Source organism: Python bivittatus, unplaced genomic scaffold (assembly GCF_059951505.1).
Source record: "Python bivittatus isolate LINGU-HERP-01145 unplaced genomic scaffold, Pbiv_v1 ctg000240_np1212, whole genome shotgun sequence".
Lineage (NCBI taxonomy): Eukaryota > Metazoa > Chordata > Lepidosauria > Squamata > Pythonidae > Python > Python bivittatus.
The window spans coordinates 2,702,771-2,773,708 of NW_028277051.1; the positions used below are offsets into that span (position 1 = coordinate 2,702,771).

Consider the following 70,938-nt stretch of genomic DNA (forward strand, 5'->3'; position numbering starts at 1 on the left):
TCTAATGAATTACTTGAGCGAGCAGCTATTATTCCACAAAGCCCTAGGAACCAAAGAACGCGTCCTTGGGGCAGTGCTGGCTTGCGAGAGCTGATAGTTAAATTTTCGGGAATTTTGCGAGCTGGGTGAGAGCAGAGCTGAGCCCCAATGCCTGGCACGCTGAGCAGCTGCTCCACTGCTGGTGGCAATGAAGCTGGCAAAGCTGCTTCTTAAACATTTACCAGCACACCACTGCCTCAGGGTGATACAAATGATGATTATGCCCATATGGCATAATGTCATCATCACACAAGTGACACAAATCAGAACAGATTTTTGTCTGTGGCATGCAAAGTTAGTTCGGTCAAGGTTGTAAAACCAAGGTTTCATTGCAATAGATTCTTGGCTTGGTTGGCACTGTATGGCTGGCCCTAACCTAACAAATTGGATTAGGTGAGGTGTAAACCCAACCATCACAGTTTGTAATAATTTATGGCTTGGGAGAATGCATAGTCTTAAAATTCTTTGCTATTCCTCTGAAACTCTGGTTTCAGTTGGGCATCCAGGTGTAGCAATTCTATCATACCCCTGCCCAGGGATTGCCACTTAAGGTAGTCCATTCATTGTCCCACTTCATAAAGTTTCATTCATTCATTCATTCATTCATTCATTCATTCATTCATTCATTCATTCATTCATTCTTACTCATATGGCTGCCCGTCTACCAAAGGTGACGCTGGGTGGCTAACAAAAACTTAAAATTACAATATAAAAAACACATTTCACAACCAACTAAACACAAAGTCACTGCCAAAGAAACCATACACCAGCAATGTGGGCTCAATTTCTCTCTTGGCCTCCATGCCTGGGAAAACAGCCAGGTCTTCAAGGCTGTATGAAAGGTGAGCAGAGTCGGAGACAACTTAACCTTGGGCAGGATGGTGTTCCAGAAGGCAGGTGCGGCTACAGAAGAGGCACACTCCAAGAGTCCCACTAGACGTTGTGCGCCAGTTGCACCCATTCCTGGATCAGGGGGCTCTACTCTCAGTCACTCATGCCCTGGTTACCTGCTGAATGGATTACTGTAACACACTGTACATGGTGCTGCCCTTGAAGAGCATCTGGAAGCTTCAGCTGGTGCAAAATGCAGTGGCGTGGGCATTTATGTGTGCTTCTTGATCAGCACATGTTACACCTCTGCTCTGAGAGCTGCATTGGTTGCCAGTTTGATTCTGGGTTCCATTCAAGGTGCTGGTAATGACCTATAAAGCCCTATGTGGCATGGGGCAGAGGGACCACCTATCTCCCCATCCCATCAGGTCCAGCAGAAGAGGCAATGTTATGGGTCCCATCTATGAAGAAGTGTCATCTGATGGGACCCCGGGGGAGAGCCTTTTCTGCCATGGCAGCCGCCCTTTGGAACATCATATTCCCGGAGGTTAGATTGGCCCCAACGCTGCTTGCCTTCTGAAAGACCTGGCTCTGTCAATGTGCCGGGGGATCTGGTTATGGTTTGGACCCTGCTAGTGTCAGCCCTCCCAGCTAAACCAGACAGGAAACTTGACTCGATGAACTAATTCTACTTTATTGTAAGGCTACATTAACAGAATCTTGCAGGTCTGAAAGTACGAATCTCCCACCCTCCCTATTTACGGCCCGAGTAGATACGGTGGGTCCTTTCTAAGTTTCTTTCTCTGGCCGTTACTCTGTCGCAGGCGCCCTTCTCTTTTCTCCGATCGTTCCCTAGGCGGGATCTCTTCCCCGCCCCGTCTTCCAAGGTCACCCTCGCATTCCACCACAGCTAGATGGTTGCACTGATTGATGCATGACTTGCACTTGCCGGTTTATTACACTTTATGGTTTTAATCTTGGTTTTAATAAGGTTATTGTTTTATTGATACCTGTATTTTGTTTATTGTTTTTGTGTGTGTGTGGTTGTTTTAATTATGAGATGGTGGCTATGCAAATCAGATAAATAAATAAATAAATAAATAATTCGGCCAAAGTTTTTGATAATTAATATAAATAATTAATAGTAAATATAATTAATTTTTTTTTAATCTGTTCAATTGTCTTTGATTCTTGGGGATTGCCTAGACCAGTCCCTGCAGTTTTCTGGGCAAGGTTTCTCAGAAGTGGGTTTGCCCTTGCCTCCTTCCTGGGGCTGAGAGAGCGTGACTGGCCCAAGTCCCCCAGCTGGCTTGGTGACCAAGGTGAGACTAGAACTCATGGTCTCCCGTTTTCTAGCCTGGGGCCTTCCCGCCCACCCCAAACTGGTTCTCAAATAATAAATAATAAATAAATGATTTGACCATAAATAAATACATAAATCAGTGTTTCTCAACCTTGGCAACTTTAAGATAGGTGGACTTCAACTCCCAGAATTCCCCAGCCAGCATGGCTGGCTGGGGAATTCTGGGAGTTGAAGTCCACCTATCTTAAAGTTGCCAAGGTTGAGAAACACTGACATAAATAAACCAACCAACCATAGACTCAACCATAATTTCAACTGGGAAACTGTCCGCATCTTAGACCAAGCCAAATCCAGAAATGCTAGGGAATCCCTGGAAGCTTGGCATTCGGACAAATCAGCCATCAATCGATACATAGAGAGAAACCACATTTACACACCATTCAAAAGAGACAATAAAAAAGCTTTTTTATTTTTTATAATAATAAAATAGTGAGAAAATAAATACAACCCCCACGAACCACATGACAGTCCCATTCATGCATCCTGTTAAGGATTCTTTTCCTCTGGGAGCAGGATCTGTTGCAGTCCCATCGAAGCAGAGGAAAGTATTCAATCAGCCGGGAAGTAGATGAATTCCTCTGGATTTCAGCCTTACGCAAGCATCTCTCTGCGCAAAACAGATGCTCATATTGCTGTATTGGAACGCAGCCAGGAAGCAAGCCATTAATTTTGACCACCCAGGATTTTCCCAGGAACCAGTCAGCTAATGGAGCTCTTGGCGAGAGGAATGGAGAGCAGGCATGATAATATTGGATATTATGAAGGGAAACAAAGATGGGGGTGGGAGGGCATGTAATGGTGGCGCATCTTAATGAAGGTACATTTGGTGATGCACTTTGCTAAATGCATTCTGCAGAATAACCTCTGCCCAGCAAGCAGGCCGTGGCTGAAAGAACTGCAAAGAGGTGGTTGTTTCCTGTAGGGTCAAAATGACATCACTGGCTCCGTTTGATAATGGTTCAACAATTGTCCATTTTAGCCGAAACGGACTAAACTGCAGTTTGGTTTCATTTTGCTGCTGCTGGTGAGTGTGATAAAAATGGGACATTCTGCTCTCAAAAAATTACCAATGTTTAAGGTACATACTACACTCTCAGCTCCAGGAGACTGACCCATCATTTTTGCAAAATTTCTTTGAGCCTGCAATTAAGAGATGCATCCACATGGTAGAATCATGCAAACCCTTCCTGGAATCATTTTCAGTTCCTTAAAAGGAGAAAATATAGGCCAGGGGTGTCACAAGGAATGAAATGTCCCCTTCTGTGCACTTAATTTTATTTTCTATGGAAGTGGTTCCTTGCTCTCACGCTGGGCGAGTTGCATCCCACTTCTGACCCTGAATCAGGAGACCAGTTCTAGGCCTCCTGATTCTTTCCCACAGGAATCCTACATTAGGAAAAAATGTGGTTACCTTCTGCACCATGAGGACTAGACACTTACGTTGGATCCTCGATCAATACATGTTAATGCATAATGCATTGGGCAGCTGTCTGGACTCCCAAGTGCTGCAGCTGACTGGAAGAGCATGAAAGGGCCCTCAAAATCTTTCTGCTTCTCACCACATCCCTTTTGCGCAAGGTGTTCTGCCGTTTGCCATCGTCCTCTTTCCTTTCAAAGAAAGCGTGCTTGGGTTTTCAGCAAATATCAGCTTGACTGCCCGGGACCGTTTCCATTCAGCCGTGGGGGGTTCCTCATGACAAACACAGGACGTCGACAAAGAACTTCTTGAAAGGATCGAAAAGGAGAACAAAATCTTACAAGCCTCACAACTCTGTTTTTCTGCCTTAGACAGGCAGTGGTTAAACCGACAGATGTGAGCAATGTTCTTGGCGTCTCTAAATATGGGACTGGAATGGAGCAGTGCCCACAACTATCAGTTGGGCCTCTGATCTAATTTTTCTTCTCTCTGTGGGAACTCTGACCACTTCCCCTGCCTTGCTTTCAGGGCCATAACATTTACAACATTGCAGCTGACGCTTGCAGACCGTGGACGCTTCTCCGCATCGGGTGGAACCGCTGCTCCTCGCTGCCTCGAATCTTGTTGTGGATGGTTCTGTTGTGGTGGGTTTGCCGAAGATCACGATTTCGTGGATTTCCCAGCGAAACGGGTCGCTGGGCAGGATCCGGGAGGTTTTGGCAACGTGAAAACCAACTTTGCAGTGAGTACCTCCTTAATCATCTCCACCCTCGGAAAGGAGCCTTGGATGATGGACGAAAAGAGTTCAGAGCGTATGCAGAAGGCGCATCTCGTGACAATACAGGAACCGAGTTGCAATTCCAAAGGAGCTGCCTTTTAGATCAGAGTCCGTAGTTTGCCTGTTCGTTTTTGCTTTGCTGTTGTCGGAATATGTTTCTCGGGGGCATTGAGCCAGGCCGTGCAGTTTGGGGGGGCGGGGGGGGACTGAACTTCTTCCATTTCCGCCTGATGCAGAGCACATACCCTTCCTCTCTTTTCCATGGCCAGACGGATAAGCATTGGTTTATTTAGATCAATGTTTCTTAAACTTTTTTCTCTCAGGACCCCTTCTCAGTTTTAAAAATGATGGCAGACCCCAACAGAGTTTTTGTCCGAATGGCTTATATTGATCGATATTTACTGTATTAAAAACTAAAATTGCTTTTAAACTCGGTTGAGTTGGGCGGCCATAGAAATAAAGCAAACAAACCAGATTGATGCACTGCTGATTCTCACGACTGTTTGATGGGATGTTAATATTGTATTATTTTCCAACATAGGCTGGCAAATCATTTGGATTTTGCAGACCCCTGAGAGGGATTTGGGGGACCCCCAGGGGTCCTAGGATCACATTTTAAAAAACACTGATTTAGGTGTTTGTTTATTAAATTTTCAATCTGCCCAATAATCTGGTTTTTCTTTTTTAAGAGTTATTTGATCTGTAACGAAGTGGTGATGTCCCTGTCACGCTACGGCACATGGATAGCTCACTGGGAAATTCGTGCACCTTTCCTTCCCCCTGCCCTCCTATCCTGCAGGCATGAAGCAGAAGGGAGATTTGGACCTAATCTAGTAGTGAGAGATGATTTCCACCCTCCATGAGCCTGTAAAGTTAAGACTGGGTGTGTGTGTGTGTGCTTTTTACTAGTCTCTCTCTCTCGCGGCCCCGGGAAGAAGGCCAGGCCCAAACACTTCCAGAAGCGTTGCCGAGAAAACTGCAGGGACTTGTCCACCTAGTCGTCAAGAGTCAAGGCAGACTCAAAGGCAGTAAGATCCAGTTGGGTCTAGTGGTGAAGGTGCTGGATTAGAAGCCGGGAGACCATGAGTTCTAATCCTGCCTTAGGGACAAAAACCAGCTGGGGGACAGATCAGTAAGAGGAAAGGCAAAAATGATCACCCCTGCTTATCAAATCCTGCGCTTGTGACAATCATGCCCTCGGTAAGCTCATTTGAGGAGCTGTGTTGACTTATTTCTAATAGTGCTTTTCAAATTTGGCAACTTTAAGATGGGTGGACTTCAGCCCAGACAGGATGGGGAATTCTGGGAGTTGAAGTCCACCCATCTTAAAGCATGTTGGCTGGGGAATTCTGGGGGTTGATGTCCACCATCCTAAAGTTGCCCTCCCTGCCTTATAAAGCAGTCTCCAGTGAATGCTTTCACAGAAATACATCAATTTACGGTTTCATCAAAAATGTCTGCAAGCCCTTTGGGAAGAGCAGGAAAAAAAAAATAAAGACATCCCCAAGGACCCCCCCCCCCCAAAATGAGGGTTGATAGTTAGCTTACCAGTTGGAAAGGTTTCCTGCCCATGAAAACTGAGTTGGTGGCTGAAAGCTGTGGAGGAACTGAGAACACTGCAACATTTTGTTGCTGTTCTCATTTCCTCTGTGGCAGATGCTTGTAGTTGCTTGAAGCGCCACCCCCCAGAACTGCAGCCTGGAAGGAGGCAGCACGTGCAGGTTTTAAACTTGTAACGGAGCCGGGGCTTATTCAGTTCAGTGGGGGCGGCTGGCAGATACAGTCGCAAAGCTGCAGCGCAAAATCTCTTGTGTGTGTTTGGAAGTTCATGGTGGGGAAGCCTGGGGAAGGCTTAGGCTCCCGAGATGAAGCAGCTTCACCCTTCGAAGGGTTGAGGACTAACAGCTTGGATACTTCCCCCTGTATTCCTTCTCCTCCCCCTTCCTCTTCCTCTCCTCCTTTCCCTATTTCTCCTTCTCCTTCTCCTTCTCCTTCTCCTTCTCCTTCTCCTTCTCCTTCTCCTTCTCCTTCCTCTAACTCAGTGTTTCTCAAACATGGCCACTTTAAGATGGGTGGACTTCAACTCCCAGAATTCATAGCTGGCTGGGCAATTCTGGGAGCTGAAGTCCACCCATCTTAAAGTGGCCAAGTTTGGGAAACACTGCTCTAACTGATACTTCAACCCCCATGTGCTGGAACATAGCCTCGTCCGTGAACAAAGTGCCAACAGCCTGGGGGCCAATCTAATCTCGGGGGGGGGGGAATGGTCCAGAGGGCAAGTGGTGCGGCAGAAAAGGCTCTCTCCTGGGGTCCCGTCAGATGGCACTCCTAATGGGCAGGACCCAGATCATGCCTCTCCTGCTGGACTCGATGGGATGGGAGACACGATCGGGGAGAGGGGGTCCTGCAAGTAGCCTGGCCCCGTGCCGTGAAGGGCTTTACAGGTGACCACCAGCACCTTGGATTGAACCCGGCAGCACGTTGGCAGCCCATGCAGCCCTGGAGGAAAGACGCCACCTGTGCACATCTAGGAGCTGCTGCCTTTTGAAGCAGCTGCAGCTTTCTGGATGCTCTTCAAGGGCAGCCCCACGAAGAGCTCATTTTAGTAATCCAACTGGGAGATAACCAAAGCATGACTGACTGTGCACAGGGTTCTCGGATGCAGGAAAGGATGCAATAGGCACACAACCCCAAGTTGTGCAAAAGCCTTCCTGGCCACCACGGCTTGCTTTTCCTCTTCCTCTCTCCTACCTCCTGAAAGTTCAGAATTCTAAAAGTTCAGAATTTGTCTGAAGTCCTTTTATCATTTCGACTGCCTCTCCTTCCTCCTCCATTCTGAAGGTTTGTCTGCTAGTTTTACATCCTCCCTTTTCTCCAGGGCCTTATTTTCTCCCCACAGCAATGAGAGAGGGGGCCTGGCTCAAAGGCTCCACGGAGGGTGGGCTGGCACCTCGGCCCCCCATTTCTAGTCCAGTCTCTTCCCCACAACCCCTCCTGGCCCTTAAAGTTCTGCCAGCCCTCTTGGGTCATCACCTGGTGCATTGTAATGGTACGTGGGAAAGAGATGCTGCCTAGGGACGGGTCAGATAAGAGGGAACATAGCCCACAGCTGGATAGTGGGTGGAGAAGAGGCTCAGGAGGGACCCTCCCTAGTTTCTCAGGCTGTAAGGCGATGGATGTAATGGTATGTGGGAAAGACCTTGGGAGACGGGGGAAGAGACACTGCCTAGGGATGGGTCAGATAAGAGGGAGCTGAGCCCGCAGCTGCACAGTGGACGGGGCAAGAGGCTCAGGAGGGACCCTCCCTAGTTTCTCGGGCTGTAAAGGAGACGGCGGGAGAATTGTACTTTCAGACTTGCAAGATTCTGTTAATGTAGCCTTAGAGAGTAGGCTTAGAAGTAGAATTAGCTCATCTGGTCGCGTTTCCTGTCTGGTCTACCTGGGAAGGCTGACGAGTATTTGCCACTTTCACCCTGCCAGCCTCTTGACCCGGGCAATGAAGAAAACCCCGTTTGTCCTGGAGACGGATGATGGCCTTGGAGGAGATGGGAATGTGGCTGCAGAGGGGGCAGCTGGGACGGAGCATGGCATGCGACCCTTGGACACCCCCTTCCAAAGGGAAAGCCCTCGCCCCCCCCAGATTGCGGTGAACCTGAATTATCGACCAGGAGTCATAGGGTAAGTTGTTCCCAGAAGGATCCAGTGGCAGCAGCGGGAATTGTTTTGCAGATTTCCGTGATGAGAAAAAACGTTGCATTTATCTCTATCAAATGCTTATGTGTTGCTTGGCAGTCCTGTACAGCAACGTGCAAACACAGTCAAAGAAAACAAATGCAATCCATTTAGAAAGAAACAGGTGGCAATTATCCCTCAACTCCATCCGGTTGGCAACTATTCCGTCAAGAATACCTAAATTGTTTTCAACCCAGCTCGGAATTTTATGAAGTGGTGCCAACGTCTGCTTTATTCCTCCTCCCTCCCCACCTCCTTTTCCTTGTGTGTCATGTCCTACAAATTAGAATTTTGCAGGCAGGGACTGCCACACTGTCGATATTGCTCAAAGAAATAAAAGAACACCAATCAAAGAATAAGGTCATAAAACAAAACTCTTAATTGCCTAACATTCAGGCCAGCCCCGCAGACAAACGTGAAGCTGCTACCACTCTGGTCTGCGAATGAGACGAAGCATAAAGAATGGTTATCGGGGCGTGCTCCTGCAGTGGAGGGGGGGACTTGTGGATGAACCCATGGTCTTTCTGGGGAGCTCTTTAGATAGCAAAGAGCCATTTTTATTATTTTGGTGTGAGGCGGCAACACCCTTTTGCCTACTCCACAGGCAACTTTCAGGTCCTCCCAGGAATGACCAGTCACTGCTGGCACTGTGATTCCCTTGGAGCCCCCCTGGAAGATGAAGCTCCCTCATTTTGGATCACTCCTTCTCCCTTCACCCCATGTTTCTCCACCATGCCTGTCTCCTCCCAGCTGGACATTTTTGGAAGTGGGTTTAGCACTCCTTCTGAACAGCACTAGACCCGTGTTCAGAAAGAGTGTGAGTTCAGCGTGTGACAGCCAGGGTGGCATGGTGGGAAAGGTGACAGACTAGGAGTGGGGAGACCCGGGTTCAAGTCCCTCCTCAGCTCCCCGGGGGTCTTTGGGCCAGTCCTTCCCTTTCAGCCTCACTCAGTCTGGTCTAGTGGGGAGACCCAGGTTCAAATTCTCCTCAACCGTGAAAGCTCCCCAGGGGATCTTAAGCCAATCCCTGTCTCTCAGCCCCAACCTACAGGGTGGTTGTTGTGGAGAAAAGTAGGAGGCGGGATACACTATATACTTGAGTTTCTGTACAAAAGGCAGCATAGATATCAAAATAAATGTAGGCCACTTGACCAGTGGCAAAGCTTGCGTCAAAACTCCCGCGACGCTCACCCAGACCCACCCCACCCCACCCCGTTAAGAACTGGTTGCTCTTCCCATTAGCAAGTGATCCTCAATCGGAGGGGAAGTGAATCCTGGGGAACCCCCTGCTCGCTTTCCTTCACTTGTCCTGCACTGAAGCAGTCAGAACAGCACCACTCACCCCTTCATTCCTGAACCTCTATGATTGCAACCCAATTAATAGGGAAATAGCTTTTTTAGCGCGCCGACTGGGGGATAGTCCTTTAACATGGCCCTATTCTTGCACCGTTGACCAGCCAAAGGGCTGAAGGACTGAGTCCCATCTTGACTCCTTTCCTTTCTCCTCTGCAGGCCCGATGACCCAAACTATTTTGACAGGAACCGGCTTTTTGATGCTGTGGTAGAGGGGAAACCTGAATTGCTCAATGGCTTACAGGATTATTTGCGGAGAACATCCAGCTTTCTCACTGACTCCAAATATCGAGGTAGATTGCTGTCTCTTGTTTCTTTTCATCAGTGTAAAAAATTGGCAAGCCTCATAGAACCGTTTGTGGGCTCCACAGAATATCACAGAAGTCCTAGAACTGTTGGAAGATCATCAACCCTCTGCAGTGTGCAGGAAAAACAATTCAGCTTTCCCAGAGAGGTGGTGGCTGTCCAGTCTCTTCTTAAAAACCTCCAGAGATGGAGAGCCCACCACTTCCATAGGTAGATTCATCCACTGTTGCACAGATGCTATCTTCAGGAAGTTTTCCCTTATATATAAATGAAATCTAGGGGGTTGTGTCTTCTACCCACTATTTCTGGTCCTGGTTTCTGTGTCCATGAGAAATAGTTTGTGTAATGGTATGTGGGAAAGAACTTGCGAGACGGGGCAAAGAGATGCTGCCTAGGGAGCAGTCAGATAAGAGGGAGCCGAGCCCTCAGCTGCATAATGGGAGGAGAAAGAGGCTCAGAAGGGACCCTCCCTAGTTTCTCAGGCTGTAAAGGAGACGGCGGGAGAATTGTACTTTCAGACTTGCATGATTCTGTTAATGTAGCTTTACAATAAAGTAAAATTAGCTTATCTGATCACGTTTCCTGTCTGGTCTACCTGGTAAGGCTGACAGTGTGGGACCATCTTCCTTGTAGCTTTCCCTTTATGTATTTGAACATGGCTATCATATCTCCCTCCATCTTCTTTTCTCCAGACTGAACATCCCAAGTTCCTTCAGTCTGTCCTGTTAGGGCCTGTAAATTTGGAGGAGTCGAACAACAACCCCGTATGTGCAAAATTACAAAATGTTTTTATGCGCAACTGGTTTGGGCTGCAGGTGCCCGCAAATCCTGCTTGGTCTTGGTTAGGCTATGCATCTTGATCTGGCAGCAGTTCAGCCCAAACACCCTCCAATGATGTTAGTAGTAATGGGTGCCTCAATTCCCACGTTCTCCAAATTCTTCAAACAGAATCCGTTTGCTGATCCTCTCCAGTGTGAGCCTTTCCAGAGAGATGGGGCTGGACTACGGTTCCCATCCTCCCAACCACTTGGTTCTGCTGTCTGGGTGATGGGAGGAGGACCCTGACCGCGTCTGGAGAATGCCAAGACAGGAAAGGCTAACCTAGAAAGCATCTGGAAGATGGATGACGTTCCAGCAGAAAGCTATAATCAAACTACCCTTTCTTGGATTTCTGTCTTCCAGATGGGAAGACGGGCAAGACCTGTTTGATGAAGGCCTTGCTCCATTTGAAAGATGGGAAGAACCCCACCATCCCTTTGCTCTTGAAGATAGATGAGGAGACTGAGAACCCTAAGCCTCTGATCAACACTGCTTGCTGTGACGACTGCTATAGAGGTAAGGCTCCCCGTGGGAAGGTGGGGTGGCTGGCAAGTAGGTTGCAATTGGAATAGTTTGGAATACTTCTGCTTCATCCTCATCCTCATCCTCATCTTCATCCTCATCCTCATCACGTCATTAAAATCTTGCAAGATCATATGGAACCCCCTTAATGTTTGAGCCAACTCATTTGGGGGATGTTTACTCATTGATTTATCTATTTCATCCATTTCTACAGCCGCCCATCTCAACAAGCGACTTTGGACAGCGAACAGTATTAAAATAAAATTAAAACAATTATAACCGACAATACAAAAATTAAAATGTGTAGCAGCCAAGGAAGGTATCACGATCAACAGTTGCTAGCACAGCCAGGAGATGAGCCTTTTGACACCTTTGGGTTCCCAGGCCTGGGTGCAGAACCAGGTCTAAGTGCCATATGAAAAGCCAGCAGAAGAATTCTCCTCTTCCAGTTTGCTGAAATCTCATAATATTGCGAGCATGTTTTGGATCTGAGTGTGCCTTGTTTTTCTCCAGGAAAGTTGCTCATCCCTCTGCTCGCATTTTTTTGCAAATGCTTTCGGCAGGCATTTTCCTAAGTCATTTTCACAGGCACGCCTGATTCCCCCATCGTTAATATATCTGGCCATACTTTCCATTGGCACCAAGGCAAGAAAGTCATTGCAAATTTGCCAGCTTGCTAAATAAATGCCATAAACTGAACACATTTCTCAGCTGGGACGAGCGCATTTCTGAAGGGAGAGCCAGGGCTGTGGTCATAAGAGTCAAGATGGCAGCAACCATTACAGAAGACCTTAAGAGGATTCTTGAAACCCACCCCAAGCTTGGAAATGCAGGGTAGTTGGAGGGAATGGCTTCATTCAGGGTACGGTAAAAAAAGGTCAAAATGGCAGCTGGAGCTTGGATTGCCCTCTGGCAGCTGCCATCTTGACGTTTTTGACCATTTGCTTATTTAATTTGTATTTCAGTTTTGGTCACTGCCCATCTCACGAGGAAGTGACTCTGGGCAGTTGACCATACCCCTGGTAGCCCTTCCATCTTTCTCTTGTGCCATTTTTTCCCCTCTCTGCAGGCCACACAGCCCTCCACATTGCCATCGAGAAGAGGAATCTGGATCTTGTGGAACTCCTGGTGGAGAACGGGGCTGATGTCCACGCCAAGGCTTCTGGGTACTTCTTCCAGAAGCAGAACAAAGGGATGTGCTTTTATTTCGGTATGCCAGCAGGACAAAACACAGTTTGCGTTCCGCAGAGGCACAAGTGGGTAGCCCACAGAGTTATTTAGGGCCAAGTGAAGTTTTACAGACAGTTGGAAAAGCTTTGAGTTTCCAAGAACGTTTTGTTGGGCAAGGTGGTTCTAGTTAGAAGCCAGAAAAGGGGTGGGAGGGGGAGAAAATTTGGCTGATTTTCAACCTATGTTACACCAGATTATATTAGTACTGTGTTTCCTAACTTTGGCAACTTGAAGACGTGTGGATCTCAACTCCCAGAATTCCCCAGCCAGCCATGCTGGGAGTTGAGGTCCACACGTCTTCGAGTTGCCAAGGTTGAGAAACAGTGCGTTAGTAAATGGTATGAAATGTTTGCCCAATACATGCAGTCCTCACTTACCAACTGCCTTGTTTAACAACTGTTCAAAGTTACAACAGTTAAAAAAAAAAATAGCTTTGTGACCAATCCTTGCATTTACGATGTCGCAGTGTCCTGCGGTCGCGTGATCGTCATTTATGTGCTTCGCAACTGGCTTGTGACAAGCAGAGTTAATAGAGAAGGCAGAAGTAAAATCGTAAGTTGCAGTCATGTGACATTTTGCTTCACAACCAAAAGGGAAGTGAGGTTGTAAGCCCGTCGCGGTAATGTGATGTTTCACTTACCGACCGTGGCGCTTAGCGATGGAGTTGCTGTCCCAGTTGTGGTCGCTAAATGAGGACAACCTGCGTAGATGCCCAGCACAAGACAGAATTATGTCAGAATGTCATAGTGCAAATGATGCAAATTAAATCAATTTGCATCATTTGCACAGTGACGTCAAGATGCGTGTCACACCACTTACCCCCTTTATTTTTTTATTTAAAATATTTATATGGCCATTCATCTTAGGAAACACAACTCTGGGTGACTCACAACCATAAATATCATGAATTGATAAATAAGTAAATAATCAACACCCAACACCCTCCCCTCCCACAGACACCCACGCTCCCAACATGTCAACCGGGCCTTATCAGATAGAGAGGGCTATCTTTTGGAGAAGGGTTGTAGTCCAAAAGCTTGCTGGGGGGAAAAAACCTCCAACAATACATGTTTTTAAGCCTTCCATTTTGGGGAATATATTCTAACTGCTCGAGTTTAAACCTGCAAGAGTCACAGTGCTCTTTAAATAGCGGAAAATCGAAGAGAAAATAGAAATCTTTACTATAACCAAGTTGGAGATCCTCAGGGGTTCCTACTGGTGGAGGGGAAGTAATTTTCAATCGGGTGTCCCAGGTGGGGTCAAAACAGTCAAGATGGCAGGCCTGACTTGCGAGAGAAGTCTTGTACCTTTTTTACAAAGTTTTACTGTTTTATGCGCGTTGCATTTTACGTGCATCACAAGGCTTCTGTGGCAAGGCCGTGGTGGCCACCTTGACTTTTTTGACCAAGATGCCCTTGTTTCCATCATACTGTCTCAGCATAGGGGATTTCATACCCTCCCTCTCCAGGGTACAACATGGACACTCAATGCAACCTTGACACCCTTTTTATCCCTCTCTTCCAGGTGAGCTTCCTCTCTCCTTGGCTGCCTGTACCAACCAGCCTGAAGTGGTCATGTACCTCCTGGATAACCCTCACCAGAAGGCTAGACTGACCGAACAGGATTCCATGGGAAACACTGTCTTCCATGCGCTGGTGATGGTGGCCGATGATACGGAGAAGAACACGGAGTTTGTGGTCAATATGTACGACATGATCCTTATGAAAGGGGCCGAGATCAACCCTTCGTGGAAGTTGGAAGAGATCGTCAACCGATACCATCTAACCCCTCTGAAACTGGCTGTTAAGACTGGGAAAGTCGAGGTAATCTGGAAGAGGGTCTCTTCTTCCTTGTGAATGAGTTACTCCCTCCTCGTCAGTAGATTGCAGTCAGAATAGTCTGTAACAGGATGAACAAGCTGAGCTTCCAATAATGCATTTGACGTTTCTGCTCACCATGGCAGGAAACTGACCCCAAGGTTTCGTGCCATCTAGAGACTGAAAAAATACAAAACCAGTAGCGTAAGCTTAGAAGAGGGTGTAGTTCTTCAAAATTCCCATATCCTCTTCCTGTCTACGTTTGTATCATATCCCTGCCCTCAGACGCTCTCACTCCGCTCCAGAATGTTGGGTGTATCCCTTGGCTCCCAAAGGTCCCCCAGCTTGCCCCAGTTTCCAAATAGATATTTTCAGCATTGAGCCAATTCAAAGCTGTTGAGAATCTTTTTTGAAATCCGATGTTGCCCCTTAGAATTAGCGCCACCCACTGTCAGAACCTCTGCAAACAAGCAATCGCCCTGCTGGCTTGTTTACTTCGGTCCTGCCATTGAAATGCCAGGGTGGGGGGGCGGGCTGGCAGACACCCAAGGGCTATCATTGCTTCTCAACGGGAGACCAAGGTATCAGGTGTGAGACAACCGGAGGAGCAGAGAAGAAATCAACAGAAACCAGGCAAGACAATTTGAGAGACATAAGTGGGGAAAGATGAAAGGGGAAATGGGAGATGAGTGTCACTTCTGGGGTGTGGGGTTTCAGTTTCAGCAATGCTTTCAACCTGTAAACCAGTCCTAAATAAATGAATTTCCTTTTGCATCTACAGTGGTGTAAATGGAAGTTGCTTTCATTAGGAACTGTGCATTGCTGGTCCTTACACACCCAATTTATATGGGGAGGCTGCAAAGTAGTCATTATTCTATTCCTCATATTGCTGCGAGGAAACAAAGACACAAAACTCTTTCAGTGAGGACACATCATGGGCCCTTGACCCCCATTCCCGAAACAGTAGAAAACCGTGGTGACAGGAAACGGGCTACCTTTGTGGGTGACCCTACTCCAGCCTGAGTTGGCTATATTTGAAATCCCTGCTGGTCATTCCATTTCTTTCCAAGTTGACCTTTCTGCACTAATGACTTAGAGCATCTTCACAGCATTATCCAGCCATCATGGACATGATATGAAGCCTATCTGTGTTACTATTATTTTGGCAAAACAAAGGTTGGATGACCAATTGATTGATTGATTGATTAGGTGACAAGTCAGTGTTGACTACTAGCAACTACATAGATAGACTTCCTCCAGGATGATCTGTCTCCAGCCTGGTTCTTCAGATCTTCCAGCAGTGCACCCATCATCATTGCAGTTGTCCATCCCCTTACTGTTGGTCGTCCTCCTCTTCTCTTTCCTTCCACGTTTCCGAGGATCAGAGCCTTCTCCAGAGAGCTGGGTCTGCACGTAATGTGTCCACAGTAGGATAATTTGAGCCTGGTCATTTGTGCCTTGAGTGAGAACTCTGGGTTGAGTTGTATAAAGTGCTGTAAACTGCTAGGATGAAAATGATCACATCATTTCACATCTCACAGAGGCATCCAGAGTGTGTGTCTCAAAGAAGTCAAGATGGTGCCAGTGGCCAAAGCCTTGCTCCATTTTTTACACACCTCATAATATAATACATACATACACAATTGTATTATTTGCATGACTATGTTGTGGTGTGTGTGACATCATGCAAATAATACAACTTGACATCATTGTGGCTTCTAACCTGCTTGTTCATGGAGACAGAGTAGAAAAATGGGGCTGTGGGCATGGTTAGGTACAAGACGGGAAAGGCCCAGAGGGAACCATGTTTGAACTGAAGTTTTCTTGATTGCATAGCTCAGTCACCAGGGCCATCTGCAAGGAGGTCAAAAATGTCAAGATGGTGGCTGCTCACTGACACCATCTTGACTTTTCTGACCCCACTCTCAGAGACACTGCTGTCACCAATTCAACTGTTTTGGTCTCCCCAGATCCTCAAGCACATTCTTCACCGGGAGATCAAGGACCCCAAGTTCCAGCACCTTTCACGCAAGTTCACCGAATGGACCTATGGTCCAATCCACATCTCCCTCTATGATCTGACCTCCATCGACAGCTGCGAGGAGAACTCAGTGCTGGAGATCCTGGCTTACAGCAGCGACACCCCAGTGAGTGAGTCCAGTCAAGAATTGTCCTTCTCGGGGTCTTCCCTTCCCTGTGATTACTTCTTAGCCAGCATCATTCAGCACCATCTTTATTTCTTCTTGGCACTGGGCAAAACCCTTTCTGAAAAAGTTGGATCAGGATTTTTTTTTTAGAATCTGATTTATTTATAAGTTGCCTTAGTCTTTTCATTTTCTTTAACCCACTTTGAGAATAAAGAACAAGGTTATCTTCGTCCCCTTTCTAAATGTGGGCATTTAGATAAATGCAATGTTTTCCTCATACAGGTAGTCCTCATTTAACAACCATTCATTTAGTGATCATTCAAAGTTACAGCAGTGCTGAACAAAGGGACTTACAACCAGTCCTCACACTTACAACTGTTGCAATACCCCCATGGTCACATGATCATGATCTGGGCACTTGGCAACCAGCTCGCACTTATGATGGTTGCATTGTCCTGGGGTCACATGATCGCCTTTTGTAACCTTCCCAGCCAGCTTCTGGTAAGCAAAATCAATGGGGAACCGTGTGATTTGCTTAACGGCCATGCTGATTTGCTTAATGACCATTGCAAAAAAGGTCGTAAAATTGGGTGCCACTCACTTAACAACCACCCTGCTTAACAACAAATTTTCCAGTCCTTATTATGGTCATTAAGCAAGGACTATCTGTACTGGTCTGGCTGGAAATTAAGGGAGTTATGTCTAGAGCAGAGGTTCCCAAACTCTTCAGCACATCGACCCCTTCATGAAGTTTCAGATGGTTCATCAACCCCCAAACACTAATTATGTGAAACTAATTTAATAAATACTATTTTAACTAATAGTACTATGAACAATAAGAATAAGAATAACAACAACATTGGATAATCCCATCAACCCTTGGGGTTCAGTGTTGACTTTGGAGAACCCTGGCCTAGAGGTTTGATGACTACTAACTGAGAACTTGTGTTTTGAATCCCCCTTCCTTGCTTTTCCTCAGAACCGGTACAAAATGGTGGACCTGGAGCCTCTGAACAAGCTACTTCAGCACAAGTGGGAGTCCTTCATTGCAAAAAGATTTTTCTTCAATTTATTCATATACCTGAGTTTCATGATGATCTTCACAGCCACTGCTTGCTACCAGTCCCTAGAGGAAGAGGTAACTATTCTTTAAACAAATGGATCCCTTTGTGAAAGAAAATGTGGTGACTTTGAGTTAGACCCTTTCTGTCAGCTCAGCCTACCTCACAGGGTTGATCTGGTGAAAAAAATGGAGAGGGGAGTGCTGTTGAACTCTGGGAGAAAAGCGGGATATAGAACTTAAACTAAATAATAATGGTATCAATCCAAAAAAGAATATGTTTCCAAAGGGTGATGAAGTCACATTCATGGATTTTATTTAAAGAACATGTTTGGGAGCCCTTGGATAGGCATGCTACGATTCACAGGAGCCAGTATGGCTTTGCTATTAAGAAATCATGCAAGACTAATTTCAACTCCTTTGGTAGAATTGTTAGGTTAGTAGATAAGGGGAATGCCATAGACATAATATACCTGGACCTCAGCAAAGCCTCCAACACATTGTCTCATGATAATCTCTTCCATAAAATTATAAAATATGGACCAGATCATACCACTGTTACATGGATTCACAGTGGGGTCCATGATTACACCCAAGGGTGGGGGGAGTCACTAATAGCTCCAGCTAAGAGGGCAGTATTGAGAGGAGGACCTCTGTCCTGGGCCCTGTGCTGTTCAACATTTGCATCAATGACTTGGGTGGCTGTGTGGAGGGGGTACTTTATCTGTTTGTACGTGACACAAAGCTGGGAAGGATGCTGATCTAGACACTTACTTTAGCAGTGGGCTGAAAGATCTAGACAGATTCGAGCAGTGGGCTGAAATGAAATAGGATGGAATTGAGGAGGGAGAAATGTCAAGTTCGGTATCTGGGCAGGAGAAATGGAAAGAACAAATATAGGATTTGGGAGACCTGACTTAGCAGTAGTACAGGTGAAAGGGATCTGGGTGTCTTCGTCGACCACCAATTAACTATGAGCCAGCAGCGTGATGCAGCTGCTAAAAGGGCCGATGCTATCTCAGGATGCATGAACAGGAGCACAGAGTCACAGGAAGTAACTGTTCCCTTCAACTTTGTCCTGTTCAGTCCCCATCTGGGGTCCTGGGTCCAGGTCTGGGCATCCCTGTTCCAAAAGGGCAGTGCCAGATTGGAGCAAGTTCAGGGAAGGGCTACCAAGATGGTGAAAGATCTGGGAACCAAGTTCTTAAAGGATCTGAGTATGTTTACCCTACAGAAAAGGTGATCAAGGGAGGTTGTGGAAGAGCAGGCTGGGGAGAAACAATCGCAGGCCCCTCTGCTGCCCCCCTCCCCTCCCCTCCCCTCCGAGCCTTCTCCCCACATCAGCCCAGCAGAGGTGCCAATAAAGCTGCAATCCAAATAGAGAGAAAGCAGTCGAATAAAAGAAGACATTTTTCCTTCACAGAGACCGGATGGTCTAGGGCAGGGTCTCTCAGCCTTGGCGACTTTCAGATGGGTGGACTTCAACTCTACCCTCCCGGCTTTCCGGAAAGGATTAAAGCCCTGGCTCTACCAGCTTGTGTTGGGTGACGAGAATCTCACCCAATCCTGGGGGTGGCTGGCGCCTTGATGACGCTCCCCGAGTGACCGCCAATTTTAACATCTATCCTCGGATTATATTTATTTTCTGTTTATTTAGGATTATTTTACACTGTAATTTTAATTGATTTTAACCGCTTTGGAAACCGCCAGAGTCGTTTTTCAACAAGATGGGCAGTGACAAATTTGATAGATAAATAAATAAATAAACTCCCAGAAGTCCCCAGCCAGCCCTGCTGAAGTTGAAGCCCACTCATCTGAAAGTCGCCAAGGTTGAGAAACACTGGTTTAGGACCCCTCCTTCAGCTCGACCCTCAGTGTGGTAACCCATCGGTCATCATGGAAACCCTTTGAAATCAGTCTAAACTTTAATTTCAAAATGGAAAGAGTCTTAACTCTTCTCTAGAAGGAATGCCCAGCATGACCAGCCAAACCTGCAGCTCTTCTATCTTTTCCTCCTTAAAGAATGTTTTTTCCTTCTGGGGAAAAAAAAAATCTGAGGCAGAATGAATGAACGCATCTCAAGCTCTGAGCCTCTGCTGGGACATCTAGAAGGGTTCATCGGAATGGAGGTCACTGGTATCAACCCTATAAACATTGTTCATCTAAGGCAGTGCTCCTCAGCCTTGGCAGCTTGAAGATGGGTGGACTTCAACTCCCAGAATTCCATGGTGGTTGGGGAGTTCTGGAAGTCCACCCGTCTTCAAGCTGCCAAGGCTGAGGAGCACTGATCTACAGGAACTGCCATCTCCCGGATGCCAAGGTCTCTGTTCTTAGCCTGTTCTCTTTGTATCTTGGCAGCTTCCTCTTCCAGTGACACAGGCCGTCAAGAACCCATTCATACTCGTTGGGCAAGTAGTCATCTTACTTGGCGGCATTTATCTCTTCATTGCTCAGGTAGGATGTCCTCTGAGTTTACAGTGCCTCTGGCCTCAAATGCATTTTTAGTACACCGACTTGCAAAAAGCACAGCGATGGAAACCCCGTTTGTAGAAGAATCCGTCCATCTTTTCTCACTGGCAGACGGGTCTTCTGAAGTAATCCAGTGAGTTGTTTTGCATCCACTCGTGTAAAAACTTGCATCGCGCATGTCAACTGTTTTGCTACTGGTGGCATACCAAATGTATGTGTTTATATATTTTATGTTTTAATGTTTGTTGTGAATCGCCCAGAGTTCCCCCATTGGGGGGAGATGGGCGGTTGAAAAATTCAATCAATCAATCAATAATAAATAAATGTAGGGGGAATTTTGTTTTCACACTCAGAAAGTGAGCTGGAGCCAAATTTTCGTTTGAATGGGCTGGCTGCATTAAAAGAAAAATGTAGGCACACGTTGTTAACTGTCCGATTAATTCCGTGGGTAGAAATGATTTCGAGACATTTCCCCCCCTAAGCAAAAGGGGACATGTCAAGGCCTTTATCTGATTGTTCTTCAAAGAGGCCATTTTCTTAGGCTCCCCCATAGGGAGAGGCACGGCGGGGTCAAAAAAGGCAAGATGACATCATGATGGTGTGATCAAGGTCCACTCATTCTTTATGGGTATTACGTGTGTGATGAGCGTAAAAAAATATGTGGAGCTCTGATTGCACTGTCGTGGCCACCATCTTGACTTTTTTGACCAAGTCTGTGGATGCACCACAGAGAGGAATCCATCAAAGGATGTTTTAAAGCAGTGCTTTTCAACCTTGGCCACTTTAAGATGGGTGGACTTCAACTCCCAGAATTCCCCAGCTGGCTGGGGAATTCTGGGAGTTGAAGTCCACCCATCTTAAAGTGGCCAAGGTTGAAAAGCACTGCTTTAAACTGTTCAGGACAATCAGTCCTTTTCACTGGAGGCAGAACAAAACCATTCAAATATGATCCCCAAAGTTATTTGTCTCCAGCCCAAAAGAAGTCAGGAAGTAAGTCTGTGGGTTCCACCATTGATCCCCTCGAAAACCATGTTCATTCCTGCACTTCTGCAAGTGACGTGGTGTGCTGCTAAATGTTTAAGAACCGGCTCTGCCGGACCCATTGCCACCGCTGTGCCATGGCACTAGCTGTAGCGCAGCGGATTGGTACGCTAGGTGTGCCAATCTCAGGTGGCTTGCATCTCAGGAGGCTTGCAAAACTCCAGAACATTGAGCAATGGGCTCTCGCGAGCCGGTGTGAGCCGGCCCTAGCACCCCCTTCCCCACGTCCCTGTAATAATGCCATGTTCTGATTTCTGTCCTTAATTATTCCCTTAGGGTTTTTACTTCTGGAGGAGACATCTCTCTTGGAAAAGCTTTCTGGTGGACAGTTGCTTCGAAGTATTCCTGTACGTGCACGTATGTTGCTGTTCTTCTGGAAGGATTCGATATAGAATGCCCCAGTCTGGCCTCTCTTTCATTCCAGGACCTAACTGTGGTCATTTCTAATTTTGCATTTGCATTTCATAGATGCTCCTAAGTTACATTCCCCTTACATCCTCCAGATAGCTGGGACTGCAGATGCAGCTAATAGTTGCTGTCCAGACTCACCTGAAAGGTGCTAAGGTGGAGAAGACCCACCCCTTATAGCGCCAGAAACAGCATTAAGAGAGTGTACTGAGTCTCCCTGCAATAGAGGAGACTCCTGGGAGTAGGTCCCTTGTATCAAGACAAGATCATGTTCAGGAATTAAGTCTAAGAAATATGGATCGTCTTTTGGGGACTTCCAACCAGCCATGTTCTAGGAAATCAGACAGGACCCCTATGACCTTAACTCAGTCTGAAGATTGATTAGGAGGTTGGATCAGCTGTGTGGTTAGGGAAGGTTCTGCTTGATGAAGGTGGGGTGAATTCACTGAAGAGGCAGAGTGGTCCATGTTGGGTGAAAAAGAGCACAGAGGCTCTTCGTTAGTAGTAGAAGGTGGGGTTGGAAGCTGTCCAGGATCTGTTTGAAGAAAAGAAGAAGTAGATGGACCCAGTTCACGATGTCTCAGCTGGAGAGATGGAAATGTTAGGGTAGATCAGATGGTGAACGTTACTCAAAAGATCCTCAGTAAGATCAGGTTGAAGGTTGAGGTGAGATTAGTTGGTCTGGAGTTGCAGTTCACTACTTTTAACATCCTGCTATCCGTACAGAACTTGCCGTACTGTAGTAAATGTCCTCTGTGCTCCTTCTCTAACCACACAACCGATCCAACCTCATAATCAGTCTTCAGACAGACAGAGCGAAGCCCGTAGGGGTCCTTTCTGATTTCCTAGAACAGGGTTTCTCAACCTCAGCAGCTTTGAAATGAGTGGACTTCAACTCCCAGAATTCCCCAGCCAGCGTGCCCACCCATCTTAAAGTTGCTGAGGTTGAGAAACACTGTCCTAGAACATTGCCGGTTGGAGGCCCAAAAAAGATGATCCATATCGTTGCTGTCTTAAAAATGTGCCCTTTTCAAATAATGTTTATGCTTTCTTTCCTATGTCATGGCTTCTTGACTGCTTAATTTGCCAGTCAGTGACTGTAATAAAGATTATCTATCTAGTAAGGGCTGAGAGGGAGCGACTGGCCTCAACTCCCCCAGGGACCTTCTGTGGCTGAGGGGGGACCTCGTCCAGCACCTTCACCACAACACCATGCTGGCTCAATGACCGGTCTGTCAAATGCACTTGGCATACCCTGGCTAATCTCTAGCTTGCAAAAATTCTGGATTTGATCAGCGTAAGGTTGCTTAAATTTCACCTCTAGAGCTGAGCGCGGCACTGATCAGCAGCTGCAAAATTCATTCAATTATTAAATCAACAGGGTGCGAATAATCTCTAGTCAACACTGTATAAATACTACCCAGACGATATAATGTACTATTTGTGTTTGGTTTGGATGAAAGAGTAGTTGCTGCGGAGATAGAGAAGCTCCTGGAGTTAGAAGGACACGAGCTGAGATTTGGGTGGCATGGATCTTTGTGGCACGACAAAGTCAAGGTTAACGTGCGTTTTAAAGATCATTCTGTTAGACGTGCCCTACTGAGAATATGGCATAGACGCAAACCCAGGTTGTGCCCGAAAACACCTTGGTGGCTCTCAGCACACGAAGCATGTTATAGGCCAGAGATACTAGGCAAATACAAATGGCTAACTTATTGAGAGGTACTAGAACTTGGTCCAGGGGAACGTAAAATAAAATCAAGAGAAGGACTGGTGGCAGAGGCACATAGCTCTCTTATTTACAATTATTAGAAAGATTTAAAGTGGGCAAAAGAATACACGGCTTCGAACGCTGTAAAACGGAGTTTGGGATAAACAAGACGGGCTCCGAGCCGTTGCTGTCTCCTCCTAATGCAACTTAAGGGGAGTTTGGGGCGCAGGGTCTTCGGGTGGAAACCTCACCCGGACGAGTCTCTCGGTGGGCTTGATTGCTCGAACTGCAGGGTGACCCCCTGACTTCTGCTGACAGCTACTTGGAAAAGAGGGCAGAGACGAACCGGAGGGGCACTGTTGTTTTTTAAACTGAAACGCCTCACCCCAAAATAGGAAATAGCATCTCACTTAGAACAACATAACTTTTTTTCTGGCCTAACTGTTCTTCCAGGTTGGAAAAGGAGATGCTTTGCAGGGGGAGTCAAAAAGGCCAAGATGACCACCATAACTATGCAGTCAAAGCATTATGACGCATGCATGTCGAAAAGGGTGAGACTTCAATGGCATGGTTGCGACATCCATCTTGACTTTTTTGACCCCCCTCCCTACAATCACCCCAGTTTCCATTTTTGCTTTGTTTTATTTTCAGTCCCGTCCGTACAAAGCTCTGGAAAAACGTACCTCCGTTCCTCTCCCTTCCAAAATCATCGCTGCTTCTCCTTCTCCCTCTGGCCCTTGCAGATTGGTGCAGTCGCTCTTGATCCTGATCTCGTTCATGATGTATTTTGCAAAGGTGGAAGAATATGTGCTGCTCATGGTGTTTGCCTTGCTTTTGGGCTGGGTGAACATGCTGTACTACACCCGAGGTGTTCAGCAGATGGGAATCTATATCGTGATGATCCAGAAGGTAGATCACGAAACCAGAACTTCTGTTTCCAAATACTGGAATATCTCTGATTTCACAGAGCAGCTCTGACCCTAAATGCAGCTGATCAGTTACAGGTCATCCTGGTTTAGCAACCACAATTGGGACTGGCTACTTGGTCATTAAGCAAAGTGGTCGCTAAGTGAAACATCACAATTTTACGATCTTCCTTCAGCTTTCCTTTATTTTACAGACCTGTGAAGGTTGTCAGTGCAAGGACTGGCCGCAAAGTTACTTCTTCATCGCCGTCATAACTGCGAACAGTCACTAAACGAGGCAGCCGTTAAACAAGGATGACCTGTACTTATTTATTTCCTGCCCAATTCCACAGACTCCGGGGTATAATTATGATGGGGATTTCCTCCCAGTGAATTTCATAAATCAAGATGCTTTTGGAACAAGGTTTTTAAAGTGATCCGTCTTCCAAAATCTCAAAAATCCCAACCTTCCTTTTTTCAGGATGGCACATCTCTTCCTAGAATACAGATTTAACTGCGGATAAAACTAAGCATTAATAAATGTAGGCATTAATAAACGCAAGTCCTTTTCCTTCCCTTTTATTATCATCAAATAAAACTAAGAATAATGTTGGTAGAAAAACAGGTCTATATTAAATCAGCAAATAGTTTCTTTCATAAAAGACTCTCATTAATGTAATTCTGTCGAAATGGTCTGCAGAAACTCTGTTCTCCTTAAGTTAACAAAAAAAAGTAAAGATACCCTTAAGAGAAGTTTAGTGACTTTATGGAGGCTTTTGCGGGGAAAACCATGAAAGTGGTTTGCACAGCCACCTTCTAAATTTTCCTTGATTTTCTGCCCAGGATCTCCTGGTGGTCTTCCCTGCAAAGTTTTTTTCCCCCCCAGATTACATAGTCCAAGTTTAGAACATGAGGCTTTTGTTTGTTTGTTTGTTTAATTATGCTGTTATATATAGTAAGAAGACCATGTATATCTTACCTTGGATTCAGGTGAAAAGAAGGCCTTTTAAACCCCTTTCACCATGCTCCGTGAAAGAAATCCAGAACTAGAATATACCAACATAGAATCCAGTTAAACAGATGTACTGAAAGGGAAAGAGGGATCTTGGAAGCTGGATCCGTGTACTTCAGCACCCCGTGTATCAGCAAGAACATTAAGGCAGGGCCGCTGTGATCTCTCTGATCCTCTTTCTATCTGTCTCTTGCTGCAGAGGAAACCTGGTGGTCCAATAAGGAATGCACAGATGTTCCTCTCCTGCAACGTTTTGCAAACCACCATTCAGAGGATTACATTTCCGCAGGCTACTCGAAGGAGCAGGGGGCTCTGGGAGTTGAAGTCCACCCATCTTAAAGGTGCCAGGTTTGACAGACACTGACCTACACGCTGCTTCTCCTTCTCCTTCCAGGCTATCTTGAGGAACCTTCTGCACTTCCTGATGGTCTATGTGATCTTCCTATTTGGCTTTGCAACAGGTGAGCGTCCCGGTGAGGGAGGAAGGGGTGAGCGTAGCCAAGTTAAGCTCCTTCCCAGGCAAGAAGACTTGCCGATGGCCGCAAGAGCAGAAGGTAGACAAAGACCAAGGAAAGGTCCTGATCTTGGTGTCCTTGGTTAAAGGGATGGTCAAGCAGGTCTGTTTTGAACTCCGACCGCACCGTCTATGACCACTAGGCTGGAACTGATATCAGGAAAGACTTCTGCTGTGGGTGTACCTTAAAAAGGGGCGAGCAAATTTCAGTTGTGTGGCAAACAAAAGGTTGAAGCCAGGTGGAAAATAAGGACTGAGGTTGAAGGACACGCGGTGAAGGATTTGAGATCAGATACAACCTTGTCTGCCCTTCCATGCCCTGCCCAAATCAGCATTTGGCTTTTCCCCGAGCACTCGTTGGCAGCCAGATGATGTTCTGTTGTCAGGCTGTTGGGCCTTCTTGGTATCTTGATGCAAATAAAAATCTAATAAGTTCAGTTTAATGAATGATGAGGCATCTGAAGATCTACTAGCCCACTGGGGTCTCGGGTCCAACTATCCTTAAACTGAGAACATTCCAAAAAGGTTGCCTGAAGGAGCTGCTGAAACGTCCAATGACTCCTTTCAGTTCTCATCGTTCTGACGGGGGACGCTTCCCGCTCGGCCCACAACGGATCTCTCCCTCTCAGCAACGACCCTAAAGGCCAGGCCATGTATGCACGGTTGCTTCAGATTTCTCTCCAGCTCTTCAAGTTCACCATTGGCATGGGCGACCTGGAGTACCACGAGAACAAGAAGCACGGCTTCCTTGTGATTCTCTTGCTCCTCCTCTTCGTCATCTTGACCTACATCCTCTTGCTCAACATGCTGATCGCCCTGATGAGTGAAACGGTCATCAACGTTTCTGGCTACAGCCAAGGCATCTGGAAGTTGCAAGTGAGCCCCCTTCTATTGTGACAGTGGCTTCATTTGAACCAGACTCCAAGAAGCTAGGACGCCTTTGCTGGGGCGTCCAGGGCAGGATCACAAAAATCAAGGTGGCAGCTGGGACAGCGTGATCAAAGCCCGTGGTCACAACTGCTGCCTTGACTTTTTTGACATCCCTGTGCCCCACACATGTTCCTGCTTGCTTGCCCCACCTGGTGGCCTCCAGGCCTGTTAAACTTCAATCCCCTCAAGACCAAGGCCAAGACAGGACATTCCTGTCAAATAATTCTGGAGGAAACACCAAAGTGGAGAAAAAATAGGCTTGTTTCAGCAATCAACAAGGCAGGTTGATAAGCAGGGTATACAGTCAGGTCCAGAAATATTGGGACATCGACACAATTCTAACATCTTTGGCTCTATACACCACCACAATGGATTTGGAATGAAACAAACACAATGTGCCTTAACTGCAGACTGTCAGCTTTAATTTGAGGGTATGTACATCCAACTCAGGTGAACGGTGTAGGAATTACAACAGTTTGCATATGTGCCCCCCACTTGTTAAGGGACCAAAAGTAATGGGACAATTGGCTTCTCAGCTGTTCCATGGCCAGGTGTGTGATATCCCCTCAGTACCCCAATTACAATGTGCAGATAAAAGGCCCAGAGTTCATTTCAAGTGTGCTATTTGCATGTGGAATCTGTTGCTGTCAACTCTCAAGATGAGATCCAAAGAGCTGTCACTATCAGTGAAGCAAGCCATCATTAGGCTGAAGAAACAAAACAAACCCATCAGAGAGATAGCAAGAACATTAGGCGTGGCCAAAACAACTGTTTGGAACATTCTCAAAAAGAAGGAACGCACCGGTGAGCTCAGCAACACCAAAAGACCCGGGAGACAACAGAAAACAACTGTGGTGGGTGACCGAAGAATCCTTTCCCTGGTGAAGAAAACACCCTTCACAACAGTTGGCCAGATCAAGAACACTCTCCAGGAGGTAGGTGTATGTGTGTCAAAGTCAACAATCAAAAGAAGACTTCACCAGAGTGAATACAGAGGGTTCACCACAAGATGTAAACCATTGGTGAGCCTCAAAAACAGGAAGGCCAGATTAGAGTTTGCCAAACGGCATCTAAAAAAGCCTTCACAGTTCTGGAACAACATCCTATGGACAGATGAGACCAAGATCAACTTGTACCAGAGTGATGGGAAGAGAAGAGTATGGAGAAGGAAAGGAACTGCTCATGATCCTAAGCATACCACCTCATCAGTGAAGCATGGTGGTGGTAGTGCCATGGCGTGGGCATGTATGGCTGCCAATGGAACTGGTTCTCTTGTATTTATTGATGATGTGACTGCTGACAAAAGCAGCAGGATGAATTCTGCAGTGTTTCGGGCAATATTATCTGCTCACATTCAGCCAAATGCTGCAGAACTCATTGGACGGCGCTTCACAGTACAGATGGACAATGACCCAAAGCATTCTGCAAAAGCAACCAAGGAGTTTTTGAAGGGACAGAAGTGGACTGTTATGCAATGGCCAAGTCAATCGCCTGACCTGAATCCCATTGAGCATGCATTTCACTTGCTGAAGACAAAACTGAAGGGAAAATGCCCCAAGAACAAGCAGGAACTGAAGACAGTTGCAGTAGAGGCCTGGCAGAGCATCACCAGGGATGAAACCCAGCGTCTGGTGATGTCTATGCGTTCCAGACTTCAGGCTGTGATTGACTGCAATGGATTTGCAACCAAGTATTAAAAAGGGAAAGTTTGATTTATGATTATTATTCTGTCCCATTACTTTTGGTCCCTTAACAAGTGGGAGGCACATATGCAAACTGTTGTAATTCCTACACCGTTCACCTGAGTTGGATGTACATACCCTCAAATTAAAGCTGACAGTCTGCAGTTAAAGCACATTGTGTGTGTTTCATTCCAAATCCATTGTGGTGGTGTATAGAGCCAAAGATGTTAGAATTGTGTCGATGTCCCAATATTTCTGGACCTGACTGTATGTCAGTCCAACGATCCCTAGAACATAACCCAAGAACAGAAGCTGTGCCCTGCTGGATCGGACCCCTGGCCCACCCAGGCCAGCAGCCTGTTCTTACAGTGGCCCCCCAACTGCCCAAGAAGCCCGCTAGTCTGCAGCAATGGCTTTCAGCTCCATGCCGTCAAGGCTAATAGCTATTGACCCCTTGGCTTCCAGGAATGGCCCAGCCCTAGAGATAGTCACACTAGTGCACCTCTACGACTTGGCAGCACGTTCCGTGGCCATGAATGATGGGAGTTGTAGTCCAAAGGATTGAGAGAGTGCCAGGATGGGTGTGGTACATCTGTGTTTGAGAGGGGGAATCCTATCTATCTATCTATCTATCTATCTATCTATCTATCTATCTATCTATCTATCTATCTATCTATCTGTCTATCCGTCTGCCTGCCTGCCTGCCTGCCTGCCTATCTATGATTTATGAGGTCTATTCACAAACCATTGTGTTTGCAGAGAGCAATTGCTATCCTGGAGATAGAGAGAAACAGGATTTGGTGCTGGAAGAAAAGCCAGAGAGCAGGCTGTTTCCTCTCCGTCGGCTCTGAGGACAAGAGGTGGCTTTTTCGGTAAGCTTAACCATAGCCTATTGCGGTGCAAAACCGTGAAGCAGCATGGCACAGAGCTCGAAGCATCTTGAAGATTGTATAACTTACCCACATAGGACAGTGTTGTCCAAACTTGGCCACTTTAAGATGGCTGGGGAATTCTGGGAGTTGAAGTCCACTCATCTTAAAGTGGCCAAGTTTGGACAACACTGACATAAGATCATCTGAGATTGGGGTGGTTTTTAAGAAGGGACAGGGCAGGCAGGAGAGATCTTGTGTCCACAGGGTGGGGTCAAAAAAGTCAAGATGGCACAGCGTGATGCACATAATAACCAGGTAGAGTGCCAACTGCACCACAATGGCTGCCATTTGAGTTTTTTTACTCTGCTCAGAGGACACCCCGGTCTCTGCCCCAAGGGCTGTGCAATCTAGAAAGATACTTGATGGAAGGGTTGGATGAAATTCATCCGATCTTCGAAAAGAAAAGGGAAGCAATGCGTGTCCATGATGGAAACAAGGACTGCTTGTAAGGATAAAAAGGTACGGAAAGGAATAGCGAATGGGGTCGGCACAGATCAGTTTTATCTCCATTTCCTTTCTTCTTCTTATAAGTTTTATTTCTTTTGATCACTCTTTGGTGGTCCTTTTCTGCATTTTGCAGCAACATTTGTGCAGGGGGTCAAAATGGAGCAGGCAGCGGACACGGCATTGCAATTTGCCCAGAGTCACCCCACAGTGAGACGGGCGGTGACGAATTTGAAATATAAATAAATAAATAAATAAAAATTAGCATTTTACACGTACAAAGGGATGGGGGCTTAGATCGTGACGCCGAGGCCACCATCTTGCCCATGTTGACCCCCACCCCCCAAATTGGGAGATACTGCTGGGGGTTTGCAAATGTGGCTTACCCTGAAAGGGAAGAGGGGATCAGTATGTAAAACTTCCTTTATTTCAGCATAATTGCAATGGGCTGCGAGAATAACCTTGAGGAACAGGAGGAAGAGCTGTAACCAAAATGACGGTCAGATAAGAGAAATCTGAGTCCAGAGCAGGAATGTAATCTGAGAAAGCGACTCAGAAGGGACCCTCCCTAGTTCACTTGAACATAAAGGCAGGGAGGGAGAAGCACATTCAGACTTGCAAGATTCTGTTACTGTAACCTTACAAGAAAAGTCGTATTAGCGTGCGTGACTTTGGTTTCCAAGCTTGGTCTGCCTCGAAGGGCTGACGTTAATTGTCTGCAGCTCTGCTTGAAAGGAACTTCTGCTGTGTTCTAGTTTGGGGGGTTTGCAGCCTAAGAAATTATGGGGTGTGCTTACGAGAGGCAGAGCCCTGCTTGTAACTCTTGGGGTCTTTTCTAGAGTAGAAGAGGTAAACTGGGAAGATTGGAACGAAAAACTCAATGCCCTCAGAGAAGACCCCATGGTGTCCAGCGTTCTGGAGAAGGAGTCATCTGGTAAGAAGGGTGCAACAGCGGTGTCAGGAATCTGATGTCACCCATGTCTACCTTTGGTGACTTTCTAAGTTGTACGTTGGGTTTTATTGAGTGGCACTGAAGGGCCTTCAGGAACACTGTCTTTCATGTGCCAGCAGATGGCAATGTGGCTTCATAAACTGAAAAAGCGTGCCATAGTTGGAGGAATGCTAGGTTCAGTGTTTCTCAACCTTGGCCACTTTAAGGTGTGTGGACTTCAACTCCCAGAATTCCCCAGCCAGCCTGGCTGGCTGGGGAATTCTGGGAGTTGAAGTCCACACACCTTAAAGTGGCCAAGGTTGAGAAACACTGTCTAGGTTGGCCAATCATAGCAAAAGTTCAGAAGAAGTCTTGAAGCTCCTTTTCCAACTAACCCATTTTATTAAAAGGCAGAAGTTTGGGGAGCTCCAGCCCCCTCCATCCCGCACTGCAGCTCCTGAAAGCTCCCGAAAGCCTTTTAATAAAACACGTTTATCGGAAAAGGAGCGACGAGTTTCCTTCCGAATTTTTGGAGGACGTTGCGGAGCTCTAGAGAGAAGGGCAGAGAAGCGCCTTACTCCTTGGGCACCACCTTGGCACCACTTCATTGGCATTTCTTTATTTCAAGAATTTATATGGATGTCAAGCTGGTGATGGTGCGGGGGGAGGTTGGAGTTTACAGAAAACTTAAAATAACCCAATATTAGTCAACGATGACACAATGCAAACGAGGCTCCATCTGACAGCTCCATAATACACGTTGGGGTCTGCTAACCGCCTGGCCCAGCGTCTGTCTGAAGGAAGGGCCGGTCTTGAAGGCTTTTGGAAGGCTAAGAAGGTCGAGACCATCCAAATCTCTGGGGAGATTGTTCCAGAGGGCAGGTACCATGACAGAGAAGAAAGCCACCGGGGTCCCCCTAGAAAATATTGATTCTAATAGTTGTTGTTGTTCAGTCGTTAAGTCGTGTCTGACTCTTCGTGACCCCATGAACCATATTGCGCCAGGCCTTCCGGTCCTTCACTGCCTCCCTGAGTTTGCTCAGTTTCATGCTCATTGCTTCAGTGATGCTATCTAACCATCTCATCCTCTGCCGTCCTCTTCTCCTTTTGCCTTCCATCTTTCCCAGCATCAGGGTCTTCTCCAAAGAGATTTCTCTTCGCATTAGGTGACCAAAGTATCTGAGCTTGAGCTTCATTATCAGTCCTTCCAATGAGCAATCAGGGTTGATTTCCTTTAGGATTGACTGGTTTGACCTCCTAGCAGTCCAGGGGACTCTCAAGAGTCTTCTCCAGCACCACAGTTCAAAGGCATCAATTCTTTGGCGCTCAGCCTTTTTTATGGTCCAGCTCTCACAGCCATACATTACTACTGGAGATTCTAATAGAGGGACCTGGAATTTGCTTCCTGTGCCAGCTCTGTTGGAGACGGGGGTCCCACAGTTGGAGACAGGGGGTCCCACAAGTAACCTGGCTCTTCTAGGGCCAACCAGCATCTTGAATTGCACCCGGGAGCCAGTGCAGCACACAGAGCAGAGGGCAACATAGCTGCACATTGGTGCGCCCCAAACTTCACACATTGCCACATTCTGGACCAGTTGCAGCTTCTACGTCCGTGTTTCTCAAGCTCAGCCGCTTTAAGGTGTGTGGACTTCAACTCCCAGAATTCCCCAGCCAGCTGCCTTCTGGACCCGTTGCAACTTCTAGGGCAGGGAGGGCGAACCGTTTGGGCTTAGTGGGTCAGACATTTGGAAAATCTCACTTGACTCTGCTGGCGTGTCACACCCCCCACACCAAACAAAGGAGAAACAATTCTTTCCATATTCGTTTATTTAAAAAAAGTCCAGTCCAGTCGTGTAGTGCTCTGTATTATATAAAGAAACGTCAAATAATTACAAAAATGAAATACGAGTAAAACAAACTCAAAGAGGGAGAATAGTGGCTGTCGGGCGTCTGTGAACTCTGGGAGGTCACCCAACACGTCGTGGCGTGCCACCTTTGACACGCGTGTCATGGGTTCGCCATCCCTGTTCTAGGGCGTTGAAAGCAATCCTCAAACAACCGTACTTCCATCCGATCAAATGGAAACTGGTAAGAAAACAAAGGTAAACCTTTGCTCAGCCTGGCACTTGTTCTGTCTTCCCTGTTACTCTAGAGTTGAAACTACAGGGATGGTTGGCGCGGGCAAAGGCGCGCTTGGCTGCATCCAAGGAGGAAGAGCAGGAGGGCGAGCGGGTGCCGCTGCAGACCGTAAACCGAAGGAGAAGCAGAAACGGCAGTGAGGGAGCGACGTCCGGCGTCTCGGCCACTACAGGCCCGACCCAGACTGGCGTCTGATGAAAAGAGAGGGCGTGATTTGGGGCCGTTCTGCAGGACGCACTTGCTTAATGGGCGAAGAATTGCACTGCCCTTCCACTAACGCAGGGCACGGTCGCCCGTTTTGCAGAAACCGAGAAATGGAACCCAGCACCCTCACACAGCTTAACCCAGTCAGATTTGTCAATTTTTCTTCTTCAATTAATCCCACACTTCCCCTGTTTTTTCACACTTATGTGCAGCTGAGCTCACCAATTCCTGATAGAGCAGTCTACACACCCCTTGCCGTATCAGGAACACTCCTGTGCCTCTGGGAGGTTCACAAGCCGGACACCTGGCCCTGAACCCTCTCCCTGGCCACTAGAGTTCTAGGGTAGACTGCTGTTGAGCTTGGAGGTTCCGTTCAGGTGATGTCTTCTGAGTGATGCAGAGTTAAGGGCTTCCTAATGTATTATTTCAAGCCTTCTTTGGCTCAAAAGTTCTCCCCAAGGGACATGCCAATCATAGACCTGACACAGAGAGACAACTTTAAAAGGCATGGCACTAGAGGAAGGGGATGGGGAGGGAAGAGGGAAAAAGAAGAAACAGCCGGTGTTCAAGGAGGGACAGCCTTGCATTGGTCAGCGGGAACCCTTCCTTCCCTCCGTTGTTTCCCATCAGCAGCACTGCAGATTGAGGAACCCTGGACCAGATTTGGTCCCCAGTTACAAAAGAAAGATGCTGGAAGGAGATCTTTGTTGTGGGGGAGAGGAGAGAGGACAATTTTGCAGCAGAGGCGGCGGAGCAGCTGGCAAGGAAGAGGCACGTGCCAGGTGCGAATTCCAGCAAGGTCACAGCAGAAGAGCTGAAGGGGGAAGGGGAGCCCGGCAGCCTCTCCCCTCCAGCAGGGAGGCTGACGGTCTGCAGCCAGCCAGCCATTTTTAGAGCATCTTCTTCCTTCTCCCCCCGCCCCCCCCAGAAAAACAGACTGAAGCCAACTAATTTCAAGGGGGCCCAAAATGTGGGTCTCAACTCAGGGCACAAAAGAGAAAAGAAACGTTTATCAGACTCTTTAAGACGGGGTTTCTCAACCTTGGCGACTTTCAGACGGGTGGACTTCAACTCCCAGAATTCCCCAGCCAGCCATGCTGGCTGGGGAATTCTGGGAGTTGAAGTCCACCCGTCTGAAAGTCGCCAAGGTTGAGAAACCCTGCTTTAAGATTTTGATATACTTAGGCATTAGTATAGGTGTAGCATTGTATACAGTATAGGTTTGGTGATATTCAGTGTTCAGTTCAGAAATAGGTACGTTTGTTAAGCCTTTTGCACAAGAAAGCTGATTAAATTCATTGAATCCATGAGTTTGTTGGTGGATTGGTTTGTCTGGGGTCAGGATGGGTTAAAACTGGATTGTTTTTTCGACCGGGGCAAATGATAATAACCTAACCACAGCAACCATCATTCTATCCAGTATATGATGGGTTGGTTTCGATCTCTCGGAGTCACTGCTGGGAGAGGAGCAGCTATTTAAACTGAAAATAAAATAAAAAATAATCAAATCAAATCAAATCAAATAATAAAATAAAATATTATAAAAGTCAAATTAAAAATTTAAATTCAATTAAAAAATAAATAAAATAAAATAAAATAAATAAAAATAAAATAAATAAAAATAAAATAAAATAAAATAACATTCAAATAAATAAAACATAAAAATTAAATTAAAAAACAAAAAAATAAAAATAAATAAAAATAAAATAAAATAAAACAAAACATAACATTCAAATAAATAAAACATAAAAATTAAATTAAAAAACAAAAAAATTAAAATAAAATAAATAAAAATAAAATAAAATAAAATAAAACATAACATTCAAATAAAATAAAACATAAAAATTAAATTAAATTAAAAAAGAAAAGAAAACTAAAATAAAGAAAAAATAAAGAAAAATAAAATTAATAATAATAAAAATAAAATAATAAAATAAAATAAAATAAGACTCGTAAGGAGCCAGTCCCACCCGCTGCTCCAGGCGGTTGGCCGTGCAGCCTCCGGGCCCCCCAGCGCGGATCAGCCCTCCCCTTGCAGGGTCGTTGGCTCCGTTCTCCTCCTCCTCCGGACTCCCCCTTCGGTTATCCTCCTGCAGACGACGGGGCCCAAACCTTGGCTGGCCGTCCTCGGGAACTGGTCCTCTGAATCAAGCTGGACCCAACCGCGCTGCTTTGGCAGAGCGGGCTGAGCAGAGGCGAGAAGCGGGCGAGATCTGATCTGTCCGGCAGACCAGCAGCTGGCAGCCTGCGAGGAGCGCGGGGCTCGGGCAGCTCTCCTCGAAAGCAGCGCAGGTTCGGAGAAAAGTGCAGTCACCGAAAAGCAGCGCACGGCTCTAGGAGCATCGCGGGAGTTGCGCACGGCAACGAAGTCCTCAGGTTCCCAGGCTGGCACGGCCCGGAGTCCTGGGCGCCAGGGAGCAGCCCGTCTGCGCTTAACGCAGTGTGGTCCAAACGTGGCCGCTTTAAGCTGAGTGGCCTTCAACGCCCAGAATTCCCCAGCCGGCATGCTGCACCGTTGTCCTTCCGGCGAGATTCCCTTCCTTCTCGCTAAGTAAATTGCCCCCAGTGAGAACTCCGACACGTTTAGCAAGCTTTCTTTACCCCGCGCCTTGTACTTAAGGCTTAATTAGCGTACACTTTGCTACACGGGGGAAAACAAGATGAAGGTCCCGTAGGGAAGAAGCAAAAATCCAGGATGTGCAAGTCATCTGCAGCAGGATTGCAAAGCGATGTTCTTTCGCCCTGCCGGAAAATCTCATTGAATGGGAAACCTTGACTTGCCTGAATTAATGTAGCTGAATGAGCTTCACCTGGGGAAATCAGGGCAGAGGGAACCGCACCTTCATTTTCGTACTTCTTTTTGAAAAATCAGCTTCTCTGCCAAGAGGGATGGCATGATAACTGCTCCCTCCATTCCCATTCAGTTCGTGATGACATATAGTATGGATACAGCTGGTGCGCCCCTGTAATGCTGCCTGCTGCGTTTGCATAAACAGAACAGCAGAGCATTCATTCATTCATTAATCAATTAAAGGGAAAAAAATTAGCATGGGAGTGCTTTGCATTGCAACTGACTTATTCGGAAAAGTTTTCTGTTTCCCAGTCTAACTTTTGGTGTTGGGGTTTTTTGGTTATCTCTTATCCTACCACTAACCAGGTCCAATCCTGATCAACTTTTTCAAGGTCAGCTGGCTGGGGATTATCACTTGAGCTACACAAGTAAATTCTCCCTCCTGGACCTATTTGCACATTTGTCTTCAAAGTGTATGGCACCTTTTATTTCCCAAGTTTCAGTAAAGCCAAATAAGAAGACTTGAGATGAGGCTTTTAACAGAGGTTTTACTGGCCACTAAACCACCTGGATGGCTCAAGGAGTGTTGCCCAGAGCCACACCTTGCGAAGCGAGCAACAAAGATTCTATAGGCATATTCAGATATTTCAGATAGTACATCCCCTCATATCCATACAAGGGAATTTTGGGATGGCCCAGGGAAAAGTAAAGGTGGGCCTAAAGAGGTGAATCTAAGTTTAAATACCTAACTTCTTTGGAATTTAGGGCCTCTCTCGTTGCAACTTCTCTGCCTGGCACGGATCTAATTTATGGCTTCAGGCATCTGGCTTTTAAGGAAATGGGGTGGGGGAATGCTGTGCTCTCTTAGAAGGCAATCAGGCATTCAACAAAGGGATAAGGTGGGGGAAAGAAACGCTGTGCTCCTTACAAAGCAACTTAATCCTTTGTAAATAAGATAGAGTGCACTATCACATGCATGCCCACACATTATGAGAGAGAGTAAAATTGTGTATCAAAACAATGCCCTTCAAAAGCATTAGAGGAATGGTTTGCCATTGCCTTCTTCTGAATATTTTTTTGAGTTGACAACCTAGGCCAGTGTTTCCCAACCTCAGCAAGTTTAAGACGGGTGGACTTCAACTCCCAGAATTCCCCAGCCAGCATGTTGAAGTTGAAGTCCACCCGTCTTAAAGTTGCCAAGGTTGAGCAACCCTGGTCTAGGCTACAGCTTCAGGATGTGTCGCTCCATTTCCTGCAGAAGCAATGGATCCATACAATTAGGAAAAATGTTGCCCAGGGCCTAAGAGAGATGAGCATAACATTGGTAGAATTCAACATTTCATGCTTATTTATATTAGCAGAAGAGCCACCTTCTGGCTCTGTAAACAAGAAAAAAATTGCACATCGAATTGTGCTTAGCAAAGAACCGTTTGAGAAGATGTTCAAGTACCAGGAAAAAAAAATGCTCCCCAAATAGTAGCCTGACAACTGTGTTTTGCACAGCCTCCAGGAATGGACCCACAACAAGCACATTACAGTAGTCTGGCCTGGTTATTAGCTGTGCATGGATCGCTGTGCTTGAGGCCTCTGACTATCAATGTTTAAAATGTAAGAAAGCCAGGCAAGAGCTGAGATTCTTGTTTGCAAAAAATATTGCTTTTCTAATCTCTCTGTTGTGGCGCAGGCAGATTTTGTAGCAATCTGGCAACCAGAAAGAAAAAAAGGACTTGGACAGGTCTACTAACATCGCAGGTAATATTACCTAATGAGGAAAGCATTGCCTTTTGCTAGAAGCTATTAATTGAGACAATTCACCAGCTGCCAGGAGTATGGCAATCTAGCCAGCTACGTTTTCTTTAGCATCCTGCATGTTTCAGCCTGGGGCTTAATTTACAAGTCTGTGGGTTAGGGTTAGGGTTAGGGTTACCCTAACCCTAACCCTTCCCAAAATGTGAATAAATGATGGTTAAGTTAACCACGAGAAAGTATGTCGTGTAACAGTCAGCATGGGGACACTTTTTTCTCACATCCAGAGAAAGTCAGAAACGTTCCTATCCCCGCCTTGTATTTAAATACTTGTCTGGTCACCACCGGTAACATGGCATTTTCTGCAGGCGAGTAGCAAACCAGGTACACTTCATCCTCCTTCCCTCCCACCCCCTCTAGAAGACAATTTATTTATTGGTTAGGTTTATATCCTGTCTTTAGCTCAGGAGCTCAAGGCAACATACACAGCAACTCCTTCTTCTCATCTCCCCCTCCCTTGGTAAGCTGCTATTCATCAGTGTCTCCTTAAGTGTAGGCTTTAACGTTGTACGTGGCCCTAATCCAGGCAACCTCATTTTGCTCCAGGCCACTTTAAAAGGAGCGTGGGCCAAGGCCTCACCCTCCACTGTCCACGTATCAGTTTGCATCAACTCTTTGAACCTGAGTGGGCAACCGGCATTCCTTAATGCCAGATTTTAATCAAGAGCTCCAGTTGCAAATGCTTTCTTTAGAAATGACTTTAGTGTATTGTGTTGTTTTCTAAGGAGTGACGGATCGTGCTGCCACAACGGGAAGGGAGGGCTGAAAAGGCCCTTGCAGAAGGCTGGCAAACCTCACCTAATTGCTCTATTTTTATTTTTATAGTGCACCTGGATTTTGAAGGATGTCTTCAGCGTTGTCTTAGCAGGTACACCCCACTTGGGGATAAGTTTGCTCAGGATGGGGATCCTGGTGGCATTACAGGGGAAGGCTTTGCAAAACCTCTGGCTGGGAGTTTGCAGCCAAGATTTCTTAGCTCCACCCTTGTAAAAGGTTTTCCAGTTTGCTCTGCATTGTGTTTCTCTCGTTTATATCGCGTTTTGCTTGAGGTCACAGCAATTACTCCTCTCTTTCAAAGCTGATAGTGCAAGTTCGTTTCAGAGCGGGGAATATTCTGAGCCGAAAGAGGCAGGATTCAATTTTCTGCTCAGCCCAGGGAAGTCAATCTGGTTCCTGACTCCAGCCAAGCGCATTGCTCCGGAAACTATATCCTCCACCCCTCTGGGGATATGGGGTGCTTTCATCTACAGGCTTCAAACCTCGGCCACTTTTTAAAAATATATTCCTGGGCAGTCCCTTCCCCATCATATACAGGAGGGCAGTTGAAGTGTCATCTGAAAGCACTAATTTCGCACTTAAGGTAGGTACAAGGCTCTGCCTCTTATTTCCCATTTGGGATAAGCGAGGCCAAACCTTACGCCTGCTGTTTTAATTTTTGCAGGTCTGGGGAAAGCATCCGTTTGGGGCACCGTTTCAGTGGCAACCCTGGGTTCCCGAAGTTCTGAGCATAAAGAAGGGGACAGGCAGGGAATCACTTTTTTCCTTTTCTGGGTTTTTCAGAAAAACGTACAACTAGGATGCGCATAAATGGGTAACTGCTGGTCTTACAAGCCTCACAGCGCCTTCTTGGCCGCCTCTTAAGTGTCACTTCAAAGTTTCTCCAGAGTCTTTCAGGGCCACCAGCTGGCGAGCATCTGAATCTGCTAGCCAGGCACTTGGTCTCACCTTTGTCTCAACAGGTGAAAATGGCCGCGGGTAATATCCACCCCGGTTTCCCACTATGGAAATTATGGTTAAGCAAGCGAGGTCCTGGGGGTTCGTTGCCCCGTGGCTGTATTCTCACCCATGCTCGACATTACAGAATTAATCTGTTTTCTAGGTCTGCAGCACTCTTAGAACCATAAATTAATCAATCCAATTGGGTTCACACAAAGTTAAGCCTCAACTAAGCAAACTGGTTCAATGCAATAAACCACCGTTAGTATGTTGTGGAAACATGCTGTTTATTGTAAAACAGCCTTGCGGCCAGGAACAGAAAAAAACTGCAGTGAAATCAGGAGTTCATTGAGCTCTTCCTGGTCTCCATCTGCGAATGCAGGACTTTTTGGTTTCAGAAGGGAGCCATGGTTAGCCTCCTCTGGAGGTGCCCAGGATCAAATCTGGAACCTTTTGCACACCAAATTCAGACACCTTGTTGCTGAGCTATAGCCCTTCTCCTTCACCACACTCGCCCAGAAAATGGCTCTATCTGTATGCTGCATTTGCCCATGTTAAAATTTCCGTCATGTCCCTTAAAACGGGGTTCCTCAACCTTGGCGACTTGAAGATGTGTGGCCTTCAACTCCCAGAATTCCCCAGCCAGCTGGCTAGGGAATTCTGGGAGTTGAAGGCCACACATCTGCAAGTCGCCAAGGTTGAGGAACCCTGCCTTAAAAGAAACACAGGAATGGGTAAAGCAGCAACTTTTCAAGGGCCTAACCCTCTTGATTGCTTTCAAGTCATTCTTGCTCCCAGCAGCTGAAGCAATTCCTAACAGAGCTGGTGTCAAGGCAGGTTGCAAGGAACACAGCATACCCAGGACCTTTCCGGCCACCTCTCCATGAGATTCATAGCTTCTTCCATTCTGCTTGTTCTTTTCAGAATGGAGGCTGGACACACCCGTGCTGCCCCTCTTAGCCACGTTCCTCAGGAGCAGGGTCCAAGAATGACTTCTTCAGAGGCAGGAAGAGAGAGGCCCATACAGACCCACTTTAAGTTCACATTCGGAGAGAGAGAGCAAACTACCTCTTTTTCACTCCGAAACTGAGGCAATCTCAGATCATATAGGTATGGATTTATATGGTGGGACCTCTGGTTTTGCTAGATAAAATCTACTGGGGGGGAGGGGAAGAAAGATCCCCCTAACGTTTCCGAGCAAAACTAAAAATATATAGTACATACATATATATAGATAGAATATTGTATCTGAGTCATTGAGAGTGGGGCAGCATACAAGTTTAATAAATCACTATTATTAAAATTTTAGTTTCAACCATAAGCCCATGACAATAAAAAATGACTTTTTTAAGCTCCTGGTGACTTCACCATCACTTCCATGTAGTTTTTTTTTTTTACAGAAGTGGCTTGCCACTGCCTTCTTCCAAAAACGATTTTTCCAACATCTAATTTATAGCCCTGGGAGTACAATCCCTACTTAGATGGGCTGGTCTCCCATCTAAGTACTAACCAGGTCCAATTGAGTTTAGCAGCTTTTTTTGAGATCAACTGAATGCCGCACCTTGTGAGTTAGATTATAATATTTTGCAATCCATTAAAAAATGCAGATTGGGCAACATAGAAATGTTTATTAATATAAAAGTGTTAATCAGATTTAATACTGCAAAAGTAAAGCTAGCATAATTTTCTGAGGTTTTGTTAAAAATATTGTGCTTTGTTTTAAAATAAGCCACAATACTTAGGAAAATATTAAGGAGTTTTACAATGGTGGCAAATTTAAAATTCTTAATTAAAATTTGTTGGAAGTAAAAAGGATTGCTGGAGGCTTAAATCTATTAAAGACATAACACAAAGCAACACAACAGAACAAGTGTGACAATATCCTAAAATGTGGCTTAAAAATTGGGGTACCATGTTTATAAAGCATCTGGGAAAGCCTAAAGCTCTCCATTAGCCCTCAAAGCTAATTTATTCACCGGAAGAAAGTGCCTAGGTTAAGTAGCTCAGTGGCAGACTTGAAATTGAGAACATTTGTAGAGAACATCCTGAGTTGTTTTTGCACTTGTCTCATGGAGGAAGTTGTAGGCTTTTTTCTGTAAGATATCTCTTTTAAAAGTTTGTCTGCTAAATAGTGAAGCCACAGAATATTGCTATGGGGGAAATAATCAGCCCAGTTGTTGGCATTTTCTTCTCTCATCTGTCTATAAATATCAAACTGGTAGTCCCCTCTCCCTTGGAACACCTCTTCATCAGTGGAAAGGTCACAATACACGGTTAGACCATCCCTCTCCAGCCTGGAAAAGGTGTAGTCGATAATGTTCACAAGGATGCCTTGAGTGGGAAGTACACGGACTTCTCCATTCAGGGTAACGGTCACTTCTTTTAAGCTGGTTTTCCTCACCAGCACATTTCCCCAGTGTAAGTCTCTGTGTTCAAAGCGGAGGGCCTCCTCGGCAACTGCCAGTGAAGCGGTGACCTGTTGCAAGATGCTCTTCGCAGCAGCCAGGGAATTCAGCTGCCCGTTCCGCATATTCTCCAGATCTGTCCCTCCATATTCAAATTCCAAGACCATGAACAGCTGCTGGTCCCCAAAGAAGTCTGGCCGATTGTTTTCAGACTCCTTCAGCCTGTGGTATTCATCCCACGCGTTCAAGAGAGGCTCAGGATAAGTGCCCTGGACACAATGTACAGAATATAACCGAATAAACCCAGAGGTTTGGTTAACCACCTCATCTGCGAGGAGACTGAGTTCTTTTGAAATGATGATCTCTGGCAAGATTTCACTGAAGGTCTTCTGTGGTTCACCGTTGACTCGCTCGCTACCTTCAATAGGAATTATTTTTAAAGCTATGGTTCCACTCTCACTCTCTGTCTTGAAAACCTCCCCAAATACCCCCTCTCCAATTTTTTCACACTTCTGCATCTTCTCTGGAGAGATACATTCTTCAAATGAGACAGGGCCCTTCTGCTGGCATTCTCCAAAGACTTTTTCAGCATCTGTCAACATCGTCTCTGGCGTGGATGGAGATGTCATGGATGACAGCAGGACCATAGAGGAAGCTGGACAAATGGAATAGCTCAGCTTTTGTGTGAAAGGGGTATTGCAAACCTTGGGAAGAGGAGACTGGACAGAGCAATGACTGACGGCGCTACTACTGAAGCTTTCGGCCTCCGACAGAATTTTTTTCTTTTTGTGGAGGGAAAAAGAGGCCCGAATTCTACGCCACAAGCTGGAGTTCTTGAGTGAGGAGTCCAAAGGTGGGAAAGGGACAGAAAGATGGTCTTCTATTTCATTCCAATTAAGCCCCTCCTGTAGAAGGAAAGAATCAGCCTGCTGTTTCCAGGGCACGTTTTTCTTCTGTGTCGCTTGATCAACTTTTGGACGTTGCCCCCAACGTTTAGAACTGAAGCCACTAATGCAAGCTTTTCGGCCAGTGCCTCCAGGATCACAACTGGGGACCACCCGGTGGTTGTTCCTGGTATCAGAGATTTTAGGCAGGGCATAGGGAGACTGTGACAGGAAGAACTGTTTCCTCTTCAAGGAACGGGGAACCTTTTGCTTTCTGGTGGACTGATCGGCCAACCAGTTCAAAACTACTTGATCATCTAGGACCACAACTGGCTGGAACTGGGGGCTGTTTTGATCTATACTGTGGTTGCTCACTCTTTCTGAAGCTTCGTTGACCTTGCCAGACATCTTCTGAGGAGCACTAACTACCTGTGCAGAGCTCAGCTGTTGCTCATTAGCAAGAAAAACGGTGTCTTCCGGTGAAAAGAGAGCAATTTTGCCATCCCGCATTCTGGCCTGAAGTTGGAAAACTCCACAAACAGGACTTAGGGGCACAGGATTTGTTTCTGTCGACAATGACAGCATTGGTGCACGATCTTTATCAGCCACTTGGGCTAGAGGGTGCTCCTGTTTTACTGGGGAGGCTTCCATTCCGCTCCAGGTGTTGCAACACTGCAAAGCAGAACAGCTTTGGAAGGGAGAGCCAGACGTCCCCCTGAGCTGCTCCTGAAGCGCAGGGTCCATCAGAGAACCATCACGTGGAGATTTCTGTCGACAGCGTCTGGCACCCTCCAGGCTGAAGAGCTCCAAGCTATCTCCCATCTCCTGAGCCTCCGGGTCCATCTTTAGCAAGCTCAGCTCCATGAAGACCCCATGGTGGGACTCCTGGCTGCCTTCTCTGAACACTTCCCTCGGATAGCTGCTGTGGCAACAACCACGGGGGCGGGAGATGGGGCTGTTGGCGTCCTCCTCCTCCTCCTCCCGGGTCCAATCCCTTTTGGCCACCACCGGAGTCAGGCGGGGCAACTCAGGAGTGCTGCACAACAGAGGAGCTGGCCGCAGCCCACTAGGGGCCCTGATGACAGGCGGGGGGCCCTTCTCGCACCGGCGACAGGTGACGTTCCTGCGGAGGGGGGTGGGGGGCACGAAGGAGCTGCTGCCCTTGCTCCCCTTTGCGGGAGGCCGGTTCTCCTTGGGCCCCCGCTTGTTCCTCCTCTTCTTCCCCCCTTTTCTGGCGGGCGGCGCCCGGGCTTTCTGGGCCCTGACGGGAGGCCGGAAATCCGGGTCGCTGAGGGAGGAGGCGAAGGAGCGGGGGGAGCAGGACGCCTCCTCCGACGAGCTGGTGCCGAAGAAGCGCTTGGGGTCGGCGGGGGGCGAAATCCAGGGGGCTGCCCGCGGCAGGAGCCTCAGCCCGGGCCTTCTTCCTCCTGCGTCTCCTCCTGCCCCCCTTCCGCGGCCTGCTCGCCCCCGCAGCCCCGAGTAGGTCCTCAGCAGCCGCGGCCGCAGCTGCTCCATGCGAGCGGAGCCGCCCAGCCTGCGGAGCGACGGGAAGGGGCCGACCAGAGACGGGCCGAGCCCCCGGACAGCCTCCCGGCCCTCAGCGAGGCCGAGCGGAGCCTCGGCGGGCCGCGCCCGCCGCCATTTCAAATCCAACTCTCGCGAAGGGAGCCCGCCGCCTCGCGAGAGCCAAGGAGCCGGCGCGTCGCGTGGCCGCGAAATCTCGCGGGGCTTGGGGGCGTGAGCCGCCCATAGAGGAAAGGGGAGGGATGGCTTGCCGCTCTAGGCGTGCGACGTCCGGTTAGGGTTTGAGGGCGGAAGTTCTCCATTTGAGTGGTCAGAGGGCATCGTTCGGCTTTACTGCCGGCAGCATCCAAACGTGCCGCGACCTGGACTTCCTAGTTTTCACGTGTTTGCGCTGTGACTTTGCCTCCTGCCCTTGCAGAGGAAGAAAAGCGGGAACCAACTGGCGCACTGGACATGGGCACTCCTGTTCGAAGTCTGCAACTTCAACCTTTGGAAATTTCCTATAAGAAACACTCATCGTCAAAGAATAATTATATATTTATCTCCTGCAAGTCCAACCAAGTGCAGCCAGAATGCCCTTTTGTGCTAAGGGGCCATTTTTCTTATTCCATCCCTGGGCCTTCACTGCCCCGATCTGTGGAGACCCATCAAGAGGGAAGATAACATGGGTGTGTGTGTGCGCGCAGAAACATCATGGGGGAGTTGAGGGGTGATATAAATCGGACATATAAATAAATAAATAAAGTTTCTATCTCATCCTTCCAGATGCATCTCGCCGTACCCCCAGGGAAACCCAGAGCCAAAATTAAATGTGTTTAAAAGGCAAGCAAATTAACATTACGATCTATTCACCGAAACCAGGCAGGGAAGAAATCCAGTTTGCGCTGCCTGGAGACAAATTCCTTCCTAAATAGAAGAGAATCTCTGCAGCTCAGGGTTGAACTGTGGAGTCTCTGAGCTGGGAGGGTTTGCGAGCGGCAATAAGACCTCGTGCTCAGAAGATGAGATTTGCAAGTGTGAATCATGGAAAAACTGCAGCTGGCTTGGCACAAAAGGGGTGCTAGAGATAAGGGGATGCAGAAAATTGGAGGCTTGACTGGCAAAGCCTTCGCTCAACTGGCAAAGCTCCAGGCTTGACCGAGAGGTAATCTTTGCTTAATTAGCACAGCGAAACAACCCCCCCCAAAGGTGTGAGTTTTAGAAAACATAGAACATGCTACGCTTATTATGGGATGTTCATATGTAACATGGAATCAGGTGCGTCTGCACAACATTGTAACCAATCATACCTATTTTCTTATCTCAATGTAACCAATCATGTTTATTCCCTTTTTTTTCAACAAGTATAATAATAGATGTAAAAGTTTGCTTTAGGGAGATGGAGTCCTTTTTCTTCGAGCGCTTCAGTAAAAGGAGGAACAGCCAATTCTCGTCTTCGGGGTCTTGTCGGGCAGAAGCCGGGGGAAAGGGGCTCTGCGCTTTGCGGCAGACGGCGTCCTCCGTAGGAGCGTATATCCGTTCGCAGCTCAATGTTCTGTTGCTTTTCCTAATTCTCTGTGTCCAGGTTTCTTTAGGACCAAGAGCAGGATAAAAATGAAATTCAGAATCGTTTGGGCTTGAGTACGTGTCAGCCAGAAACCACTTGAGGAGCCAGAATGGCTGGGTTTAGATCAGTGTTTTTCAAACTTGGCAGCTTTAAGATGTGCGGACTTCAACTCCCAGAATTCCCAGCCAACGTGCTCTAAGATGTGTGGAGTTCAACTCCCCATGCCGGCTGGGGAATTCTGGGAGCTGAAGTCCACACAATCTTAAAGTCGTCAAGGTTGAGGAATGCTGGCATGGATGAATGGGTGCAATTGTTGGAATAGACACCTGATCTTTCTTCTATTGTTTTTATTCCTGTTGTTAGCCACGCAGAGTTGGGTGTCACAAAAGGAGCAGCCATATAAGTAAATAACTGACAAAATTATGATTAAAAATGTTATGTGAAAGTTGGCAATAGGATAAATATCTCCCTTATTCTTTTTCCTATCCCTCTACATATTCATGGTTTCTTTAGTTATTTATGTTAAGGGAGCAAATTAACAGAACGAGCCACGACAATCTGATCAATTTGATGATTTTTGTCCCCTGGCTTTGAATCCCACAAATGAAAACCTTTCTCATTCTCTCTCTCCTCTCTCTCTCTCTCTCTCTCTCATTCCTTCTCTACTGAAATGAAGCTGCAAAAATTCTCAGAAAAAACGTACGGAGCTGGCCATTTGGGTCGGCAACTCTCTCGATAATTGGAGAGCACGAAAACGTTTCCCCAGGCCTTTCACCATGAAGGGTTCTGCTGTTACTGAACAAAGTGGACGGGGAGGGTTGGCTGAGAAAACAGAGATCTTAAAAAACGTGTAACCACACCAAGACGGATGAGCAAAGCCTGAGCCATCCGCGTGTTCAACGATCAGCAGCTATGTGAAGTAAAAGCAAGCTTCTTGAGAATCGTTTTATTAATCCAAGACTCAAGGGGATGCTCCTGCAGACCCGCCACGAGCATCTGTTCCTTCACTGCTGTCTGCAAGACTCTGAATGCAAAAGGAGACAAGTCCATGAAAAACACGGCTCCCTGCAGGCAGAAGCTTGGATGGCTACGGATCCAACATACAGCTCTCTCTCTCTGCTTGCTCTTCGCATCTCTCTAAGAGAACCAGGCCTTCGGTCAAGCTTGCGATTGTATGGGACGTCCACGGTTTGCCCCCTGCCTTCTTCTCGGAGGTCTTCTCGACTCTCCAATCCAGTCTACCACCCTGGGGTTTCCTCGCCATCTCCCATCGGAGAGTTAACCGGGTGAGATTCTGCTTTGCTTTTTCCAGGTCAGCTAAGTTGTGCCAAGAAAAGAATGCCAACTTTGGCTCGCTGAAAGGACAGAAAGAACAGCTTAGGGATAGATTGTCATGCAGAAAAGTCTATCTATGTGGTGGCTAAGAGTCAAAAATGACTGGATGGCACTTAATCCATCCATCAAAGTTTTCCCAAAGCAGCTGGGAGATATGCAATGGGCAAATCTGGGGTGGCCAAAAGGTGCTTCCGGGCTGGCAAAGCCAACATCAGAAGTGTGGAGCTGGACACAGAAACCCGCAACGTTCGAGGGTGGGAGGAAAGAGGAATTCCAGGAGCTGGAGAAGTGGGTGGCTTTGACGGCAAAAAACTCCAAAAGAGGTTTCAAAAGCACGAAAGAGCCATGTAAAGGCTCGGCTTCCCGGGATCGCAGCTCAAGCCACAGGAAAAGGGGGCTTACCTTTTCGCAGTCTTGGCAAAGCACAGCAGTGCGACCCAGAAACCCCAGGGCTTCCCCGCAGAGAAGGCATTCAGACAAACCGTTGCCCACAACAATCTCCAGCCGCTCGACCGGCACCTGCAACGCAGAGGCTCCGTCAGAACAGACTCCGATCCCCGGGCTCCTATCGTAGTGCTGCAGAACTAACAGAAACCTTCAAACCTCCCTGGCTTTTACGCCAGGATTGCAACGACCCGCCGTTGAGCGGCTCGGCAAGCTACGGAGAGAAGTGCCTGTCTTGGTCTCAAGTCAGAAGGGCTTTCCAGGGCAGATGAAAATGGTGGAGAACCCCGAACGTAGAGGCAGGAAGGATGCCATCTGGGGCAAAAATACCTGGACTCAGAGTTTTGTTTTGAAGGGGGGGAACTCAAGATAGCCAACGAAAACCTTTCCTGTTGAAGATTTCCATGAGCTCTAAAGGCGTGGGTGGGGAGGGATTTATTTCTGTATTTATTAATCAAATTTCTACGGCCGCCCATCTCACAAAAAGTGACTCTGGGAGGCACACCGTCATTACATAAAGCCAAGATGTAATAATTATTAAAAACATGAAAAACTATAAAAACAGAACTAAAGCAGCAGAAGGAAATAATAGGCTGAGGGATGTTCATAATACAGCCACCTCACTAGTGACCTCATGTGGGCCGTGACATCGCAGGAAGGACACAAATGTGCATTATTCGCACTGTGAGGTCACCGTGAAAGGTCTTTGGGGTGTGCACGAGGGACCTACGATTGCAAGGCACAAAGTGGAGCCGAGTAGACAACTTGGTCAAGCACACCTGGGTTTGTGCATTATCCTCAGCTACGTTTGTCTGGAGTTTATTGGCTGGAGTTTACAGCTCACGGCACCTACTAAGCCAAAACCAGACCAACCACATTTATGGCCTAGGCCATTGTTTCTCAGCCTTGGCAACTTTAAGATGGGTGGAGGTCAACTCCCAGAATTCCCCAGCCAGCATTGAGATGGGGAAATTTGGGGAGTTGAAGTCCGCCCACCCTAAAGTTAGAGGTTGAGAAACACTGGTGTAGAGAGAGCAAGCAAACTATAGTGTGCGTCTATTACAGATATAGTGTGTCTACACACACGCACAAATATATCCACATACTATCTCTGCATCTATTGTTCGCTGCCCCTTTTCCTCTTCCTTCCCTTTTTCTTGGTGAAGCAGACTCTGTGTGAGAATGAGAAAGAAAGAAATGAGAGGAGAGAAGCAGCGGCACAGGGGACTGGATAGAGCGGGGTTTCTCACCCTCGGGCATTTTAAGATGGGTGGAGTCCAACTCCCAGAATTCCCCAGCCAGCCATTAAGTCCACCCATCTTAAAACGCTCCAGATTGAGAAACTCTGGGATAGAGGGTGGGGTTAGGGTTAGGGTTATCCCTAATTCAAACCACTGTGCATTTAACTTGAATTTTGCTCCCATAGGCTCCGTCCTTCTCTATGGCTGGTCCGTAAACGGGGCACTATTAACCCGGGGACTCCCTGTAAACGCCCCTTTCCCCTCTGGGATTTTGTGGCTAAATATCCCCTCCACAAGCCGGTTCTTGTCCCCAACCCGGTTACTTCATCAACAAGCCAAGGTCGAGGCTTCCGGCCTCTTCTGCTCAACTAGGCCTAACCCTGCCAGTTGCCACGGCAACCGTCTTCCCTCACGCGGTCCCATCCCGCCGCTAGCGAGAGCGATGGAGACGGAGGCCGCTGACTCCTCTCGTCCTCCTCGGGTAACCTCCTCAAACATCTGGGGGGGAGAAGACTTTTTTTGCCCCTTTTGCAACCGAAGAGGAAGAATTTTCTCTTTTGGTGGGCTTTTCTCCACCAAATTACTTTACGATCTGGTGCATTTCCAAAGTATGAAAGAGAACTTGGTGGCCGAAGTTCAAATCTAAGAGTCGCTTTACTTTTGCGTTTTTTGTTTTTTCTGATTTTAGTCTCACAAATAGCACAGAATAGAATAAGTTTATTGTCATTGCACTATTCGCTATACACCAGGTTCATAATGAACTGATTTCTTGCATCAGGAAAGTCCTCCGATGCAGACCCACGAAAGAGGAGGCTTGCGAGGGACCCTGGAGGTCGTCCAGTCCCACCACCGGTCCAGGGCCGGTAGAGACTGTCACGACATCCCCGAGGGAGGGCCGGCCGGCCAGCCTCTATTTCGGTGACGGCGAACCTGCGACACGCGTGTCAAGGGTGACACGCCACCATGTTTTGGGGGATGTGCCAGCGTTCACCAACCCCTGACAACAACTATCTCCCTGCGTTACCACAGAAACTGAGTTTGTTTTACTCGTATTTCGTTTTGGTAATTATTTGACGCCTCTTTCTATAAGACAAAGCGCCAGATTTTATAAAAATGCGTGAATATGGAAAGAATTGTTTCTCTGTTGTTCCGGGGGAAGGTGTGACACTCCAGCAGAGTCAAGATAGGCATTTTCTGAATTTTTGACACGCCGAGCCCAAAATCTTCGCCTTCCCTGGTCTATTTAAATACTTCCAAAGGAGATGCCACCAGCTTGTGGCTGAACTTATAAATCTGTTCCTGAATCCCACCAAAATAGGCAGTCCTGAAATTTAAAACCTGACTAAATCCGCTCCGATTCACACAGACCCCGTGCCCTTTTTTCACCGCTTAACCTCTTTCCTCTGGCTGCATAAACAGGGGGGTGTTTCTGGCCAAGAAGGGGTACCAGGAAGAGGATCCCTCGATCAGAGTTCGGTGATCCCCAAGGCGAAGGGGGTCGCCTTCACCAGCGCCTCGGAGATGGGCAAGAGGACCTGGGACGTGGTGGACTACGTCATGCCCCCGCAGGTACCGGGTTCGGACTTCCCGTGGTCCGACCCTTTTGCTTCCAGAACCCGGTTCACCTCCTCTGCGTTGTCTCCTCCAAACCTCCCCAAACGGGTAGGCCCTAGAAGGCTTTGGCTTCAGGGCCCATCATCCCCACCCAGGAACTCAATGCTGGAGATGCGGGGGTAGTGGCCCAATCCATTTAAAAGGCCCAGGTTTGGGGAAGGGTGGTGTCCTTTGGACTGGCAGAGCTTCTCTGATAGTTCAGGTAGAGGAGAACAATTTCCAGGCATCTCATGAAATCTCACAGATGCCCTCAAGACCACTCCTGGGGACTTCTTGGCCACGATAGAGAATTGGTTTGCAGTAACCTTCTTCTGGAATGTCAGCTTCTGAGTCTAGCCTACAACCCTGGGATACCCTGTTGGTCTCCCATCCAGCTAAGTCCAGCCCTGCTTAGCTTTTATGGAATCAGCAATGACTAGCCAGGATGTATTAAAACCAACTGCTATATACCTATTCAAATCCCCCCACCCTCCCACATCAGACATCAGCTTTGGGAATATTGTGATTTCAACGAAGGGGTGGAGGGATAAACTATGCCCATGGTTTAAATAGAGCTATAATCTCCTTCCTTCCTTCCCTCCCTCCCTCCCTCCCTTATATTACTTCCGCTTTGTCTAGAAAAATTCTGCAACAGTCTTTTTCTAATTCTTTCCCCCATCTTAGGGTGAAAGTGTTGTTTTCGTAATGACCAATCTGATCATCAGCCCCAACCAGCGGCAAGACAGCTGCTCTGAGGTAGGACAGGATTAAAATTGACAAGGCTGGTGTGTGTGTAAGGAGTGTGTGTAACTAAAGGTGTGAGTGTGCAAGCAGTGCAGAGCATACAGTAAAGAAGATTCTGATACTCTGGTGCAGAGTTTCTCAACCTTAGCGACTCTAAGATGTCGGACTTCAACTCCCAGAATTCCCCACCCAACATGCTTTAAGACGTGGAACTTCAACTCTCAGAATTCCACCCATCTTCAAGCATGCAGGCTGGGGAATTCTGGGAGTTGAATTCCACCCATCTTACAGTAGCCACGCTTGAGAAACGCTGGGCTGAACAAACCCCCTTCCTTTAATGGTTCTCCATGGGAAGAAGGGAACATGGGGCGCCATGCTTCGACCGCCTTCTCCCTTGCATTTCGGCCAGTTGAAGGATGCTTCTGGAAGAAAGCCGGTTGGCTTCCAGCCTTGAGTTCGGGTTTTGGGAAGAAGACTCCGTCCTTTCCTTCTCACCCAGAACCCGGACACTCCAGATGCTTTGTCTTCCCGTGTCCAAGACTGCACTCCAGGAGAACCAGGGAGATCCGGCAATGGCATAATTGCTGTTCTTAATGTTGTCGCCCTTTATGGAACTAATGTGTGACCTACTGCACTCAGGCATGGCGGCTTAGATGTGCAAGATTAAAAGATCAGTGAAAGCCGTACCACGTTCATGATGATTAGAGATGATACAAGCTTTCTAACGAGATTAACAACTCCAAAGAAATTTCTAATAAAATCGAGCAACAACTCTAAATAACGTAACAATTTAAAATCAATCACTCTATGGTCCCCCACGTTCATATTATAAGGTAGAAGGATAATTAACAGCCAAGGCTTCGAGTCCCTCCAGAATTCAGTGGGGCTTAAAAGTTTGCGAACGCTGTTGAATTTTCAGTACACTTTTACCACACACAAATATGTACCTGTGGACAACTTTCCTCCACAAATAAAGGAACAAGTATAATGTTTTTGACTCATTTGTTTAACTGGGTTCGCTTCATCTGGAAGTAGGACTTGTGTGGAGGACAGATGACATTTTCGGTCGTATTTAGGCAGAAATGCGGATAATTTAAAAGGGTTCACAAACTTTTAAGCACCACTGAAATTCAGTGTTTCGTTCAGTGTTTCTCAACCTCACCAACTTTAAGATGGGTGGCATTCAACTCCCAGAATTCCCCAGCCAGTATAGGTATCTGCTTTTTTCTTTTTTCTTTGGTAAATCTATTCAAGGAATTGATCTTGAATTTGTATGCTGGGGGTGGGCATTCTAGAGTTTATCTTACTTTTATGGACCCCCACCCAAAGTTGTTGGGAATTTTTCCTTCTCTTTTTAAATGCACCTTCATCAAAATGAATGAGCACAGCCAAGAGATTCCGTGCAGGATCATTTTTAAAGTACCCTTTTCATGGATAGCCTCCGCCATTATATAGAGGCATCTGAAGAGGGGTCAAAAAAGTCAAAATGGAGGTCACAGCTCTGTGATTGAAACTGTTTGCTCTGTGCAAAATGTTTGGTTGTGACTGCCATCTTGACCTTTTTGACCTCCCCTCATCCACAGTCATGCCTGTCATTATCCCTCTTCCCGAACCCACTTTTTCCAAGTAAGTCTTTTTTTTTCTTCTTTGCGTCTTTTTGTCATTTCTGCCCCATTAGAGGAGAGGTTCTGCCTTGGAGTAGAGTCTTGGGAGAAAAAGGAGGACGATGCTCAGCGATATGTGGACCGAGAGTTGTGAGAGAGGGGAATAAGGGAAGGAGAGGAAAAAAGGATTTCAGCTTTTGCAGGACACTCCGTTTCAGCGCTGCTGGGAGTGGAGTGTGCTGACCCAGGACTGAAATTCTCAGGTGTGCCATGGTTTAACTGTTTTTTAGTTAGATTTAGAAGGCCGCCCAACTCCGTAAGACTCTGGGAAGCATACAACATTAACATTATAAAAACAGTGAAAAAGTGAAAAAAGAGGAACATGCCCCAGGACAAACATTCTTACTAACAGTTGAAGTCCTGTACGTGACCCAGCACCCACCTAGCCCAAGGTCTGGGAAACAGACCAGATATCAAGGACTTCTTAAACATCACCAGGATGGGAACCGGACGGATCCCACTTGTTTCACAGCCAGAAGCTACCTTATTTGTAATACTCCTTTGAATACCTATTTTGAATAGTCCTTTAAATGGCTAAATATCCTCAGGGGCACAGTGGTGATGTGCAGACATCTCCACGGCGTGGTGTCAGCCAGCAACTTTGAGCTCTGTTGATGTATTGTGTGTACCGTGTGTGACTGGTATCCTACATCCGTTGCAGAATTGGCACGGAATTCCTTTTCACTTACCGTCTAGACTCACAGATCAGCCAAGCATTTTAGGTGCCAAAATGCACCCTAAAAATCAGGTTCCAAAATCACGGTAAACAAAATACCATAAAAATGCACCGTTTGTTTTGGTGATGTGGCTGAAAATTCGAGGGTCTGCTTATAAAAGTATATACACTAATACTGTTTTCAAAGTACCCGTATTTCCAGGATATACTTGTGGATAAGTCGATCTGTGTATCAGGAGACCCTTGGATTTTTAACCAAAACAGCAGGATGTAAGTGACTCGTGTGCCTGTGAGTAGGTGTTATAACGGGATGTGATACTGTGCTCAGTTACCGCAATGGGGGAGCCTACTTTGCTCACGGACACTGCATTTTTGCATGACCAGGTTCCTGAACTTCTCACTTCCCTGCCTTTCTGACGCAGGACTAACGTTCTTGGCACCAAAGAAGATGCCTATCTGAAAACGTGTCGCTACGGAGCAAAGGCACCTTACTGCCCCATCTTCTCGCTGGGGAAACTGGTCAGCTGGGCCGGGAGCAACTTTCAGGAGACGGCACGAGAGGTATGAAAGAACTAGGTCCATTCCTTCTTTCAGGTGGTGGTCCCTCCTACAGTGATGAAGGATGAAGAGGGGCAGCAGGGTCTCCCTTCCCAGTGGAGGAGCCTCATGGACTTCCCTTTTCTGGGAAGGACTATCTCCCCACTGTGGAGCTTTAATGGGACCTTCAGACGTGGCTTGGAGGGAGCTGAGATTCCAGAGGTGGGGTTGGGTTGAGGGGACTTGTGGTCATCAACCGAAACCCTGCAGCAATTCTGACTCGCACCCTCTTCTTTTTGAACCAGGACCCTGCTCTGTTTATTTTATTAATTCATGTCAATTGAGATGGCCACCCTGCCCCCTCTCTCAAGGGGACTCAAGGTGGCGAACAAAACAATAAAAATAATCGTAGACACTTCTGCCAGGTTACCCTCTCTTTCCACCCCTCCTGTCTCCCCCTGTTGTCGGAGTGGAGCGATCTGTGATCTGTGACCAGCTCTGGACTCTGCTTGCGGGAGGGGTTGGAGTGGAGGGGGGGGCTGGTTTGGAAGGGTAGTGAATAGAGATGTAAGATTTCCGGAAATGTTGAAGCCATGAGAAAAAAACATTTTTTTCTGGAAAAAATAGAAAGTTTAGAAAAATTGAAAAGAAGTTCAGTGTGGAGCAGTTTTACAAATTGCGTGAAATGCAGTGTACATAAAAGTATTGTGCTTGCAATAAAACAGGTAACCGCCCCCTTTCCCTCAAAAGCAAGAAAAAAAACAAGAAACCATCAACATAAAAAATAATCCGCTTTGAACCTTAGCGCCAACGGCAAATAAAGTTAAGGTCCACCTCAGTATTGAAGCTCCATGGAAGGTCTACTCTTTGAGTGGTGCTTTAAAGAAAAAGAAGCAGAAGACACAACATATACGTGCAGTTTATTCTACCTCATTTTCTGAACTGCTGCCGTCACTTTCCGTTTCTTCCTCCTCTTCCTCTTTGTCGTTTTTCTCATGGACTTCTAAAAACGGTAGGTTTGCACGGATTGAAAGAAGCTTTTCTCCCCTTTCGCGGGTCAGTTTGTTTCTTGATTTGGTGTGAATATTACCAGACGTAGACCAGCTTCTTTCACGTGCAGCAGAAGATGCGGAATCTGCAGTCAGCGAGATGCGAGTGGTGTCGGAGGTGGTGTGGCGCAGAGACCTGGCCACCGTCTTGCAGGAGGGATGTGTTTTGCATAATCCAGGGGCGTTCCTGGCCCAGATCCCTGAAGATGTTCCATATCCTGCAACCTTTGAAAGTCCTTTTCCAACCTCAAGTTCGAAGAGCGCAGCGTCTTTCGTCATCCAGTCAAACGCAGCAGCTGTTTTCTCATCACTCTCACCGCTGCCTTTGAGTCGTGGATCCAGTAGATTTGCAGCAGCATGTATTGGAGGGCAGCAACATTCTTCCCGTTTCTTAACAAGATCTTTCACTTGATTTTGGAGATGCACTTAGGTTTCCAAAAAGAGATGTTTTTATCACAGCCACGTGGTTAGGAATTTCTGACAAAAGTGCCGTATCTGATTCAGATGAACGGATTGCTGAAGAAATTGGCGTTAAAATCTGCCGGGAGTTCTGCACTGAACCCAAAACACATCCTCATCAAGCACAGTGTTCCTGATATTTCTGGGGATTTTAAGATCCTCAGTTATTCCTGTTGCTTGAAGAGCTTCTTTGTTTTTCAGTAAACTTTCAAAGGAGACCACCACTCCACCCCAGCGTGTTGTCCTTCAGAGCTTCGGTGTCACTATTTTATTCTCTGTGTTTTTTTCTTCTTGCTTCTTCTTGAAGACTGCGGTGACAACATGAGTAGCTTTGACGTACTTGACAACTTCTTTAGCTCTTCTATAAATCCTTTGACGGGTGTCCAGTTTCATGAAGCCACTCAGAAGTAAGTTTAGTCCATGAGGTGCACATCCTATTGCAGTAATCTGTGGATACTTGTCCATGATGATTTCCCACACAGCTTCCATGTTACTTGCATCGTCAGTCAGCAAAGCCAAGACTTCACCCATGTTCTCAATGTCCTCTAAAACTGCACATCTTTCACTGCTGATATATATACTCTGCAGTATGTCTGTTCTCTCCAGTTTCAGGGCTTCTATAAAAGACTGGTTGCGGTGTTGTTATCATGACATCCTGTCAGTCGAGGCCTGAGAGGAGGACGGAAACCATCATCCCCTGTGTACCAGCAATGACTCACCTGTCGGAGGTCCGAGGGACACAAGGAAGCTACACTGGAGGCGTTTCCCTGCAGCGCCCCCTAGTGGCGCAGGTGCGCATTTCCCCTGTTTGAGAACCGCCTGGAGAAGTCCAGGGTTACCTGAATTCTCTTCCAGGCTTTGCTTGTCTTCAGCTGAGAGAACCTGCAATAAGTTAAGATTTACAAAAGTCTCAGAAATCTTTCAGTAAGGTCTTCATGTTATCTAGTTTGGATACCATCTCATAGATCTTTTATTTATCTTTGGAAAAGAACGTATTCCACATGCATTTTTTTTACATTTTTCCAGAAAAAAACGGCTTTGGAAAAAAACTGGAAAAAAAATGTTGCTTTCCCAATTTTTCCGGCTTCTTTCCAGGCCTTCCCATCTCTATCACCTATCCGCCCATGTTTTGCATTTCAACCCAAAAGCTGCATCGAGAGGCTCGTCTAATTGTCTTTCGGACAAACATCATTTGAATCGCTGCATCAGGTTGTTCCGTTTCGTAGCGGATGGTTTATTCCTGAACGCTGAACCTAATTGCCTTTGCCGGAGATTGTTTCTGTCCTCCGTTTTGTCGACCACTCTGGGCGTCTTTGGGAAGGCCACATGATTACCGGAATCGTGCGCTTGGTGCCTCCCTGAAGGATCTAGAAAGGGACTCCCGTCTCAGCTCCCGTCTCTTGCCAATAGCGCTTCTGCTCCAACCATGTGGTTCAGGAGCTAGCGAGCTGGTGAGGAGGCTCAGTGGATATTACCATCCCTTCATTTATGTTCGTTTTAGCTCATTTCTTATAGTTTTTTCATTGTTAATAATTAGAGTGTTTTTTCGGTATTTTGTGCTATTTTGACGTTGTTGTGAAGCGCCCAGAGTCGCTTGTAAAAGTGAGATGGGGGCCTATCTAAATTGGATGGATAAATAAATAAATACGTATCCTAGATCTTTGGGAAGGATCTGGATTCAAGGAGAAGTATCTGGCAGACGTGTGAAAATGGCAATAATAGGCCAGGACTCAGTGCAGGATGACCTAAAGGTAGTCCTCAGTTTAAGACCGAGTTCCGTTCCCATGATCTGTCAAGCCGAATTCGGAAGTACTGTAAGCCGGTACAGGATTATTGTATATTGTATAATATCTTGTATAATACTGTATCAATAGTATTGTGTCATGAACTCAAACCATTGTGCATTTAACGCAAACCACTGCATTTAAGTTGAATTTTGCTGCCATAGGCTCCGTTCTTCACTATGGCTGGTCCTTAAACTGGGTGTTCTTAGCCAGGGACTCCCTGTAAACGCCCGTTTCCCCTCTGGGATTTTGTGGCCAAATATCCTCTCCGCAAGCCAGTTCTTTTCCCCAACCCTGGTTATGTCATTAACAAGCCAAGGTCGAGGCTTCCGGCCTCTTGCGCTCAACTAGGCCTAACCCTGCCAGTTGCCACGGCAACCGTCCTCCCTCACGCGGTCCCCTCCCGCTGCTAGCCAGAGCGATGGACACGGAGTCCGCTGACTCCTCTCGTCCTCCTCGGCTATCCTCCTCAAACATCTGCGGGGGAGAAGACTTTTTTTGCCCCTTTTGCAACCAAAGAGGAAGAATTTTCTCTTTTGGTGGGCTTTTCTCCACCAAATTACTTTACGATCTGGTGCATTTCCAAAGTATGAAAGAGAACTTGGTGGCCGAAGTTCAAATCTAACAGTCGCTTTACTTTTGCTTTTTTTGTTTTTTTCTGGTTTTGGTCTCACAAATAGCACAGAATAGAATGATAAGTTTTTTGTCATTGCACTATTCGCTATACACCAGGTGCAAAATGAACTGATTTCTGGCATCAGGAAAGTCCTCCGATGCAGAACCACGAAATATGAGGCTTGCGAGGGACCCTGGAGGTCGTCCAGCCCCACCACCGGTCCATTAATCGTAATGGTAGTAACGTTTAATTTGCTTTTTAGTTCATTAGCTTTCGTTTTGGCCTTCTGTATTTCTGGGGTGTGCTGTTTTCACTCGTAAGCTGCCTTCTGTGTGTACCTGGAAAGTGAGTCCTGCAAACGAGCGGAGAGATGCTACCGGCTTTTAGCCCCCGTGTTCTTGGAACAGAGGACGGCATTATTGAAACATCGGATCAATGAACTGCAACCATAAATGGGACGGGAAGGATGAAAACAGAAAAGCTGGGGTCCCAGTATAATGCAAGCACTGAAGATCCAGGATTAATGAGAGGCTGTCCTGATGCCCAATGCACACGACCTCTTCTCCATTTCATCCCTGCCACAAGGAACAGCAGCACATCTTCCCTTTCTCCGTCTCCAACCTGACGAAGAGTGCAGTTGGGCCGGTGCGGTTTTGCTGTCCGCATCAGGGTGGGCCACTCATGGGGTCTCGACAGGCGAGAGTGAAGACAAACACGCAGGTTTTCCTCGAGGTGAGTGAGCCCAGAGCGTGTTCTGAACTACTCTTTTATTGGGTATTACAAGTCAGGAAGCAGGTGGTGGGGGCAGGTTGTGGGGGCATATAGCCTTTTATAGTCATGCAACAGCTTTAAGCAACACTATTGGTTTACTCTATGTTTCCTGTATAGCCTGTCATGGTTATACGTTTCCCTACTTGCTTACGTAGCATCAGGTATTTCTCAAGCAGTGATCGCCTTATCGTGCTTTTAGGTGCTTTTATTATTTGGTACCTTCCCTCATCCTAGGTTTCTGGTTCGTGTGTCGGCCACTGGCCTGGCCACACTGCAGAAGCCTGAATCAAGTTTCTGATAAGCAAGCATTTTATTCCAACATCTCCTCCGTTTTTGTTTTAAAAGTAGGTGTGCTGTTCTGTGGGTTGTGGTCTACCGACTCCTTCCCTTCCAGGGTGAGCATAGACCTATGTGATTGTATAAAACTGGTGGATTCCAACTCTTCGTCAGAGTCTAATATGCGGAGGGATGCTTTTTCCATATTTTCTCCAGACCGTATTGGTTGGTAATGGTGGCGTTCCAGTACCATATTTTCCAAGGCACCTATTTTAGTTTCCACAAATTTTGTTAGGCGAGATAGAATGCAGGGGCCAAATGTACATGCAAGGAGTAGCAATATCAGTGGTCCTGCTATGGTACCTATCACGGTGGTCAACCATCTGTGGGTTGTGGGGGTGGCTCCCTGCTGTTGGCTGGTATTGTCTTGGGGCCCACCGGTACCGGGGGTTCTGTGGGGGTTTGTGTTAGGCGTATAGTAAAAATATTCCCCGGCTCCCCGGTTTTATCATGAACCCGGCCTCCCCAAGTGACCCCTGACTGCCACCCCGTGTGTCGTTTTCCCTCAGCGGTGAAAGAGATTTTAACTGGATTACAATTAACATATGTTCCAAATTGATTTTGCTCACATCGTACGTTCCCACCAGTCCGTCTGAGCGTAATAAAATCACCTCTGAAAGGAGGGTTCCATGTTATTTCTCCCGTGGAGACGCAGCTCCAGTCCGCACAAAAGTAATCGTTTTCCCCACCACACTTCTTCCGGTATGTTGTTGCCCTGACATGGCCGGGGCAGACATAAAGGGGCCATCTCTTGATCCATCTGTGGCTAACCATACCCGGTCTGTTGGGAGAAGCGGTGGTGTCCATCATCACACCAAAGTCAAAGTACAGGTCAGGAAACCAGGACCCCGGCACCGCCATAGATGAAGTGGAGTTCAGGATGTCTGCGTGTGCGTCCAATACCGCCCACGTTAGGTTCTGGGGTTGATGGGGATTGTGCTGCGCATAGTTAGGTGCGCAGAGGGCAACGCTCAGTAGCTGAAGGGCAACCGGGAACCACAGTATTCTTCCCAATTGAGGCAGATGTGACATTTTGACTGAGGCCCTTCCCTTGGTCTACCTTCTGTTGTCCCTGCTGTCCTCTTCCTCGGCCGTACGTTGAGGGTCAGCTTCCGGAGTGACACCAGTAAGGCCTCTTATGTGGGGAGGAGGAGGGGCGTCTTGGGCGTCCGGTGAAAGCGGGAGATGACAAGGACGGACGCAGCGACCAGGGACCCACAGAACCTTATCGGGAAGCTGAATGGCCGCGTAACCTCGACCCCAGGTGATGAGTTGCGCAGGCCCTCTCCAGGCGGGGTCTGGCAGGCAACGATAGTAGACAAGTGGTCGTTGGTGGTCAGCGGCAGGTTGTGAGGCAAAGTGACGACAAGCAGCAGAAGTGGCAGGTAGTCCGGTCAAGTTGAGAAAGTTAAGAGTATAGAGGCAAAGGTTGAGAATGTCTTGCACCGCTGGGAGGCTAGGGGGCCCTTTCCCCTTTGTTTCTATATATCTGTCAAGAGCATGTTTTAAGGTCTGATTTGCTCTTCCAATTATGGCTTGACCTTTGCTGTTGTATGGTATGCCGAATTTGTGTGTGATTCCCCATTTCTGGCAAAAGGCGGCAAAAGCACTGCCTGTATAGCCAGGCCCATTGTCTGTTTTAAGTTCTTTTGGGCGTCCCAGCGTTGCAAAGGTTCGAATACAATGATTAATAATGTGTTTAGAGGCTTCGCCCCTTTGAGGGGTGGCCATGATGAACCCCGAATAAGTGTCAATGGAAACATGTAAGTACTTCCATGGGGAAAAGGAAGCATATTGGGTAACATCCATTTGCCAAATTTGGTTGCACTCTGTCCCCCTGGGGTTAACTCCCATGGGCACAGAGTGCGCTTGTTTGCTACAGGTGGGGCATTGCTGTAAAATTGCAGTGGCCTCTGTAGCAGAAATTTTGAACTGCTTAATGAGCGCCTTTTTATTCTGGTGGAAATAGGAATGACTTTCCCACGGAGTGGGAGAGGAAAAGGCAAAAATGAGTGGGGAGGAGGATGCAGCCGCGGCCGCAGCGTCAGCCACGCCATTCCCTTCCTGGAGGATACCAGGGAACGGTTGGTGACTACGAATGTGTGCAACATGGAAAAAATGAGTCCTTTGAGAAATGAGGTGTTGTAAGGACAGAAACAAAGATAGAAGAGTTGGTTCGATAGAGGGGGATAAGTAGGCTTGATAAATGGAGGAAATAATTTGGGTCCGGCAGGGCGTGACACAGGAAGTGCGTCTTGTGGCGTGAGGGAGGAAGAAGAAGGCGGAAGCAAGGTTGTGGTAATGGCGGAGGCCAGCGCAGGCATTTTGTGGCTGGTGGTTCCGACAATACGACATGCTTGGAGAAAATCAGCCAGGGTGATGCCAGGTTTGTTAGCTATGGGCTGGAGCACCTTTTGACAGTCCGAATTAGCATTTTCATAAGCCAATTTCATACACAGTTCACCTCTAGCATCTACGTTGTCAATTTGGCGTTCTAATGCAACTTGAAGGCGACTAATAAAGGAAGAATAGTCTTCTGTAGGCGATTGAATTATTTTAGAAAAGGTTTGCAAAGGTTTGCCCTGATTGTCATCAACCTTTCGTAAGGCTGCTAAGGCACAATTTTTAATAATAGGAAAAGCAGCTCTATCAGAGTTTTGCTGTTGTGCAATAGTGCTGATGGTGCCAGTCCCCAGGACATCGTCAGCAGTAACATTTTGAGGGAGTCCAGCATTTATGGCAACGGCAGCCTGTTTGCCGTACTCCGAATTCCAAATTACATATTGAGCAGGGGTTAAAATCATGCCAAAAAGCGACTGCCAATCTGCAAGCAGCATTTCCACAGCAGCAGTAGAAAGCGAAGTAAGCAAGCCCATAACATAACGCGACTGCAGGCCATAATCTCTAACAGCACTTTTAATCTCTTTGATTTGTTTGTAATCTATGTGCGTATGCACCGGCTGGCCGGGAGCGCCCGCAGCAGCTCCGGCGGGCACCACCCAGGTCACCGGAAACATTGCACACGCTTCAAGATCCTCAGCAGAGAGTTGACCTGACTGCTGAGCAGTCTGCATAGCTCTGATTATGTGACCCCCCCTTTGAGGTTTTATAGTCAGGGGGGGACTTGGAGCCATGGGAGCCGTGGGACCATTGGCTGGATCAAGGCACCCAGAACCTGCCGACATGGGAAGTAAAGTGGCCGGAGAATTTTTAACAGAATCATACGGGGGTGGTATGGGTTCTGCCGGCATTTGGTTGTCGAATTTATGGTGAATCATTAAGCATTCCATGACCACACGCCATGAGGTCAGAATTTGGACCGGGGCCCTAGGGGCCGCGTGGAAGTATTCCCCCAATTTTGTCCATGTGGATATTTTCAGTGACCCTTTTTCAGGGTATGATGGACATTGTTGCCAAATGTGAGACAAAAGGCCAATTAATTCTTTGTTTTTCAAACGGGGGAGGGTTTTGCCTCCGTTTGAAGAAATTTTAGAGGATGATTCGGTTAATTCCCTCAATTCCTTCAGATGCGCTGTCTGTTGTTGAGAGAATTTTCCGCCCATACTTACGAATATCCAGCCGTGTTTCAGACGGGACGAGTGCACAGCTCCCCTCGAGCGAATAAGTAAGGACGGTCCGAGACGCACCTCGTGAAATCACGCAATCACGTCGGGGTCACCACAATGCGGTTTTGCTGTCCGCATCAGGGTGGGCCACTCATGGGGTCTCGACAGGCGAGAGTGAAGACAAACACGCAGGTTTTCCTCGAGGTGAGTGAGCCCAGAGCGTGTTCTGAACTACTCTTTTATTGGGTATTACAAGTCAGGAAGCAGGTGGTGGGGGCAGGTTGTGGGGGCATATAGCCTTTTATAGTCATGCAACAGCTTTAAGCAACACTATTGGTTTACTCTATGTTTCCTGTATAGCCTGTCATGGTTATACGTTTCCCTACTTGCTTACGTAGCATCAGGTATTTCTCAAGCAGTGATCGCCTTATCGTGCTTTAAGGTGCTTTTATTATCTGGTACCTTCCCTCATCCTAGGTTTCTGGTTCGTGTGTCGGCCACTGGCCTGGCCACACTGCAGAAGCCTGAATCAAGTTTCTGATAAGCAAGCATTTTATTCCAACAGGCCGGAAAGGTTGCTCACTTAGGAGGCACCCCGTCATTGTTCCTAATAAAGATGCCAGTTTGGGATTCTTTGAAGAATCGGAATTTAAACCAGATAAGAATTTCCTTCCAAGTCCACAGTTCGCTCATTTAAAAAAGGAAAAGAAGGATGACTCCTTAATCACAGCGCTCTTAAATCTTTTTTTTTATAGCAATGCTTCTTATTTCTAGCTGGCTGAGATCAGAGGGAAGGAAAAGGAGAGGAGTGAGTGTCTTGCCGTCTGTTGAAAAGGATTGCCACGTATCTATGTACTAAACAGTTATGTAAAAACATTGAACAAGTAATTTAGAAACCAGAAACCAGAATGGATTTATAAACCTGTATGCATTCATATTATACTCTATTATTGTATCATTATTGTAATGAATTTAAGCCTTATATATATATATATATATATATAAATCTATATAATCATATAGCCATAGAACAGCCATGTTTATCCTATTCATGAACTTTACTAGGAAACTCACCTTGCTGGCATGAAGGGATGTTGGGATGTACGCTCGATACCTTGTACGAATTTGTTCTCAACAAGGATAAGGCTGGAATGCTGGTGGGTGTCAGGAATAAAGTGACACATCATAAAGTTATAAGAAAACGGGACGAGAGGTGCCATTGTGACAAGCTACCCAGCTGTACCAAACGCGAACTGTTCCTGGCATGTCCTGTACCTGGGTGAGAATGGATGGAGATGACTTAGATGAATTCTAAGTGAACAAGTTGGGTATAAAAGGAAGTATGGAGACCATACTTCCCTGGAAGTGCGAGACGACTCTTGTTGGAGCAGGGGACGCCCTGAGTCTGATTCCCAGCCCACTCTAGCACAGCCTGATCCACTGTGTTGAGAGTGAATGTAAGTATTCTGTGTGAATGTGTAGCCTTGTTGGGCAAGAATACGTACAGAAACTTGGGTAGCCTTGGTGGGCAATTGATTATTGATACACTGTTGTTAGCCTTGTCGGGCACTTACATTTATTGCTAGCCTTGGTTGGCATATATTTTACTGTAATACATATTACAGGAAACTAAAGACATTGTATGTATTAATCAACTTTGATTAAACACTGATAAAATGCTTGCTTTGCTTTCTGTCCAAATAACACAAGAATAAAAGAACTAATTTTGAACTCTATTTTGGGTGGATTCCATCAATCATTTTGTAACATTATCATGGTTTAATAATTTGGCATGTTGTATATTGGCTAGAATTTTAGCTGATATACAGATAAATACACATAAAGGCACTTCCTTGTTGAAGAGATCTTACATTCTTCTGGAAATCCTACTGAAATCAGCTTCCTTGTACTGTAATTTAATTTAATGAAAGGATGTAAAGTTTGGAACAGTGTTTCTCAACCTTGGCATCTTGAAGACGTGTGGACTTCAACTCCCAGAATTCCGCCCCGATTCACACACACCCCATACCTTTTTTTAACTGCTTAATCTCTTTCCTCTGGCTGCATAAACAGGTGGGTCTTTCTGGTCAAGAAGGGGTACCAGGAAGTGTATCCCTCGATCCAGAGTTCGGTGATCACCAAGGTGAAGGGGGTCGCCTTCACCAGCACCTCGGAGATGGGCAAGAGGATCTAGGACGTGGTGGACTACGTCATGCCCCGCAGGTACCGGGCTGACTTCCCGTGGTCCGAACCTTTTGCTTCAAGAACCCGGTTCACCTCCTCTGCGTTGTCTCCTCCAAACCTCCCCAAACGGGTAGGCCCTAGAAGGCTTGGGCTTCAGGGCCCATCATCCCCACCCAGGAACTCAATGCTGGAGATGCGGGGGTAGTGGCCCAATCCATTTAAAAGGCCCAGGTTTGGGGAAGGGTGGTGTCCTTTGGACTGGCAGAAGTTCTCTGATAGTTCAGGTGGAGGAGAACAATTTCCAAACTTGTCATGAAATCTCACAGATGCCCTCAAGACCACTCCCGGGGACTTCTTGGCCACGATAGAGAATTAGTTTGCAGTAACCTTCTTCTGGAATGTCAGCTTCTGAGTCTAGCCTACAACCCTGGGATCCCCTGGTGGTCTCACATCCAGCTAAATCCAGCCCTGCTTAGCTTTTATGGAATCACCAATGACTAGACAGGATGTATTAAAACCAACTGCTATATACCTATTCAAATCCCCCCACCCTCCCACATCGGACATCAGCTTTGGGAATATTGTGATTTCAAGGAAAGGGGTGGAGGCATAAACTATGCGCATGGTTTAAATAGAGCTATAATCTCCTTTCCTTCCCTCCTGCCCTCCTTCCTTCATATTCCTTCCACTTTTTCTAGCAAAATTCTGAAACAGTCTTTTTCTAATTCTTTCCCCCATCTTAGGGCGAAAGTGTTTTTTTCGTACAGACCAATCTGATCATCACCCCCAACCAGCGGCAAGATACCTGCGCTGAGGTAGGACAGGATTAAAATTGACAAAGGCGGCACGTGTGTAGGGAGTGTGTGCAAGTACAAGGATTGAGTGTGCAAGCAGTGCAGAGCATACAGTAAAGAAGATTCTGATACTCTGGTGCAGAGTTTCTGAACCTTCGTAACTCTAATCTGTGGGACTCCCAGAATTCCCCACCCAGCATACTTTAAGATGTGGGTGTTTAACTCCCAGAATTCCACCCATCTTAAAGCATGCAGGCTGGGGGATTCTGGGAGTTCAAGTCCACCCATCTTAAAGTGGCTAAGCTTCAGAAACACTGGGCTGAACAAACCCCGTTCCTTTGATGGTTCTTCATGGGAAGAAGGCCACATAGAGCGCCATGCTTCGACCGCCTTCTCCCTTGCATCTTGGTCAGTTGAAGGATTCTTCTGGAAGAAAGCCAGTTGGCTTCCAGCCTTGAGTTCGGGTTTTGGGAAGAAGACTCCGTCCTTTCCTTCTCTCCCAGAACCCGGACACTCCAGATGCTTTGTGTTCCCGTGACCAAGACTGCGCTCCAGGAGAACCAGGGAGATCCAGCAATGGCATCATTGCTATTATTACTGTTGTTACTGTTGGGTAGTAAGATTAAGAGAAGACATGAAATATAAATATCAACCTTTACATCTATTTCAAAAGATACAAAAGAGAAAAATTAGGCATAAAACGTATCTTCAACTATACATAAAAGTATCAACAAATACATAATACAATACAAATATAGCAAGACAGCAGGGAATTAAGCAATGAGCCTAAAAGGAAAAAGCAGAAAAGCAGAACAAGTGAGAAGAATTCTTCTCTTCTACAGAGTTCGCCACCTGATTCAATTATCTTCGCAGCCAAAATGCAATCTCTTGGTAACTCTATAGTTAACTCTATTAAAGCTGTAGATCTTGCAAATATCCAACACTCCTTCTCAAGATCTTATCAGCATAATGATTGTTAACTAGAATTAAACATATTCAGCATTTCTTGAAAATGTACAAACTTTTCTCTTCTCTTGGCTTGGTTGAAATGTCAGCGACCATTTCATCAGTAGGACAATATACAATATCTATTAGTCCCTTCTGGAATAAATCCTTTACAAATCGACACCTTAATCCAATCGCTCTACTTCTCGCCTTAATACTTTCTCCTTTACATTTAGTAATACAGGCTTGATGTCGTCAAACATCACAACTGGTGTAGTTCATTAATATCAAAGTCCTTGAATAAGTGGAGAATCCATTCCAATTCGTTGCACGCATTCACTGCTGATCTCCATTCTGGTTGAGGGTTGAGGGTTGAGGGTTGAGGGTTGAGCCACAACAGTCTGTTTCCTACTAGTCCAGTCAACAAGATGATTTCCAAAATAAAACAGATATCCACTAGTCAACTTATATTCCATGGACTCTTCTCCCCAGCTAGCATCCATGCATGCAACAAATCTAGGATTTTCACAAGATGATTTCTTCAATCTTAAGTCCTCAGTTCCTTTCAAGTATCTCGCCACTCTCTTTATCGCATTCCAATCACGATCGCTTGGTGAACTCACTTTTCTACTTAAAATATTAACGGCTGCTGCAATATCAGATCTCGTGGTTTTACTCAAATAAAGAGGTTTACCTATAGCTTCTTCGTACTTACCATGATTTGTAAATAACTGTCCTTCAATTTTAAATAAGTTAATTCCAATGGACTACTTACAGGTTTACAATTTTTCATGCTAACAAATTCTATAAAGTCCATGATCTTTTGCTTTTGACTTAAGAGAAAACTTCCATCATTACGTTTTTCAATTTCCATTCCTAAATAATATTTTACTTCTCCAAGCTCTTTAATTTCTATTTCCGCCTTTAATTTATTAGCAATTTCATTAATATCCTCCTTGTGTTGACAATATATTAACAAATCATCTACATAGGTCAGGATATATTAATATTGTCCATTCTTAAGTCTCATATAGAAGCAGGGATCAGCCTTTCCTTGCTGAAATCCTTGATGATATAAAAGGTTTGTTAATTTATCATACCAACTTTTGGCTGATTGTAAACTTAATAAGAGTATATATGGGGTTAAACAAACAAGATTTCCTTGTCCAATTTTTTGAAATCCTTCAGGCTGTACCATATACATTTCTTCTAAAAGATCTCCATTAAGAAAAGCTGTTTTAACATCTAGATGTTCTACAAACATATTTCTTGAACAAGCAACATGAAGAAATGCCCTAAATGTTGTATCATGGACCACTGGTGCAAATGTATCCAAATGGTCAACTCCATATCTCTGGGAAAAACCTTTCGCAACCAAACGTGCCTTTGGATAGCACGTTGAATCTATACTTCCATCTGAATGATATTTGATTTTATATACCCATTTATTTTCAACAGCCTGTCTATTAGGAGGTAATTCAGTAAGAGTCCAAACATGATTTTGTAGTAAAGACTGATATTCCTCCTCCATAGCTTCTATCCATTTTTCTCTTTCTAAGATAGGTCACTTACTAATTTCTTCCCAATCTACTGGTTCTTGCAAATTTTCACAAAATCCGCATCTTTCCAGAGGTTTACCTTTATTGCTTCTCTCTGATCGTCTTACATTAGTTGTTTGTTCTGTTCCTGTTTCACACGGTTTAATTCTTCCTTCCCCTTCTGCTATAACAACATCTCCCAAAGATGGACCTACTGATTGATCCATGATCTCTATAGGTAACCCGGTGACCAATTCTTGTGGAACGGTATCTATGCCCTGTCGATCAGTTGTTAGCGTAGCCTCAAGGGTCTTTTGCATTCTAGTTCTCTCATCCACATATCCAACATTGCAACATTTAACTTCAAGAGGTTTAGGATCGAGGACTCTATACTCCTTCCTCTCAGAGGGAAATCCAACCATAATTCCAATTTCAGCTCGTGGATCAAGCTTCCCCCTTTCTTCTTTTGGAACATAAGAATATGCTTTAGCACCAAAAGCTTTTATATGCTTTAAACTTGCTTTCTTTCCAAACCATAGTTCAAAACGGGTTTCACCTGTCACTTGACTAGGAATTCTGTGGTACAAATAAGCTGCTGTAAGGCCCGTTGCAGCCCATAAAGAGTCAGGGAGTCCAGCTTGCATCAACGTAGATCTCGACATCTCCTGCAACGTTCGATTCAAGTGCTCAGAACGTCCCTTCTGTGGTGGAGAAGAAGGTCTGGTTCCTTCATGTTCTGTGCCCTCCTGTTCCACAAACCTCTTAAACTCTGCCTGACAATGTTCTCCACCTCCATCAGCACGTAGCGTTAAGGGTGCCTTCCCAAATCGATTCTTAATTGCGGCTACATAGCACTTAAACCTTTCAAGGGTCTCTTCCTTCTTTTTAAGTATACTGTACATAACGATATCTACTCTTAAATTCAGTAAAAGTAAGAAAATACCTGTTCTTGCCAGCAGATAAAGGCATAGGACCCTCTATATCTGAATAAACCTCTTCCAAGAAATCCTTATCTTGTACTTTGGATCGTCCTGAATAACTAGGAGCCGTTCCCTTTGCTTTTATACAGATTTCGCACCTTTCTTTTGCTTCACATTTAACAAATCACATTTAACAGCATTAACTCCGCTTTCTGTCAATCATTTTTCAATCCTTTGCATGTTCTTGTGGGCTAGCTTCACATGCCATGAATAAAGACAAGTTTTATGATCACAGACATCTTGCCTAGTTTGACATATAGGCCTCCCCTCATTTATTATAAGATTATGATTAACTCCTTTAATCTACAATACTTAGCAATAAGCCCAGTCTTCGAGCACACATAACATGTCCTTTCCTCCAGATCAGGTCTTGTTCTTAACACTGACATCTCTCCAGGCGTGTTATCCATTACCCTTTTCAGGCCAGAGTCTCTCAAATGAGCAATGGTATCATCTAAATCCACTTTTGCGATAGACTCAAGCACAGCCTTTTGGGTTGCAAAGGACTGGGGCAGACTAAGGAAGATACAGGTGTGAAACTCAGAGCCAGATGTCTCTGCTCCTGCAGACTGAAGCTCTGAAACAGGCTTTAACGTTTCCTCTCAGTGCTTATCAATACCTGTTCCTTCTTTCATCCTCATACTATGCAATCTTTCTTTCAATATTATCACATTCTTACTCGATCTAATGAAATATTTCCCCTGAAGAGCATTATATATACCTTGAGCTGTTCTATAGTTAGTCACTAGTGGACTTTCATGGTCTTCTGAACAGGCGTATAATATCATTCACACTTTGGCTTCTTTCATTTTATACCCCTTCTGCTCTCATTGGCTTTCAGGCAGATCTTCATCTATGATACCTAAACAGTCCTGTACTTGAAGGGAAACTCTTAACCTTGCACCCCACATTTGAAAGTTATTCCGCTTTAACTTTGAAATTACAAATACACTGTTGTTATTACTTGCACCCTGTTGGAAACTTTGAGTGGATATACAGTGGTACCTCGGGATACGAACTTAATCCGTTCCGTGACTCTGGGCATATCCCGAGTTGGTCGGAACCCAAAGGAAATTTCCCCATAGGGTTCAATGTAAATCCGGTTAATCCGTTCCGCCCTCCGAATTTGGTCGCCCCCCGAGGCAAATTTTCCCATAAGGTTCAATGTAATTACCGTTAATCCGTTCTGGCGTCCGCGGACCACACGTCAGGGGTGGGAAAATGGCCGCGGACCTTGTGTCAGGGGCGGAAAAATGGCCGCGGACTTTGTGTCAGGGGCGCAAAAATGGCCGCGGACCACGTGTCAGGGCGGAAAAATGACCGTACCCCGAGGCTGAGTTCGCACGTCGAGGTAAATTTTTGCGTCCGGAGCTGGTCGTAACCCGAAAAGTTCGTTAGTAGAGGCGTTCGTATCCCGAGGTACCACTGTAATAGCTTCGTCTGTTCCATTGCCGAAGGTTACGGACATCCAAGCTCCTCTGCTAAATTCTCCTTTAGTTTAAAAGATTTACTATCAATATTTCACTTGCATAAATCACCTTCTCTGTTTAAAAATGTCTTGCCATCAAAAAGAAAAAAAAGGGGAAAGGCTCTTTGCTTTGCCATCTGGATCAAAAAAAGAATCCACAACCCAACTTAATAACTTTTAATGTCTTCTCTTAAAAAAAAGCTCATCAGCTTCTCGTTTTCTTGGGGGGGGTCGCCCTTTCATTTCCAAAGGATACTTACGGAAGGAGGAAAAGAGGAGACGTAGAGGCTCTCCCTGCCTTGGGAGAGGGAGGGAGGGGGACGGGAGAAGGAAGAGGGGGAGAGGGAGAGAAAGACAGGACAGGACAGGACAGGGTTAGTCTTCGTGTTCGTGTTAATGTTAGGGTTACGGTTAGTGTTAGGTCAGGACAGGACAGGGTTACGGTTAGAAAGGAAAGGAGAGGAGAGGAAAGACAGGAGGGAGGGAGGAAGAAAAAAGGAAGGAAAGAAGGAAAGGAAGGAAAGGGAGGGAGGGAGGGGAGAGAAAGGAAGGAAGGTGAGGAAGGAAGGAGAGGAGGGAGAGAGGGACAGAGACATGAAGGAAAGGAAGAGGAGGAAGAGTGGAAGGAAGTACAAGGAAGAAGGAAGAACAGACATGAAGGAAGGAGGGAAGAAGGGGGGGAAGGAAGGAAGGAAGGAAGGAAGGAAGGAAGGAAGGAAGGAAGGAAGGAAGGAAGGAAGGAAGGAAGGAAGGACAGACAGGAAGGAAGGAAGGAAGGAAGGAAGGACAGGAAAGAAGGAAGGAAG

At 46.4% G+C, this 70,938-nt stretch overlaps 2 protein-coding genes across 5 annotated transcripts; one reads left to right on the forward strand and one right to left on the reverse strand.

The window, feature by feature from the left end:
* Positions 1-4,066: 4,066 nt before the first annotated feature.
* TRPV2 (transient receptor potential cation channel subfamily V member 2) lies at positions 4,067-34,054 on the forward strand. 4 transcript variants are annotated; one of them, XM_088138776.1, is made up of 16 exons: positions 4,067-4,392; positions 7,909-8,106; positions 9,673-9,806; positions 11,002-11,154; positions 12,230-12,370; positions 13,915-14,213; positions 16,178-16,358; positions 17,334-17,492; positions 19,773-19,868; positions 21,201-21,271; positions 23,695-23,952; positions 25,355-25,421; positions 26,043-26,350; positions 28,846-28,958; positions 30,307-30,396; positions 32,546-32,680. In XM_088138776.1, coding segments are annotated over exons 2-16 (2,253 nt in total). In that variant the 5' UTR covers positions 4,067-4,392; positions 7,909-7,924; the 3' UTR covers positions 32,547-32,680. The 4 variants fall into 4 exon arrangements, with proteins under 4 accessions (XP_087994902.1, XP_087994900.1, XP_087994903.1 ...); XM_088138774.1 differs by having other exon boundaries at positions 4,069-4,392; positions 30,302-30,396; positions 32,546-34,054; XM_088138775.1 differs by having other exon boundaries at positions 4,073-4,392; positions 16,178-16,354; positions 23,787-23,952; positions 30,302-30,396; positions 32,546-34,052.
* A 5,271-nt stretch (positions 34,055-39,325) lies between these two features.
* On the reverse strand, positions 39,326-44,021 carry HASPIN (histone H3 associated protein kinase). The gene is made up of 2 exons (XM_007444170.4): positions 39,757-44,021; positions 39,326-39,644 (listed from the first exon to the last, which is right to left on the reverse strand). Exon 1 carries the CDS (start codon positions 43,851-43,853, stop codon positions 41,022-41,024), a length of 2,832 nt encoding a protein of 943 aa, XP_007444232.2. The 5' UTR covers positions 43,854-44,021; the 3' UTR covers positions 39,326-39,644; positions 39,757-41,021.
* Between the last annotated feature and the right edge of the window lie 26,917 nt (positions 44,022-70,938).

Bases quoted from the DNA above. Each gene is read 5' to 3' on its own strand.
- HASPIN (XM_007444170.4), bottom strand. From the start codon at position 43,853: ATGGAGCAGCTGCGGCCGCGGCTGCTGAGGACCTACTCGGGGCTGCGG.
- TRPV2 (XM_088138774.1), top strand. From the start codon at position 7,925: ATGAAGAAAACCCCGTTTGTCCTGGAGACGGATGATGGCCTTGGAGGA. The intron at 12,371-13,914 runs GTATGCCAGCAG...CCTCTCTTCCAG, and splicing joins AGGGATGTGCTTTTATTTCG to GTGAGCTTCCTCTCTCCTTG. The intron at 30,397-32,545 runs GTAAGAAGGGTG...CTGTTACTCTAG, and splicing joins TCTGGAGAAGGAGTCATCTG to AGTTGAAACTACAGGGATGG.